Source organism: Azolla caroliniana, unplaced genomic scaffold (genome assembly GCF_043228905.1).
Source record: "Azolla caroliniana isolate FFs.n. ecotype wild unplaced genomic scaffold, voAzoCaro1.0.p SCAF_20, whole genome shotgun sequence".
Classification (NCBI taxonomy): Eukaryota; Viridiplantae; Streptophyta; class Polypodiopsida; order Salviniales; family Salviniaceae; genus Azolla; species Azolla caroliniana.
The window spans coordinates 2531564-2603652 of record NW_028230455.1 but is presented as its reverse complement, the minus strand read 5'-3'; the positions used below and the strand labels follow the sequence as shown (position 1 = coordinate 2603652).

Here is a 72089-nt window from a genome sequence, read left to right as displayed (position 1 = left end):
ACCCATCCGGGTCTGGAATACTAGTACCGAGTTACCGATTCCGAACATCTTTTCGTTCCCTTTTCGGTGACGATCCACGAACACTTTCCTTCTCCACTACTTAAGTTCTAGGTGCATGATGCTGGCTAGCCGGTGTTCTTCCAATTCGCATAGCGCGGCTAACTAGATCGCTTCCGATTCCTTCTTGTTACCGGCCGGCAAAGGAGTCCAGAGTGTGAAACGGGGAGTTATTTAATTAGTAGGAATGGTTGTAAGTAAGCTACGAGTGTGGACGGACAGACCGGAATCGGTATGCCGTTCCGGATCCGGACCAATCCCGAACAGGTGCGGATGGCACCGTTTTGTAATACAGACCGGAAACCTATTTAAAGGCCCGGATACAATGTAATGAATAGCGGTTAATGAATAAAGCTTAGTGTTGTTATCTCTCTGTGTTAATTGCCATTCTGCATTCATTGTTATATCTTACGCGTGTGATTATTAAAGACGATCATGCTAAGTAACCTAATTAAGTCGGATTAATCGTTGAGTCTAATCCTATTGGTGTCTTCCGTAGACACCCTGTGTTAGGCCATTGTTCGGCCCTAAGAGTTAACACAGTTTTTGGCGACCACAATTCCTATTTTTGCAGCGAACGACGGCACGGATGGATGACTAGATCAACGCACGACCTGGTTACAGATCGAACTCCCTCCGGGAAACTGAATCCCTTCTCCAGGCGTTGGCAAACGGAGAAGGCAAAGCAGAAGCCTTTTCAGCATATGAATCGGACTCCGAAGGGGAATACAGCGTGCACACGAACTACCGTAGCAGCAACGAAACCCCGGGCAGACCGGAGGACGAAGGATCGGATACCTTACCGACACCGGAACCGGAAGTGCTAACGCTGGAACCCCCGGAACCAGCAGAGGAAGAGCGACCTCCGACACCGGAAGTCGAAGAGGAGAGGCCTCCGTCACCAAAAGAAGAGGAAAGATCACCGACACCGGAAACAAATCGGGAAAGACCACCGACGCCGGAGAAAATCCCGGAACGAGCACCAACACTGCCAGCCCGCGCACCGATACCGGACGACGACATGCCGTTCCAGTACTCCAAGTATAGAGATGATCCGGACGTGGAAGCTCATGTGCACGCCTTTGAACAGACATGGGAAGCCAACCATGTGTCCCAGTGATTGACCCCGGATGAAGAGGAACACTCTAAGATAGCGGAATTTGGCGTCACATTGGAGGGACCGGCAGTAAGATGGCGCCGGACGCAGGACCCGTCTACCATCAACACCTTTGCAGATTTAAAAGCTAAATTCTTGCATTTTTTCCAAAAGGAGGTGGACCAGACCGTAATGGTAGGCTTATTTTATACCATCCGATAGGAGGCAGGGGAGAGCATTCCCCAGTTTGTCATCCGTTTTCAACGGATGCATAGTCAACTTGCCCGCGCACCCCTGGAAGAGGAATTACGGACTATATTCCTAAACGCGCTCCGAGAACCCCTACGCACGGTTTGCACGGTAATTGACTTCCGCACAAGTACTATCGACCAGGTCATTGACCGGGTAAGAGAGATGGAAAAGACAAGCTCCTGGCTCACACTGGGAGCACTCCAACGAGTGTTACCGTCCGATGAAGACCTCTGGTTTCGGCAAGCAATACAGTGCACAACCTACTTGAATTCCGGACGCTCGGCTCTAGAATGCACTATGAGGACGCAATGTGTAATCTGTCAATCCAAGGGCCATACGACGGATAGATGCGAGTATAATCTATTGAACCGGCAAGCACCGCCCGTCCGACAAATTGAGCCACGCAGCAGCCAGGATGAAGAAGAGGAACGTTGGCGGCGAATGGACCGCGACCGACTGGCACAGGATGTCCGGTATGGCGATCGACGGGAGAATGATGTCCAATATGGTGATCGGCGGGATAACTATGACCGGCATGATCGGTACCGGGATTACAATAGACGATACGAACATTACGAACGGGAGCACTCCCCCGGGTATTGTCAGCAACGGGAGGAATACGGCAGATATAACGGGCAACCTCGTCAAGAGTACCGCAATAAGAAGAGCTATAACAAAAAACGGCATTTCAAAAAAGGCGGCTACCCACGGGATCCGGAACAAGGAGCTTCAAGCAGCCAACCGGTCCAAAACCCCGCGCATACCACAAGACCTGCCTCGGGTACAACAGACAATGCTGAATCCAGCAATACCCGGAAAGCCTACTACTACTCCTGCCGACAGGAAGGCCATTATAGTAATCAATGCCCGGTGAAGAGCTATGAAAAACGACCGGCAGTAAATATGGTAGTCCTTGAGGTGGTAGATATGTAGCAGGTGACCACACGGTCAAAGGGCATGGCCAAGGAATGGGAGACGCAGGAGACCATCCGGAAGCAAGCGACGGAATGGGTGAAGAAAGCAAACGAGCAGAATGTCACGGACTTACAACGGCAAAAGGAGAACACCATAGGGCTTGCCGGCGGCAGTCACTCCGAGAACGAGACATGGCAGGCATTGCAAGAATGCCAAATTACGCTGCCACTAGGAAGACTCCTACAACTCGTGCCAAGATTCATAGAAGGACTGAAGACGACCATGACGGCAGGAGAATCATCATCGGCACCGGTACTCTTCTCGAATCTGGAGGAGGGACCAACGGTGGTGGACACCAACAGTCCGGTAATCACTGCCATTGTAAAAGGGAAAGAACTCCCCGGCACAGTTATAGACGGAGGCTCCGGGGTGAATGTAATAAGCCTCCGGATGTGTGAGGCCCTAGGAATCCACGAGTGGGAGCCGTGTCCGTTCTGGTTACGGATGGTCGATACAAGCTCAATTCGGCCGACTGGATTAATACGGAAATTAGAAGTCACCGTGGGCGATCATACATTTCATATCTCGGCTGTAGTGCTACAATTACAGGCACAAGGCGCATAACCGTTATTGCTAGGGCGGTCGTGGTTGAAAACGGCACATATCAAACAGAATTGGAGGAAAAATATAATTACCTTCCGGCGAGGAAAAGCCAAGGTACGGGTACCAACACAGCCAAGGACGAGCACTGGCAAGGAATGTACACCATTGTACGCAGAGTGCGTCAACATGCTAGAAGGGTTAGTTGACGAAGAAGAAGCTCAGTACTTGCAGGAAAACCCGAAGATCATACCCCTCTTCGAAATTGACATTGTCGAAGCAGTAGCACCATACTTACCGCAACCGGGAGAGGCTGAAGCAGAACCGGATAAAGATGCAATCCGATAGTTACGGCAAGCGCAGGAAGCGTTGGAACGGGAAATGGTCGTTTCACAGCGCGTAAAAGCGTCGCAACTGGAAGAGGTGAACCTAGGGACCACGGACGAAGCAAAATCGGTGCACATCGCCAAGGAGATGAAGTTCGAAGACAAAACGGCGATGATCACACTTCTCACGGAATTTCGCGATGTGTTCACCTGGTCATACGAAGACATGCGAGGCCTCGACCCTCAGTTATACCAGCATCAGGTTCACTTGAGCAAGGACGCAAAACCTGTGGCACAAAGACGGTACCGGATGAATCCCAATTATGACGCCAAAGTCAAGGAGGAAATCGACAAACTGCTAAGAGTTGGCTTTATCCGTCCGGTAAAGAAAGCGACATGGCTGAGCCTGATCGTAGTCGTACCGAAGAAGAACGGAAAAATTCGAGTTTGTGTGGACTACCGGAAACTCAATGCAGCTACGGTAACGGATGCGTTTCCACTTCCGTTCACAGACGGAGTGTTGGATGTTGTTGCCGACCATGAGGTCTATAGCTTCTTAGACGGATTCAGCGGATATAATCAGATCCGGATGCACCCCGACGACCAAGAGAAAACGGCTTTCTTCACCGAATGGGGGGTGTTTGTGGCCGTGGTGATGATGTTCGGACTCAAAACGGCACCGGCAACATTTCAACGAATCATCATGGAAATCTTTGGTGAATATATCCCGGCTTTTATGCAGGTTTTCCTTGACGATTTCGCCGTCTATAGCCGGGAGGAGGACCATTTTCAGCACCTCCGTCTTTGTCTAGAAAAGTGTAGAGCGTACCGGCTAAGCTTGAATCCGGCAAAGTGTGTATTTGGCGTGTCCAGTGGAACTTTATTAGGACATATTGTTAACCAGGAAGGTATTGTAGTCGACCCGGACAAAGTGAAAGCCATATTAGAAGCACCGGCGCCGGCAACGGCAAAGGCATTAAGCCGGTTCTTAGGCCAGATCCGGTGGCACAGCCGGATGCTCCGATACTTGGCCGACCTGGCTACACCGTTGCATGCCGTCGTACATCGAACACCATTCCAGTGGACCGACACCGAGGATAGGGCGTATAGGGCCCTCAAGGTACTATTGTCGCAAGCACCGGTAGTGCAGCCTCCGGATTGGAGTAAAGAATTTCATGTGTTCGTGGACGCTTCCGACATCGCGATCGGAAGCGTACTGATGCAGCTTACGGAGCCAAAGTGGTATCGGCCAGTGTACTATGCCAGCCGAAAGCTATCCCAAGCAGAACGGAACTACTCTACCACGGAACGGGAAGCTCTAGGGATGATCTACAGTGTGACAAAGTTTCGGCATTATTTAATGGGAAGGAAGTTTTCCTTCCATGTAGATCATTCGGCACTCCTTTACCTGGTGTCCAAAGCGTCACTCACCGGTAAATTGGCCCGGTGGACCTTACTGTTACAGGAATTCGAGTTTGAAATATTCCACCGACCCGGTATACAGTATGTTGTGGCGGATTACTTAAGCCGATTAGATTCCGGAGAGATGGGTGACGGAGTAGCCGATGAGTTTCCGAATGCGGAGCTGTTTCGAGTCACTACGGAAACGGCAGCAGATGAGACGGTGGCACAGGAAGACAAGTGGCTCACAAACATGCACCAGTTTCTGAGCACAGCACTACCTCCGAAAGAGATGAACCGGTGTCGTGAAGAATTTCGGCCAGAGGCGGAAACCGGGAACATTGGCTACATCGGCGGGGTGCAGCGTATGTGCGCGCACCCATGTACATTTATTGTGAATATCAAGGGCGCCTTTATGGTGCCGAAGAGTAGTCAAGTCGGGACAGACGATCCCATGTAAGTCGGGATTTGTCCCACATTGTAACGCATCCCTTTCCTTGTTCTATAAAAGGAGGGGAACGCCCTTTGTGAAAAGGGCTGCCCATTTTGCATTAGAGGGTATATCGTTAGGTTTAGAGTTAGTTTTTTTTTCTACTTCTTCTTCTTCTCCTTCGTGTTCGCTTAAGGTTGGCTTCAGCTCATCTCCTGCGCAAGACCCCGCTCGACGCGACGAGCCCGTGAGCTCCCCGACGGCGGCTTGGCAGCTGACGACTACTGTAACCTGCCTTGGAACGGCTCGAAGCCGGGAATGTATTCTTCTGTTTATATATATACATTTGCGTCTGTCTCTCTATTCGCGTCTCTGTCGGTGTCGGGTGCTTCCCCTTTTCTGCGTTTCCTGTACATAAGGGCGTGAGTCGTGTCGGCATGTGTGTGTATGGGCGTGTGTGTGCGTGAGTCGGTGTTAAGCGCGAGCTCCCTCTCTTTCTCTCTCTCCCTTCGGTCGCTTCCGGTGTTCTTCTAGGGTCCCCCGGAAACGGTGAAGCACGACTTCCTACGCTCTGTCACTCCCTGGTCCAAGACCCCCGTGGTCCCGTCTTTCTCCACGCACGCGCGTAACAACGCGACATCTTTGGTGAACCCGACGTGAAAGGCGGCAAGGGAGGATGGAGTCGGAAGACGACGACCTTGCGGAGATGGTGGCCGAAGTGGTGTTGGAGTCGGCACGAGTGGTGATGAGGCGAGAAGCAGCGCAACAAGCGGTTGGTGGACAAAGTGGGCACAAAACGCAGCGGAACTCCAATTGCTACGGGCAGACGTGGCAAACCGGTGGAAGGAAGGAGATGATTGTTATACGTTGACTTCCGAGGACTTCACCGCCATACGGGACGAGCTGGCCGACGACTTCCAAGTCCTCGCGGATGAACAGCTAGCGCAGGTCTGACAACACGTAGCTCAGCTAGACGATGATAGGCTGGATGCTCAAATCCAGTTTGAAAGCTACGAGCGGTCCCGGGTTCGGGAAGAAAAAGCACGGGAAGCGGCAACGGTTAACCTTAGTGATGAGGAACCGTCGTCGGCCGAGGGCCAGCCCGGAACCAGTCAACCGGAGACCACTACGACGGAGGGAGCAACGACGGAGACGCCGGTGTCAGAGCAACAAACGGAGGAGCAGCCGGAGCAGCCACCAACGGACCCGTCGCAGCAGACATCAACAGAGCAGCAACAACAACAACAACCAATTCTAGATGAACCATTGGAGACTCTCGAACAAAGCATTCTGGATATTTTGGACGAAGAATAGCAAGGGTCGGTTGTGGATTCGACATACAAGGTACTGTCCCACGGGCGTGCCATGTGTTACCGGCCGGCAAAGGAGTCTAGAGTGTGAAACGGGGATTTATTTAATTAGTAGGAATGGTTGTAAGTAAGCTATGAGTGTGGACGGACGGACCGGAATCGGTATGTCGTTCCGGATCCGGACCGATCCCAAACAGGTGCGGATGGCACCGTTTTGTAATACAGACCGGAAACCTATTTAAAGGCCCGGATACAATGTAATGAATAGCGGTTAATGAATAAAGCTTAGTGTTGTTATCTCTCTGTGTTAATTGTCGTTCTGCATTCATTGTTATATCTTACGCGTGTGATTATTAAAGACGATCATGCTAAGTAACCTAATTAAGTCGGATTAATCGTTGAGTCTAATCCTGTTACCGTAACACCCCTTTGGTGAAGTGTCTTCCGTAGACACCCTGTGTTAGGCCATTGTCCGGCCCTAAGAGTTAACACTTCTCATTTAGGCGTTCCCGAATCTGTATTTGTAAACTCGGTACATGGAACTTGACCGGCATCACTGCCTCCAATCCGAATGCTAGGCGAAACCGTGTTGTGCGGATACTTGTCTTATATGCCGTTCGATAGGCCCAGAGTGCACTGTGTAGCTTTGTATCCCAATCCGTCCGGTTCTCATTGACGATTTTTCGAAGGATGTTCTGTAGTGTTTTATTTGTTGACTCAGCTAATCCGTTGGCTTGCGGATAATAGGGAGTGCTCCGTTTGTGCACCACCGCATTGAATGTCGTCAAACTTTCCACTACTTGCCCTAAAAAGTGCCCACCTTGGTCACTTATTAGCTCTATCGGACATCCATACCGGCACCAGATGTATTCATATAAAAAAATTTCCATGGATGTCACGGTGTTGTCACGTAGTGCTTTGGCTTCCGCCCATTTTGTGCAATAATCCGTAGCGACAATCACGTACCGGTTGCCGGTTCTCATTGCAGGTGGTTTGAATGGACCGACAAAATCCAGCCCCCATTTTTGAAATGGTTCTAACGGTAGCATGGGCTGGTGAGGCATCCTGGCTTGTTCGGTTGGTTAGCCCATTCGCTGACATAGGTCGCATTCTTTAGCGTACCGGACTGCATCCTTCAATGTTGTTGGCCACCATAGTCCACTCTGCCATATTTTCCTTGTCGTAGCATCTCCGACATAATGTCCTCCAGCCACTCCACAGTGTGCTTCGCACAATATTATGTCATTTTCGTCGCTGCGCACTGCACGCCGCCATATGCCATCTGCGCCTTTGTGGTACAGTGTGTCCTGTAATAGACAAAAGTGCCGGCTTTGAACCGCTAAGCGTTTCCTCTCGTCTCTGTTCATCTCCTCCGAAGGTAAGCCGGTGCTCAAAAATTGGTGCATGTTGGTGAGCCACTTGTCTTCCTCTACGACCGTACCATCCGTTGTCGTTTCTGCCGTGACTCTAAACAGCTCTGCATCCAGGAAATCGTCTGAGATGCCGTCACCGGTTTCGCTGGAATATAACCGGCTCAAATAGTCTGCTACCACATGTTGTATGCCAGGTCGGTGGAATATCTCGAACTCAAACTTTTGTAATAGTAACGTCCACCGGGCCAGCTTATCGATGAGTGATGCTTTGGACACCAAGTAGAGGAGCACTGAATGATCTACGTGAAAGGAAAATTTCCTTCCCAACAGATAGTGTCTAAACTTGGTGACACTGTAGATCATGCCCAAGGCCTCTCTTTCCATTGTGGAATAATTACGTTATGCTTGGGACAGCTTCCGGCTGGCATAATACACTAGCCGGTACCATTTCGGTTCTGTAAGTTGCATAAGCGCGCTCCCGATTGCGATGTCGGACGCGTCAACGAACACATGGAACTCTTTAGACCAATCCGGAGGTTGCACCACCGGTGCTTGTGACAATAGTACTTTTAGTGCCCGGTAAGCCTTGTCTTCTGTGTCCGTCCATTGGAACGGTGTCTGATGTACCGCGGCATGCAATGGTGTAGCCAGGTCTGCCAGATACCGGAGCATTCGACTGTGCCACCGAATTTGTCCTAAGAACCTGCTTAATGCCTTTGCCGTGGTTGGTGCCGGTGCCTCCAAAATAGCTTTGACCTTGTCTGGATCCACTGCAATACCGTCCTTGCTCACGATGTGGCCAAGTAACGCTCCGCTGGACACTCCGAACACGCATTTTGCCGGGTTAAGGCTTAGCCGGTAAACCCTACATTTCTCCAGACATAGTCAAAGGTGTTGAAGGTGATCCCCTTCCCGGCTATAAACAGCGAAGTCGTCCAGGAACACGTGCATGAATGCCGGAATGAATTCTCCGAAAATCACCATGATGATCCGCTGGAAGGTTGTCGGTGCCATTTTCAGTCCGAACATCATAACTACGGCAACAAAGACTCCCCATTCGGTGACAAAAGCGGTTTTCTCCTGGTCTTCGGGGTGCATCCGGATCTGATTATAGCCGTTGAACCCGTCCAGAAAACTATACACCTAATGACCGGCGACCGCATCCAAGACTCCATCCGTGAATGGAAGTGGGAAGTCGTCTGTTACCGTAGCCGCATTCAATTTCCGGTAGTCGATGCAAACTCTTATCTTACCGTTCTTTTTCGGTACTACGACTATCGGACTGAGCCATGTGGCTTTTTTTACCGGTCGGATGAAGCCAACCATTAGCAACTTGTCGATTTCTTCTTTGACTTTTGCTACGTAATTCGGGTTCATCCGGTAACGTCGTTGTGCTACCGGTTTGGCGTCTTTACTCAGATGTATCTGGTGTTGATACAACTGAGGATCGAGTCCCCGCATGTCCTCATAGGACCAGGCAAACACATCGCAAAATTCTTTTAGGAGTGTGATCATTGCCATTTTGTTCTCCGGGGTCATTTCCTTGGCGATGTGAACCGGTCTTGCGTCCTCTGTGGTACCTAGGTTTACCTCTTCTAGTTGGGATGCTTTTACGCACTGCGACACTGCCATTTCTCTTTCCAGGGCCTCCTATGCTTGCCGTAACTCCCGGATCGCTTCTTTATCCGGTTCTTCGTCGGTCCCGTTCGGTTGCAGTATGTACGGTGATAATGCTTCGGCTGCATCAATTTCGAACAGCGGTACGATCTTCGGATTTTCCTACAAGTATTGATTGACCTCTTCGTTCGCCAATCCTTCCATCATGTTGACACATTCCACATATAGCGGCGTCAATTCCTTGCCAATACCCGACCGTGGTTGAGTCGGTACTCGCACTTTCACTTTTCCACGTCAAAACGTAATTATATTCTTCCTCTAGTTTTGCTTGATGTGTGTTGTTTTTAACCAAGGGCGTCCCAACAATAGTGGGTAAGCTCCCTGAGGCTATAACTAGAGAACTACTGTCGAAATGCGAAATGTGTGACCCCGGATGGTCACTTCCAGATCCCATATTAATCCGGTCGGCCGTACTGAGCTTGTGTCCGCCATCCGAAGCCAAAACGGGCATGGTTCCCAATCATGGATTCCTAGAGTGTTGTTCAGAGGCTGATCACGTTCATGTCGGATCCTCCATCGATAATCGTGTCGGGTAGCTCTTTTCCTTTCATGATGGCTGTGATTGCCGGACTGCTCGTGTCTACTACCGTCGGTCCTTCCTCCGGATTTGAAAAGAAAGTCAGAGCCGGTGGTGTGTCGGTTGTCGTCCTTCCTGTCTTCAGTCCTTCTATGAAGCGTGGTACCAGTTGCAATAGCTGACCTAACGGCAGCGTTATTTGGCATTCTTGTAACGCTTGTCATGTTGGGTTTTCGGGCTGCCCTAAGCCGGTGAGCTCTTCGGCATTCTCCTTTTGTTGTTCGAGCTCTGCCGCATTCTGCTCGTTTGCCTTCTTTACCCATTCGGTTGCTTGCTTCCGGATGGCTTCTTGAGTTTCCCACTCCGTGATTTTGCCTTTTGATCTTGTAGTGACTTGCTATAAGTCTGCGACTTCTGCGTCTACCATGTTCACCGTTGGTCGCATGTCGCAGCTCTTCGCCGGACATTGGTTACTATAGTGGCCTTGTTGCCGGCAATAATAGCAGTACGCCTTTCGGGTGTTGCTGGATTCAGCGTTTGTGCCCGCACCTGGTTGAGGTCCTGTGGTAAGTGCTTGGTTTTGGTCCAATTGGCTGCTTGGAGCGCCCTTTTCCGGTTCCCGTGGATGACCCCCCTTTTTGTTGAAATGATGTTTCTTGTTGAAATTCTTTTTGTTTCGGTAACCTTGACGGGGTTGGTCATCATACTTGCCATAGTCGTCCCGTCGTTGGTTGTAACCAGGGGAGTGATCCCGGTTGTATCTCTCGTACCATCCATTATAGTCCCGGTATCTATCTTGTTTGTCATACCGGTCATAAGCGTCTCTTCGATCGCTGTACCAGACATCTTGTGCCAACCGGTAGCGCTCCTCTCGCCGCCAGTGTTCTTCTTCTTCCTCCCGGTTGCTTCGTGGTTCAATTTGCCAGACCGGTGGTGCTTGCCAATTTAACAAGTTATACTCACACCGTTCCATTGTGTGACTTCTGGAGTGGCAGAGCAAGCATTGGGAACGCATGGTGCATTCCAACGCCGAATGTCCGGCATTCAAGCATGTCGTACATTGAATTGCTTGTCGGAAGCGGAGGTCCTCATCTGTCGGTAGTGCACGCTAAAGTGCGCCCATGGTTAGCCATGAACTTGATTTTTCCATTTCCTGAACTCGGTCGATCACTTGATCTATGCTACTAGTGAGGAAATCAATGACGGTGCACACCGTTCGTAAGGGTTCCCGGAGTGTTGCTAAGAATATGGCCTTTGTTTCTTCCTCCGGTGGTGCCCGACTGAGCTGATTGTGGATCCGCTGGAACCGGATGACAAACTGTAGAATGTTCTCCGTTGGTTCCTGCCAGATAATGTAAAATAGGCCTACCATTTCCTGTTGGTCCATCTCCTTGTGAAAGAAATGCAAGAATTTGGTCTTTAATGCTTCAAATGTGGGGATGGTGTTGGGATCTTGTGTTCGGTGCCATCTGGCGGCCGGTCCCTCCATGGTCATGCCGAACTCTGCCATTTTTGAGCGTTCCTCTTCGTCCGCATTTAAGCGTTGGGACACATGTTTTGCCTCCCAGGTCTGCTGAAACGCATGGACGTGGGCTTCCGCGTCCGGATCATCCCAGTATCTGGGATATTGGAACGGCATATCGTCGTCTGATGTCGGTACGCGGGCTGGTGGTGTCAGTGGTCTTTCCTCCTCCTCTGTCAGCGTCGGAGGTCTTGCCCGCTCCTCTGTCGGCATCGTAGGTCTTTCCTGTTCCTCTTTCGGTGTTGGAGGTCTCTCGACTTCCGGTGTCAGAGGTCTCTCTTCCTCGACTTCTGGTGTCAGAGGTTCCAACCTTGTCAATTCTGGTTCCGGTGTCGGCAAGGTATCCGACTCCTCGTCCTCCGATACGTTTGGGGTGTGCGGTAGTTCGTCTGCGTGTTGTATTCCCCTTCTGAATCCGATTCAAAAGCCGAAAATGCTTCAGATTTGCCTTCGCCCACTGCCAATGCCTGGAGAAGGGATTTTGTTTCCCGACGGTAACCGACGGCATCCGGCGAACCGGTGTCCGGCGACTAGATAAATAAATATATAAATATATATACATATTTACATATATAAGGAGGGCAAGTAAGGATTCAAACCTTGCACCTCCAAGTTAGGAGTCAATTGGCTTACCATTAAGCCATGCTATTTAGTTGAAATTATATTTCTATCATTGTACTTTTACATGTAAATTCTCATACATAAGAGCTAAAATGAGTGACATGGTTATCATGCACCACATGTAATACATAAGCGCCAAATGGCAAACATGCAATTTATGCATGTCTTGTACCCTCACATGCATCATATGCATGAGAGCATCTATAAAAGAGGGAAGGGGGAGGAGAAAAAACACGGTTTTTTTATTATTATGAAATTAAGAAGAAGAGATTCGTTATCAAATTGATGGTGTAACTTGTTTCTTAAATCTAAAGTTAAAAGTTCAATCAATCTCTCTCAATCGTGTAATCTCAACTTCTCTCTTTCCCAATCTATCTTAAGTACTTTCTCGCTAAAGCTTGCGCCAAAGCTTATACCGACTTTGAATTCTTCCGGTCTAGAACCTCGGCGGTTCCGCCTCACGATCCGCGCGTAGTGACGGATCTTCACGACATAATTAAGTGGTGAACCCGACGTGAAAGAGGCGGTAGGAAGGATCAAGTCGAGATTAATACTTGGAGATGGCGTCCTCAAGCAACCAAGCAGGAGAGATCGAAAGGATGATGCTAATCGTCGAGCAAATGATGAGATCTCGGGACAACGACACGAGCGTGGAGAAGGTTGTCGATCGTGTCGTAGAGCTCGAGGGCCAATTCGATGGAAGGAACGTTACGAAGTTCCTTGATGCATATAGAAGGGAGATGAATCAGAGGGACGTGTCCAAGGCACGTCAAATCGCAAGCTTCAAGAGAGTTGTCGCCAACAACATCCAAAGACGCGTCATCGAGCTTCAAGAAGGTAAGACAACATGGTCCGAGTTCGAGAAAACGATACTAGCGGAGTTCGTGACTGAAGACTCAACGAGGATGACTCGACATGCCCTGATGAAGTGGATAGAGAAGAAGAATAAGAAGATGAGCGTCTCGAGGGTGTACGACGAATTCGACCAGATGTTTAGTCGTCTTCCCAATACAGACCAAGTGTTGCTTGAAGAGGACAAGACTTTGTACTTCTTGAAGGTCGTGGACATAAAGGATAGACGGGAGTTGGGGACTCTTCTCGAAGATGATACCCAAGCAAATGGGCTCGTAGCGGACTGGATCGCGGTGAAGCGGGCATGCAATAGGCTCGACAAGCGTCGCCAATGGGTTGATGACACCGACTTGACGGGACCGACTACCACGGAGAAAGCAAGACCGCCGAAAGTAGCTGAGCCGCCAAGACAAAGTAACGTGGAAGAAAAGAAGATTGATGACGACATCATTGAAGAGCTAGCGAAGAAGTTCGAGAAGGTCACGCTAGCCAACATGAATCGTCGGGGGCCTAAAGGAAAAGAACCCTTTAGATGCGTGTGGTGCGATAGCATGGACCACATGAGAAGGGATTGTGCGAGCCTTCGAGAGGCGATTCGACAAAATATTGTATACATAGAGGACAACATGATCTGCTCAAGCGAGACTAGAAGACCCCTACGGGTGAATTTCGGAAGAGGAGGAATGAAGAAATCTATGGAGGATGCCGATGCGACCCATGTGGATGCGATGCACTATGCTGCGTCGGCCGGAATAAGAGTCGGGAAAGACAAGACTGAAGTTGCTAGAGTGGGAGCAAAGTTTTGGACTTCCGTTCTCGAATATGAGAAGAAAGGAAAAATCACATCGAACGAGGTAGAGCTTGCGGACCGAAGCGTGCAAAGCATAACCGGGTGGTCGGATCCGGTGGACGACAACACCATACTCGCAGAGGTGATGTGCGACAACCACGAGGTGTTCGTCGAAGAAAAGAGAAAGAGAATAGAAGAGCAAGGCCCATCAAAAAGACACGAAACAAGGAACGCAAAAAAGAAGGACGATGCGGAGACGAGTCGACCTTTACAAACGGAGGAACGAGAATCAAGCCGAAAAGGGGAGCCGGGCATACGAGTTGAAGAAACGGTTCGGCCCGTGAAGGTTGGTGTCGAAAACCCCGCTCGGAGGACAAGGACTATACCTACCTATAAGCTAAGGTCGGACATAGAGCAGACGACGGACCTAAAGAAGATTCTCGAAGAACGAGTTCTTGATAGCCACGTAACTTTGTCCTTGAGGGAATTGCTTGACATTACGAAGGAGTTCCATGACACGATCGTGGACCTTGTAAAGAGAAAGAGACAACAATCGGACGAGGAAGAAGAGAAGCCGCAAAAAACAAAAACGAATGCCATAACGATGGCAAGAGACGAAATCGATGAAGATATGGTGGACAGCCACTACACTCGACCTCATTGGGCACGAGCGACAACGGAGACGCCGGTGAAGATCGGGGAGAAGAAAGAGACCGTGATAGCCTTGATCGACCACGGCTCGGAGATCAACCTCATGTCAACCGACTTCTACAAAAAAGGAAGATGGCCAATCAATACAAACCACGGATGGAAGATTCGCGCGGCAACAAAGTCTACAGAGGATTTGTACGAAGCTTGTCCCAATGTCAAAGTCACGATCGGGGATGTGGAGATGGATCAACACTTCTTCGTACAAGAATCAGCGTCGCATCCTGTCATCCTAGGGCAACCTTATATCACATCATCTCGGATGGAGACCAAAGTGTTCGATAATGGAGCAGCCTTCGCACGAATAAAGAGTCTTGACAACCAAAGATCGGTCCAATTCCTAACGGTGCGAGCCAATCATGAAAGGAATCGAGATAGTCTCAGAGGCGAATCCTCGGATTTTTAGAGCGGACTATTGAAGCATGGGGCACAAATAGTCCGAGCAATCACAAGACCCCACAAGAAAGAAGAGTGCGTGGATTACAAGGAGAAGCAACATGTGTCACACCTAGTAGCACATGTAAACTAGTACTACCCGACAAGAAGCACAAGCGCCGGATACAAGAATTCGAGAAGATGCTGAAAGAAGAGAACATAATAGAAGAAGGAGAGTTCGTGACTCATATTATGGAAGAAGCCTCATTTAACGACACCATCGGCGAAATCGAGGACGTCGTGGACTTGAGCTATCTTCACAAACAACGCGTGATTTCGGTTAACTCCGTCAACATGTACGCTATCATCGATGAATACCGTCGTGGCATCTCGATGAAGGAAGCTGACATCAACACGAAATATAAAACGGTGGATAAGAAGATCAAGCCAGTTGCGGTTCCGCTACCGGAAGATAGCTGGCAAAAGATGAAGGAAGTCGCTAACGATTCAAGCTTAAGAGATCCGAAGAAGATAGGTCATGTCTTCACCAAAGAGACGAAGGGGAAGCTACGAGTTGGAAAGGAGGATTTCCTTCTCCCTGAAGAGGAGCGAATGTTTCGCGATATGCTTGAGAGACATGGGAAGGCTTTCGCATTCTTCCCACGAGAAATCGGATGCGCCGACCCAAAGGTTATAGAGCCGATGGTGATCTTCACGGTGCCTCATGTGCCTTGGAATTTAAAACCGATACCGGTTCCGAGAGCACACCTTCCGAAGTTGATCGAGCTCTTAAAGGAGAAGGTGAGTATGGGAATTCTAGAACTGTCGAATGCTCCTTATTCCAATAGGTGGTTCACGGTGCCGAAGAAGAATGGATCATTGCGATTCATCCAAGATCTTCAACCCGTCAACAAGGTGACAATTCGAAATGCCGGAATCGGTCCGAGCATGGACGAATTTGCCGAAGCGTTTGCGGGCCGGTCCATCTACTCCATTGGCGATCTCTACTCCGGATATGACCAATTCCAATTGGCGATCGACAGTCGGGACATTACGACCATGAGGACTCCGATCGGGCTTGTGCGGATGTGTACCTTACCCCAAGGCGCAACGAACTCGGTGGCTCATATGGTGAATGCCATGAATAAAGTCTTGAAGGATTGCATTTTGGACATCACGATGCCATTCTTGGATGATATTCCGTAAAAGGATGTTCGGATGAGGAGAAAGATGAATCGAAAGATAAGGAAGGTTGTAGAAAGTTCGTTGCGGATCATATGAAAGATTGCGAGAAGGTGCTTCAAAGGCTCGAAGATGCGAATTTGACATTTTCGGGAGAAAAATCCGCATTCGGGAAACCGGAGATCTTGGTGGTAGGTCACTTGTGTGGAGCATACGGCCGGAAGCCCTCGCCATCCAAAGTGAACGCAATCCAAGACATGAAAGAAGAATGCGAAAACCAAACGGAGGTTCGAAGGTTCCTTGGAGCGTGCGCGTTTTATCATATATGGATTCCTCACTACACTCATGTCGCCGAACCGTTATATGGACTACTAAAGAAAAGAATAAAGTTCGAATGGCGAGATGAGCACACAGAGGCGATGCGAAGATTAAAGAAACTGCTTCTTGAAGCTCCGGCACTAAGGAAGGCCGACTATGCCGAAGGGAAACCAATTTACGTGACCGTAGATACGAGCCCAACCGGAATCGGGTGGGTCATCAATCAAGAAGGTGAAGATAATGCGCGATATGCCGTCCGGTTCGGGGCAAAGGTTCTCAGCGAACGGCAACAAAGATATGCCCAAGTCAAGCGGGAACTTTGGGGTATTGTGTTGGCAGTGAAGACGGACAAAGATTACCTGATCGGGTCAGAAGTGATAATAGAGACAAATTGTCTCCCAATTCTTGGAATGGTCTCGGGATGTGCGACCCCAGATCTTGCTATGCTAAGGTGGATCGCCTACATCAAGTCTTTAAACCCAGAGATCCGTCACATCGCAGGGAAGAAGAACGCCATGGCTGACATGCTGTCGAGGGCAAGATTTTCAAATGGAAGTAACATGGTTTTGGAAGATGAAGATGTCGCCCTCAACTTCTTCAAGATGGCTCGATTGTCGGCGGAAGACCAGGACACGCAAACCCTCCACGCCTTCAACGAGAACGAGTACGAAGGAGAGTGGTTACTCATTGGTAGATTCCTAAGAACATTGACGGCAGATGCTTCGTTGACAAAGGAGGAGGCCCTACGAATCCGAAAGAAAGCTTACTGATACTTCTTGAAGGGAGGATTCCTTTGGCGACATCCAAAAAGAAGGACAGGAATACCACGTCGAGTGGTGGTAAAGAAAGAAGAGCAAGAGACGTTGATGACCGAATTCCACGAGAGTGCTTGGGCAGGTCATAGAGGAACATGGGTGACGTTCGAAAAGTTGACAGAGAAGTATTGGTGGCCAAGCATGTACAAAGATGTACTCCATTTCGTGTCCACATGTGAAACTTGCCAAATATATTCAAATATACGTCATCGTAATGAGTTAAAGCCGACATACCCACTCACCATTCACTTCAAATGGATGGTGGATTTGGTCTCGATGCCAATGGGAGTGGGACAAATGAAGTACTTAGCGCTGGCAAGGGAAGACTTGACAAATCAAGTGGAAGGACGAGCCTTGACAAATAAGACGACTTCAGCCGTTTGTAAATTTTTACTTGAAGATGTTGTTTGCCGATATGGATGTGTAGGGAAGATAGTGGCCGACCGAGGGGAGTTGGATGCGCACGAAGCGACGGAGCTCTTCGAAAGACTAGGCGTGAAGCTATCCCTCACGACTGCCTACAATCCGGAAGCAAATGGGAAGATCGAGCGAGGGCATGGACCTATCGTTAAAGCCATCGTACGGGCATGCAACGGTCGAGTCGGGAATTGGCCACGACTATTACCCTATGCCTTGTGGGCCGATAGAACGACACATAGCTCGGTGATAGGGTATATGCCGATGGAGCTTATGTATGGACAAAAGCCGATTATGCCCATCGAAAGGACGATCGCCTCATGGGTAGCGATACCGTGGGAGAACGAGATGAGCCGAGAAGAGTTATTAGCGGCGCGGATAAGGCAACTTGAAAGAAGACCTGAAGATTTAGAAAAAGCGCGAAAGATGATGAAGGCAGCCCGAGTAAAGAACAAAGTTCGGTTCGACAACACGCATCGACTTCGTCCCAAGAAGATTGAAGAATGGGATTGGGTTTTGGTTTACGACAGCACCCTTGACAATCAACACAATACAACAAGGAAGTTCGCAATAAGATGGTTCGGGTCGTATGTGGTGACAAGTGCCAACGATAATGCCACATACCACCTTGCGGAACTAGACGGATCAAGGTTGGCCGTACCCATTACGGGAAAAAGAGTAAAGATTTTCAAGAAAAGACAAGACAAGGATCCTGACCTCGATTACCTCGACGATGAACATAATAGGCCGGATGAAAATGAAGACATGGAGGAATCTAATTGATCATCGTAGCCGAAATCTCACTTCTTCTCTTCTTGGCACGTTGTCGTGAAGAAAACCGTCCATAAGCGGAATCGGCAGACCAAGGCGTGGGAACCGGTTCCTCACGCGCGCACGCTCCGAGTCGTACATAGAAACGAATTAGGAGGATAATTGGCGGGAACGGGCCCTAACACAAGTGGAGACAAAGACCGCGCGAACAGTCTTTTCGGTCGCGCGCGCGAGCGAAGGAACTGTACGAGTCGGCGGCGTAACTACGCGGATGCGTGAAGGACGAAGCGAATCCCTGTCCAACAGGGACAGGGAATAAAGCTGACGTGACGGCCTACTCGTCGGCCTATATAAGGAGCAGGAAAGAGCTATTGCGGGGATCTCGCGCGGAGAGGACGAAGTGCTGTCGGACCGTTTCTGGAGGCTTCTCTCTCTGTTTCCTTCCTTCTTGTGCTCGATAGCTTTCTGTGCAGGGTTCCGAGGAGGCTCGCGCTGTTTCGAGGAACGCCCGAGCGCTTCCGGCAGCACCTCCGACCTGCTACCTCCTTTGTGCGTCGAAGCGAACAGGCATCGGCATCTGTTCGCCGGCCTGTTCGGTTGTAACCAACCTGTGCCCCATCGCGGGTCGTAGTCGTGCTAGCCATTTTTCTTAATATACATATTTAGTCGTTCGCATCTGTCTGTGTCGGTGTCTGTTCGCGTTCTCCGTGCTGAAGGGCCGTGTCCCTGTGTATCCCCGGTCCTGCGTAGCCGGTTCTCCCTCTTTCTCTTCCCTCGCTTGCTCTTTGGTTCGAGACCCCCGCGGTCCCGCCTCGTTTCCACACGCACTTGCGTAATAACCCGACATCTTGGTGAACCCGACGTGAAAGAGGCGGCAGAAGAGCAGAAGATGAGGGGGTCGGATCTTGCAGAGGCCATGGCTTCGGCCGTGGATCGGATTGTAAACGCGCGCGAGGGCACCGGTGCCCTCGACAGAGCTATTGAGGCGGTCGTCGGCACGATCGGCCGGTTCGATGGGAGGGATGCCACGAAGTATCTGGCGTCCTACGGTGCAGAAATGCTGATGCGGGACATTCCGGAAGAAAGGCGTCTTGCCGGGTTCCCCCGAGTGGCGATGCCGAGCATCCATGCGGAGGTGCTCGAGGTGCGGGCGGAGAGCCGTACCTGGGAAGAGTTCGAAGGTCGGCTCCTAGAGAAATACGGGCTGGACGACGCGCTCCGGCTTTCGAAGCGAAGGTTCATGGAATGGGTGGAATCCCCGGGGAAGGAAAGAAACGCGTCGGCACTCCTCCGGGAGTTCGAGGAAAACTTTGCGCGCCTTTCGGCGCTCGACCGAACCATCCTGGACACGAGCCGGGTCTTGCTGTTTGTCAAGTCGGTCGACGAGCGGGATCGGGAGCAAGTGGGCCTCTTGCTGGAAACCGAAGACGGGCTCACAACCGACTGGGCGGCTGTCAGGAAGGTCTGTGGCCGTTTCGACAAACGGCGAGAATGGGCGGATAACGGGGCAACCGGGTCGGGCTCGGTCGCAGCAAGGAAGCTCGAACCAGCGCCACAGGTGCGAAAGGAAGAGACCCGAGAGTGGTTGGAAACTGGGTCGGCTTCGACCGGCGTAGTCAGAGGCTCGACCGGAGGAGCGGCGCTGGAGGAATTGACGAAGGCGATAAAGGACCTCCAAATCGCGCAGGCCCGAAGGGAAGGAGGCGAACCGGCTCGTGACCGACGGCCGGCGGCAGGAAACAGGTGCATGTGGTGCGATGAAGTCGGCCACATTCGGAAGGACTGCGGCGACTTCGCGGAGGCGCTGAGGAACAGGGTGGTGTACCTGTGGGAAGGACGGGTGCATGCCAGCGACACCCGAAGGGCCCTGAGCCGAAACGACGGGCGAGGTGGTATGAAAAGGGTGATGGAAGAGGCGGCGGCCCGACACGCGGAAACCGTCCACTACTCGGCGTCGGCCGGCATTCGAGTCGGGGGCGAGGCCCGAAAGGAAAGCAAAGCCGGATTCTGGCCAACGATGCTAGAAGGCCTTGCCGGTGCAGGGCTTAAAGGGGAGGAATCGGACCGTGCGGAGAAACGGGTACGGGAGATGACCGGGTGGAGCGACCCGGTCGAGGAAAAGACGGGCTTCGTGGAAGCCGCTTGCCGGAACTACGAGGCTCTGGTAGAAGAGAAGCGGGTGGGGAAACCCGGGACGACCGGGCCCTCACAACGATACGAGACCCGGTCCGGGCCGCGACGGGACGAAGCCGGCGGGGCCGGTACGCAAGATAAACCCCAGAAGGGCGGGTACCGTCTGGGGACGGAGATAGAAAGGACCACGGACTTACGAAAGGTCCTGGAGGAGCGGATCCTCGACAGCAAGGTGGAGCTGTCGTTACGGGAGGTGCTGGGAATCGCCAAGAAGGAGTTCCATGACTCCATCGTGGACTTAGTGAAACGGAAGAGGCTGTCGACGGAGACAGAACCGGAAAGACCGGTGGAAGTGCGGACGACGCACCTAGACGACGTGGCGCTGGGAGACGAGTGGGCGGAAAGCCACTATTCGAGACCACACTGGGCCCGAGCAACCACGGAAACCCCGGTGAAGATCGGCGATGTCCAGGATCCGGTGATAGCTTTGGTGGACCACGGATCGGAGATCAACTTGATGTCCATGGACTTCTATAAGAAGGGCAAATGGCCGATCAACACCAAGCACGGGTGGAAAATAAGGGCGGCAACGCGCGCCACCGAGGAACTGCACGGGGCCTGTCCGAATGTGCGAGTCAAGATCGGCGACGTCGAGATTGACCAGCACTTCTTCGTGCAGGAGACGTCTTCGCATCCGGTCATACTGGGAGAGCCGTACATCACGGCGGCGAGGATGGAGACCAAGGTGCTGGACAATGGTTCGGCCTACGCGAGGATCAAAAGCCAAGACGGGCGCCATTCGGTCCAGTTTCTGACGGTACGGCCGAACCACGAACGTAACCGCGACTCCCTCGGTTCCGAAAACCGAGAGGATTTTTAGAGAGGACTGCCAAGGCGTGGGGCCGCGACAGTCCGGATGCTCCGGGGAAACCCCACATCTGTACGATAAAACCGTGTACAATAGGTAGAAAATTTTGCTTCTCCGACAGCGGAGCATGTACGATGGTCGGCATCGCCGGCCGAGAGAAAACAAAGACGGAGGGGAGACTTCGAGCGTGCGGAGTTCTCGGCCCTGACGAAGAAATCGGTGGCGCCGTGGAGGCGGTCTCCTTCGACGACACCTTGGGAATGCTGGGGAAGGTAGTCGAAGAAGACCTTAACGAAGACCGGACGATACCGGTATGTTCCGAAGAAATGTACGAAGTCATCGCGGACTTTGGTCGGGGGCTCGAGTCGGATCGGACGGCCCGAGTTAGCACCAAGTACAAGACTGTGGACCGGAAGGTGAGGCCAGTTGCGGCGCCCTTACCGGAGGGCAGCGAATCCCGGATCAAAGGGGTTGCATCGGACCCCAGCCTACGAGATCCGGCCTGCATAGGACACACCTTCACCAACGAGACGCTCCGCGAGCTGAAGATCGGTGGGGGCGGGTTCCTACTGCCGGTGGAGGAAGACCGGTTTCGGAGGATGCTCGGAAGGCACGGGAAAGCCTTCGCATTCTCACCGGAGCAAATCGGGTGCGTAGACCCGACGATCGTAGAGCCGATGGTGATATTCACGGTACCGCATGTACCGTGGAATCTCAAGCCAATTCCGGTTCCAAGAGCTCACATCCCGAAGTTGATGGAGCTGTTGAAGCAGAAAGTTGATATGGGCATTCTCGAGCCGTCGAGCGCCCCGTACTCGAACCGGTGGTTTACAGTACCAAAGAGAAACGGATCATTGCGCTTCATTCAGGACCTGCAACCGGTCAATAGGGTGACCATTCGGAACGCAGGGATCGGACCGACCATAGACGAGTTCGCGGAGGCCTTCGCCGGGAGGTCGATTTACTCGGTCGGTGATCTATATTCAGGGTACGACCAGTTCCAGCTAGCCGTGGAGAGCAGAGACATTACGACGATGCGAACTCCCCTCGGCCTAGTGCGGATGTGTACGCTGCCGCAAGGAGGGACCAACTCGGTGGCCCACATGGTGAATGCAATGAACAAGGTGCTGAGGGACTGCATCCCGGACATCACCATGCCGTTTCTAGACGACATCCCGATCAAGGGATGCCCGGTAGAAGAGAAGGACGAGACGATCGGGCCGGACGGATGCCGGCGATTCGTGGTGACGCACATCGACGACTGCGAGAAGGTGCTGCAAAGGCTAGAGGATGCGAGGCTCACCTTCTCGGGGGAGAAGTCAGCGTTCGGGCAGTCGGAAATCATGGTGGTCGGACATTTATGTGGACCATATGGCCGGAAACCGTCTCCGGCAAAGATAGAAGCCATCTCCGCGATGAAGCCTGATTGCAGCTCGGTCACGGAAGTACGAAGATTCTTGGGAGCATGCGCCTTCTACCACATATGGATCCCGCATTACGCGCACGTCGCGGAGCCGCTGTACGGATTATTGAAGAAAGGGCGAAGATTCGAATGGCTAGACAAGCACACGGAGTCGGTCCGGAAGCTGAAGGAGGCTCTTTCGGCAGCACCGGCGCTCCGAAAGGCCGTCTACAGGAAGGGCACCCCAGTGTACATAACGGTTGACACGAGTCCGACCGGAATCGGGTGGGTCGTCAACCAAGAAGACGAGGACGGCAATCGGTTTCCGATCCGATTCGGCGCCAAGGTCCTCAGCGAACGGCAGCGAGGATACGCCCAGGTTAAACGCGAACTCTGGGGTATCGTTTCGGCGGTGAAGGCCGACAAGGACTATCTGATCGGGACGGAGGTAATCATAGAGACGGATTGCATGCCGATTCTCGGCATGGTTTCCGGATGCGCGACGCCGGACCTGGCAATGCTCAGGTGGATAGCGTACATCAAGTCCCTGGACCCGGAAATACGACACATTTCCGGGAAAGACAACGCCATGGCCGACATGCTTTCAAGGGCGAGATTCGATGACGAGGGCGGCATGGTTTCGGAGGACGAAGAGGTCGGCGTGGACTTCTTCGAGACTGCGTATGTAACAACCAACGGAACAAGCACTCCGGCGCTTAACGACTTCGACGCGAGCAAGTACGACGGGGAGTGGCTGCAGATCGGTGGGTTTTTGAAGACAATGACGCCCGATGCGTCATGGACGAAGGACGAGGCCAACCGGATCCGGAAGAAAGCGTACCGGTTCTTTCTCCGGGATGGCTACCTATGGAAACACCCGAGGAAGAGGGACGGCGCTCCGCTCCGGGTGGTGGCGATGAAGGAAGAACAGGAGGAGCTGCTGACGGCCTACCACGACAGCCCTTGGGCTGGACACCGTGGAACATGGGCTACGTTTGAGAAACTGAAGGGGAAGTATTGGTGGCCGGGGCAGTACCGGGACGTGCATCGGTTCGTGACGACTTGCGAGAGCTGTCAGATGCACTCCATAGTCCGACATCGGGACGAGCTTCACCCCACGTACCCTCCGACCATCCACTTCAAATGGATGGTAGATCTGGTGACGATGCCAATGGGGGTAGGACAGATGCGGTACCTGGTCCTAGCGCGGGAGGATCTGACGAACCAGGTGGAAGGCCGGGCCCTTCCGAACAAAACGACCGCGGCCGTATGCCGGTTCCTAATCGAGGACGTGATATGCCGGTACGGGTGCGTCGGGAAGATCGTGGCGGACCGAGGGGAGTTGGACGCCGAAGAAGCCGCGGAGCTGTTCGACCGGCTGGGAGTCCAGCTCTCGCTCACCACTGCGTACAATCCGGAGGCGAATGGAAAGGTGGAGCGCGGACACGGACCGATCGTCAAGGCGTTGGTTCGGGCATGCGGAGGCCGAGTCGGTAACTGGCCGCGGCTGCTACCTTATGCTTTGTGGGCAGACCGGACCACGCACAGTTCGGTAACCGGGTACATGCCGACGGAGCTCATGTTAGGCCAGAAGCCGATCATGCCGATGGAACGGACGATCTCCTCGTGGGCAACGGTCGACTGGAGGGACGAGATGAGCCGGGAGGAGTTGTTGGCCGCGCGCATACGACAGCTCGAGCGGAGACCGGAGGACGTGGGGCTGGCTGCGGAGAAGCTCCGGGAGGCGAGGAAGAAGAACAAAGCCAGGTTCGACCGAACGCACCAGCTCCGACCGAAGAAAATCGAAGAAGGTGACTGGGTGCTCGTCTACGACAGCAGCCTCGACAACCAGCACCGAGCTACACGGAAGTTCGCGCGAAGGTGGTTCGGGCCTTACGTGGTACGGGGCGCCAATGACAACGGGACATATCACCTGGCGGAACTCGACGGCACGAGAATGGCGATACCGGTTGCAGGGAAGCGGATCAAAGCGTTCAAGAAGCGACACGACGACGAGCCAGACCCGGTTCTCCTGGTCAGCAGTGATGAACGATCTGAAAACGAGGAAGAACCGACGGGCGAGGAATGAAGACGGGCCGGTTTTCTCCGTCCCAACTCTCTTGGCGCATACCGGAGGATGCGCGGTTAGGTGGGGGCGGATGTCGTGAAGAAAACCGTCCATAAGCGGAATCGGCAGACCAAGGCGTGGGAACCGGTTCCTCACGCGCGCACGCTCCGAGTCGTACATAGAAACGAATTAGGAGGATAATTGGCGGGAACGGGCCCTAACACAAGTGGAGACAAAGACCGCGCGAACAGTCTTTTCGGTCGCGCGCGCGAGCGAAGGAACTGTACGAGTCGGCGGCGTAACTACGCGGATGCGTGAAGGACGAAGCGAATCCCTGTCCAACAGGGACAGGGAATAAAGCTGACGTGACGGCCTGCTCGTCGGCCTATATAAGGAGCAGGAAAGAGCTATTGCGGGGATCTCGCGCGGAGAGGACGAAGTGCTGTCGGACCGTTTCTGGAGGCTTCTCTCTCTGTTTCCTTCCTTCTTGTGCTCGATAGCTTTCTGTGTAGGGTTCCGAGGAGGCTCGCGCTGTTTCGAGGAACGCCCGAGCGCTTCCGGCAGCACCTCCGACCTGCTACCTCCTTTGTGCGTCGAAGCGAACAGGCATCGGCATCTGTTCGCCGGCATGTTCGGTTGTAACCAACCTGTGCCCCATCGCGGGTCGTAGTCGTGCTAGCCATTTTTCTTAATATACATATTTAGTCGTTCGCATCTGTCTGTGTCGGTGTCTGTTCGCGTTCTCCGTGCTGAAGGGCCGTGTCCCTGTGTATCCCCGGTCCTGCGTAGCCGGTTCTCCCTCTTTCTCTTCCCTCGCTTGCTCTTTGGTTCGAGACCCCCGCGGTCCCGCCTCGTTTCCACACGCACTTGCGTAATAACCCGACAACGTACCGAAGGACGTGCGGTTTGGTGGGGGTGGATGTCGTGAAGATTTTCGGCAATAGTGTGAAAATCCCATAAAATGTACGAAATCGAGTATGAATCACATAGTACAATAATTGTGAAGATAACATTTTAAATAGATTTAATATCTAAGTACAAAATGATGGAGGTTTCGAATGCACTTTATTACACGAGAAACGGACAACTAAATGTCAAGATATGAGGGTATAAAGTTTGTAAAAGGAAAAGAGAAAATTGTGAGATATCCCACATAGGCACGACAAATACAACTCTCATCATATATAACGTGGAGCAAAAGATATTATCTTTGTGTCTATGTGTGGAGCATAGAGAGTTCAAGGTAACTTGAACTAAGAGTGGAGGTGGGCTAGCTACTCATAAAGGGTTTTGGCCAACCAAAACCGGACCGGCGATGGAGCCGGTGATCTGGCGGCAATCCGGCGACGGTATCCGGCGAGGCACCGGTAACCGACGGCATCCGGCGAACCGGCGTCCGGCGATTAGATAAATAAATATATAAATATATATACATATTTACATATACAAGGAGAGCAAGTAAGGATTCAAACCTTGCACCTCCAAGTTAGGAGTCAATTGGCTTACCATTAAGCCATGCTATTTAGTTGAAATTATATTTCTATCATTGTACTTTTACATGTAAATTCTCATACATGAGAGCTAAAATGAGTGACATGGTTATCATGCACCACATGTAATACATAAGCGCCAAATGGCAAACATGCAATTTATGCATGTCTTGTACCCTCACATGCATCATATGCATGAGAGCATCTATAAAAGAGGGAAGGGGGAGGAGAAAAAACACGGTTTTTTTATTATTATGAAATTAAGAAGAAGAGATTCGTTATCAAATTGATGGTGTAACTTGTTTCTTAAATCTAAAGTTAAAAGTTCAATCAATCTCTCTCAATCGTGTAATCTCAACTTCTCTCTTTCCCAATCTATCTTAAGTACTTTCTCGCTAAAGCTTGCGCCAAAGCTTATACCGACTTTGAATCCTTCCGGTCCAGAACCCCGGCGGTTCCGCCTCACGATCCGCGCGTAGTGACGGATCTTCACGACAGCGTTGGAAACAGCAAAGGAAGCAATCTAGCTGCACCGACTATCTGCTGATTTTTCGGGTACAAGCAGAATCGATCATTTAGCATCGACCATCTATTGTGACTCAGAGCGCAATACACCTCATTAGGAATCTTGTCTACCATGCGAAGACGAAACACATTGAGGTATGGTTTCATCATATTCGGGAGTTTGTAATAGACAAGAAGCTCGAAGTCTGAAAGATCGACACCGAGGTGAATATCGTTGATTGCTTGATGAAGCCACTCCCAGAACAACGCTTCGGAGCACTAAGGACAATTGATGGGACAACAAGCAATCGAGTAGAAGAGAGCCAAAAGAGGAGCAGAAGGTAAGTTGAAGACCGGCTCGATCAGACGAGTCGAAAAGGCAAAGTCCATAAAATTGGAATGCCAAGAGGGTGAAGATGTAGCTCTGAGCAAGGACACCGACAGGAGAGGAAATTATCGAGGGGCGAATGAACCCAAACATAGATCGAAGCTTCAACAAGGAGCACAGGAACGAGTGCATACAGAGAGTAGACAATCAATCAGAGGCCAACGTTCAGAATCGAACATGAACCGATCCACATTTGTTTATGGCAACCACACTTGGTTGGGCAACCGAGTTGGTGATAGTTGGGCGACCACATTTGGTTGGGCAACCAACCTCTGATAGCTTTTAAATTTCACGGGTTCTTTTTATCCAAATCAAGCGGTGTAGATCGTAGCACCCTCAAGCAGCGTCTGTGGCGGCAATTCCCTCTCGAGGCCGATTTATGATTTGCACATATATGTATGAACACGTGTCTATGTGTGTATGTATGGGATGATGGTCTTCATCATGGATCCATCACATGAATGCTCGTCGATGCCTCCTCTTCTCCATGGTAGCACCTCAAAGGTTTTTTTTTTTTTCCATAAACAATATGCTCCATTGGTATTAAAATTAACAATGCCAAAGGCAATCTACAAATTGTACATAATAGTTTCCATTCCACAAGTATCTATCATAAAAAAGGACCAAATATGAACGATGGCATTTGGCAAGATAAGGCTAATTATAATCCATGAAAATAGTCTCAGCCTTTGCCAACAACACCCATACTCAACATATAAAGAAATATATAAGTAAATGTGTGCGGTCCAAGAGAATACATATCTTGGTGGTAATCATACTCAACATACCCTAGCTGGTAGTGTAAAAACTCCATGTTTGCATTTGGTTCCGCATATATGAAGTTGTTCACCATCACCTGGTTGTCCACTAGGTGTTGCTATTTGGCAAATGTTTTGTACGTCAAGATCTTCTTCGGCTGCTGCAGTTGAAAAGTGATGGGTTTCCTTGGATAGCCCCCCATTTATCATCTCCCATATCGAAACAACCATGTCCTTCATCTCCACGGACATTGAAAATGTACTTGTACTTAATCTCCCTATAAAACAAGATGATCTATGTCCTCCTCACCTCACACCATCTGCTTCGATCCCCACACCATCTTCACTCAACCTTAACACAAAACAAAAATATGCTTCATTCGGTCCGCATCAACCATCTCGCCGCTTACCACCGAGGTCCTCTACAATTAACAACAAAATGAGTCTAGTGTGTTTCTCATTCCCCTCATGATCCGCTTCGCCAACAAAGTAAGTGAAAAATATTTCCTCATCCCCTCATGATCTGCTGCAGCCCTCACACGATCACCACTCATCCTCGAAGGTTTTCTTTATCCTTTGCATCAGTTTTTTTTCACTATCCTACAAAATCTTTGTATTGGATATATGGTTTCTTTTGTTTCTGTCCTGCTTAAACCCTCAAGAGAAGAATAAATAAAAGGACATATCCCTCTCTTACGGTACTTGCATTTTTAGGGTTATTTTCCTTCTTCTTCTTCGTCTTCCGCATATATTAGACCCATCTCATCACGCCAACTGATTAGGGTTTTGATTGATTTTCCTCTGTTATACCTTACCAGAGAAGCCCAGCATTTTTCAACCATGAAACACTAAAGGAAACCGTTATGAATCCATGGGTGGCGCATGTTACCTCTTGCCAGAGACAAGTTAATGGAAAAGCTCATATTTCAATCTTCCAAATCCGAGCTTTTGCATCATGATAACGGTGATGTCCTCCCAAAGATACCATTCCATGAACGACTTGCCCGTTTGAATGAGATAAAAAATCGTGGGAAAGAGAAGAAAGCTGGAAGGATACATGATCATGCGGCCAAGAAAAGCTTGATTACAAGGGATGTTTGTATTGCCACTTCTCTTATTACCAAATATGCCAAATGTGGTATGCATGAGAAAGCACTTGAGATATTCAATCAGCTTCCGGTGAGGAATACTGTGACATGGAATGCTTTGTTGTGTGGATATGCCCAAAATGGATTGGGCGAAGAGGCATTGAAATGTTTGAGACTTATGAGAGATGCAGGTGTCTGCCCCGATGAGGTAACATATACATGCACATTGAAAGCATGTGGACTCTTGGGTTCTCTGGAGATTGGTGAAGAAATAGATGTGGAGATTAGAGAACAGGGCTTGTTGCATGACGACATCATGCTTGGCAATGCGTTGGTTGACATGTATTCTAAATGTGGTGCTTTGGAGAGAGCACGAAATGTGTTTGATCAGCTTCACATGCGGAATGTTGTCACATGGAGTGCCTTGATTGGTGGATATGCTCGACACGGGTTTGGTGAAGAAGCACTGAAATGCTTCAGACATATGAATGATGCGAGGGTTCGTCCAAATGCAGTCACTTATGTTTGCGTTTTGAATGTGTGTGGCATTGTAGGATCACTGGAGATTGGTAAATATATAGATGCGGAGGTGAGAAAGCAAGGGTTATTATGGAACAATGTGTTGCTTGGCACTGCTCTGATAGACATGTATTCCAAGTGTGGTGCGTTAAAAAATGCACGAGAAATCTTCGAGAAGCTTTCAGTTCGAAACATTGTATCATGGAGTGCTTTGATTAGTGGATATGTCCAACATGGGCTTGGTGAAGATGCATTGAAATGCTTCAAACAAATGAATGATGCTAGAGTCTGCCCAAACGGTGTAACTTATGTTTGCATTCTGAAAGCATGTGGAATTGTTGGCTCGTTAGAGATTGGTGAAGCTATTCATGTGGAGCTTAGAAAGCAAGGGTTATTGGAGAAAGATGTTGTGCTTGGTAATGCCTTGATAGACATGTATTCTAAATGTGGTGTCCCAGAGAAAGCACAAGAAGTATTCAACCAACTTCTAGTGCGAAATGTTGTGAGTTGGAGTACTCTTATCAATGGACATGCACAATTAGGTCAAACTAATGTAGTTTTAAACTTATATCGACGAATGATTGCAGAAGGTATTGTCCCGAATTCTGTTACTTTCATTGTATTGTTGACAGCATGTAGTCATGCAGGTTTAATGGAGGAAGGAGAACAGTTGTTTCACGAAATGCGCGTTGCTTATTGTCTCGAACCAATACTAGAACACTACACATGTATGATTGATCTATTTGGTCGGGCAGGGCACTTTGATAAGATGAAAACCCTGATTGACAAGGTGTCATATTCTCGTTATCTTCCGCTATTCCTCACTATATTGGGCGCTTGTAGAAAATGGAGGAATGTGAGGCTAGGGAGATGGGCATTTGAGCAAGCAATTGGATTAGATGAAAGGTGTAGTGCAGCATATGTTTGCATGAAAAATATATATGTATCAGTTGGAATGGAAATTGAGTCTGAGTTAATTGAGGCTTGGAGATTAAAGAATAACAAAGCATGGAAAAATAGAGATGGAATTAAGACCGAGCATAAAGATTATCAATATACACTTGCATATGCCAAGCTCGTAGAGATTAATCAGAAACTGTTACAAGATGGATATTCCTTAGGTAAATCGGAGAATGTATTATGTTGCCATGGTGAGAACCTTGATGTTGCATGGGCCCTAATTAATACACCCAAACGCATGCCTATACATATTACCAAGAACATGCGAATTTGTGATGGTGTGCATTCTCATATATCCTTTATATCTATGGTAGAGAAGCGTAGGATTCAGGTGAATGGCGCCAGATTTATTCATATTTTTGAGGATGGCTTGTGTATGTGCAACAATCAGTATGGTATTGATGATAATTAAAATTGTATGAATGTTTTTGTGGTAGATATCAGAATGGAAGCGCCAAGATTTGGATGGTCTCTTAGTCCCAAAGATGTCTCAAAATTAAATCGGCTGGATGAGAATCCTGCTCATGATTTGAGGATTATCCACTGATTTCTTCACTATTGTTGGCAGCCGGAGTCAATTGCCATTGTCGGAGATCTCCATTACTAACCCCATTAGTATGGACGTAATGCTAAGTTAAGGTGTTAATTGTGTGTTCCAACTTCTTGACAGTAATTTGGAGCAATCATGTTTTCTTCTACAAGGAAAAGATAACATCAACCACCAATCAATGAGCTAGATGTACAAAGGGTCGCCTTTCCCTATCCTCCCAAGACTGACTTATGACTGTCTCACACTAATTGGAGGCTTTGAAAGCCTCCAATTAGTGTGAGACATCTTTCCCATTGAATTAGTTGGATGTCTCTATGATCATCTATATGACGTTACATATCTAGCAAGGTCGCGTTGTTTCTTTCTCTAAACATGCAGCCCATCAGTATGATCGTCATCATTGTGAAGTCTTCCTCTTGCATCGATACCCTCCCTTGCCGCCTTTTCACGTCAGGTTCGCCAAAGATGTCACCTTGACACATATGTGTGTGTGCTACTAGAGTTATTATATCAAGAGTTGATCTCAAAGAGATACCCCTTCCTCATGAGCTAATTCTAAATCGCAATCTTTTAGCTCAAACCTTTCCTAGCTCCGTGAAGGGGTTCATATCATTCTTCACTCTCAACTGGTCGGGCGGGGATTAAATCCAATGACACAAGGCATCATTGTTCTTTTCCTTGTAGTTGGTCATATCTATAGAACCAATTGGAGTATCGGGCATAAAGATATTTTGGAGGGGATAACTTTGTATGAAACATAATAAAAAGCGGAGCTCAATTGATAAGAGACGTGTGTTATGGGTGGGAGGTTAAGGTTTGGAGACCGGAGTCCTACTTGGATCATAGGAGATCAAGTGGATAAATTGTTGGAATGGTAGACATTATGATTAACTTTTTGCTAGTATCATGCACTAGAGAAAAAGTAGAGCGTGAAGTAGAGTGTAGTGCATGCTAAATAATAAATGAAAACATGCTCACTATTTTTATTTATAAGAGAGCCTCTCAAATCCTATAAAAGTGGAGGTCATTGTAAGGGGGACTTTTTTAGAGGAAGGTGGACGCGTTGTTGAAATCTAAAGAGAGCTCAGGTGTGCAAAACCAACAATGACAAAAGACGACATGGCCGTCATTCGTTGGGATGTTGCTCCAAAACTCTAGGATCTCCCCTTGAAGCTCTACCTACAATATTTTCTTCTCCATTTATTCCTAACTATTCTCTCTCTTTTTCTTCTTTACCACTCCATTAAACAAACTCAATTCCGACCATTGAGCTAGAAATTGCATTCACCCATAAATTTTCATGTTGCGGAAATCAAACCCGCTATGTCGGCCATAATTGACATCTCTCGTCCACCAGACGAAGCTCAAAGACAAGGCGGGATGCACCTTCTATAGAGCTCCCCTCCACGAGTGAGGGGTATATTTCTCCCCTATATATAATAATAATAATTATTATTATTATTAACATAAATAATTAAAATAAATATAAATATAAATATTTATTTTGCCCCCTCCTATGTTTGCATTCCCCCCACCTCTTGCCATGTACACATAAATACATACATAAACCTCTAGTTATAAACCGAAAATTTACACATATCCAATGAGTGTGCTCAAACTCACATTCCCACTAAAATTCTTTAAGAAACTTTGACATCCTCAAGTATTGTACCCACAAAGGCTCATCACTCTATCTCTTTAGTTCATATCCCTGTTGGATCAACTCCACTTCACACATACGTGCATAACTTCATGACAATGCCATGGGAATTATTGAGAAATAGGTCCCTTCGGATGAGAACCGAACGAGCCGAATCAGACAAGACGAGGGGAGGAACTAGACCGGATGGAATCGGATATCGGATACCGGATCAGATGGATCCAAAACAAGTCCGGCCAAATTTGGTATGAACCAGCAAGTAGGAACATATTTGTAAATATGTTCAAACGTGACCGTTGAGGTCATATTTGTAAATAGCTCGTAAGTTATATGAGTATAAATATAACTAGGGCAAATAGTGTTTTATGAGGTTGTTATATTGTTGTACAGATAGAGAGAGACAGAGAGAGCGAGAGAGAAACAGAAAGTATTTTCTATTGTAACCGTCGGTTGGCGAAGACATAGAGCTCGAGGTTGTTGCCTCTAAGTCTCGCATTGTATCCTTCCTCTCATAGTGATAGTTGGAATCTGTGGGTTCCCGTGGTTTTTCCTGATTAGGGTTTTCCACGTTGTCGTGATGTGGCGTGCTCGAGGGTGGGAAAAACCGGCGAAAAGGGGGTCAAAAATGTGCATGTGCAATGTGTGTGCACACAAAAGCGATTAATTGTGCATATGCAAAATAAAAAGGAAAAGAAAGGGTAAAAGGGAGGTATAGAAGCTCGTGCAAAAAGTAAGAGAGAGGTGAGATAAAGGGTAGGGGGGAGACATGCTATAAATTTATAGAGAATATACATATTATACAAGAAAGAGTTAGTGGGTTAGTGGATAGTCACATTGACTACTAGCTAGAGGTGCACGGTTTGAATCTAGTCTTATGGTGAAGCGTGATTTAAGGAATTTTATTCCTTTTTCATTGAAAACAAATTTGGCGACCCCCCCTTCTTTTTTTCCTATAAAAGGAGGTCGAGGGGGGGCTCATGGGGAGGGACGTTTTGGGAGGAGGAGACTATCGCCAATTTTCCTTCGAAGCTCTTCATCTCCTTATTCACCACTTTTCTTCATCTCATACCCCTTCATCCCCCCATCGCCACGTGCTCGTGAGCCCAAGCTTCGTTGGCTCGACGTTGCTCCGCCCCGTTCGTCGTTGCGAGCCCGTGTGCTTGCCGTTCGGGTGGTCGTGGTTCGTTGGGATTGGCATTTTGGCGGTGCTCGTGTGTTCGTCTTCGCCGTGTTCGGTTTTGCCTTGTCTCTAAGGGCATTTAATATTTATGTTTTGATTGAGCTTGTGGTTAACTATAAGTTGCCATTGTAAAAAAAAACCCTATTTTATAAAGGGTCCTCTTGCATTAGAATCAAACACGTATTTAACTCTTTGGTCAATATTGTTCGTGTTTCTTTCTCTCCTTCTTTCTTTATTCGTGTCTTTCTTGTACGTTCGACCGTCTTGTGACGAGGGGACCGTTTCGGGCTTGCCCATGCACCTCTCCTCCTCATAAAGGCGTACGAGCATTTGTATGTGTGTTTGTGTCTTCCTTGTACGTTCGGTCGTCTTGTGACGAGGGGACCGTTCGGGCTTGCCTATGCACCTCTCCTCCTCATAAAGGCGTACGAGCATTTTGTGTGTGTGTTTGTGTCCTCCTTGTACGTTCGGCCGTCTTGTGACGAGGGGACCGTTCGGGCTTGCCCATGCACCTCTCCTCCTCATAAAGGCATACGAGCATTTTGTGTGTGTGTTTTGTGTCTTCCTCGTACGTTCGACGTCTTGTCACGAGGGAGCGTTCAGGCGCGCCCATGCACCTCTCCTCCTCATAAAGTCGTACGGACATTCGTGTTTGTGTTATCGTCCCCTTGTGCGTTCATGTTGCGTGCTCATCTTGCTTGTACTCGTTTGGTCACTTGGCTCGTACGGTAATCTCGGAAGGTCGACGAGTCGTGATCAACGAGAGCCACCAGCCTCACAAAACAAAAGGGGAACGAGACCTTGCTCGGGAAGGGGTGGGGAAGTAGTATTGTCATAAAGCAAACCTCAGGTCTTCTCTATCCCTTGAGTACTCCCTAGTCTGAGACCCCCGTGGTCCCGCCCAAGTAACACATGCGCGCGAAACTTCGCGACGACGTTAACATCTGGTGTCATCTCATTCTGTGTAAGTGCATTAATCTTCATTTCCGTATTGTTTCGGAGACAAAAGACCAAATAAAATCGATGCCGCGAACTAGGAGGTGATGCACATGAAGACAACAACATACATTCGATGCTTCATCGACATGAGCATGTACAACAACTTCAACGAAGAAAGTAAGGCCCATGTGCTTTGGGAGAAAATCGGCACCATGCTGGAGAGCAAGAACGTCGTAAATCGGGTTCCGATATTCCGGAAGTTAGTGAGAGTCTGATACCAAGACGGATCCAGCATGGTAAAGCACATGAATGCATTCCAAGGGCTAATAAACCAAACAACCTCGTTGGAAGTACCTCTAGCCGACGAGGTACTCGCGTTGTTGTTGCTCGGTTCCTTCCCAGATAGTTAGGAGATGCTAGTTGTCACTTTGGGCAACGCCGAGCTGGAACCGATCCGAAGGCCTTGGTTACGGAAGATGACCATAACCGGGGAAGAGGCCGGAATCAGAGTCCATAGAACTGGGACAAATCAGGGACAATGTCGAAGTCAAGTGGGAGGCTCACCTGCATCTAGTGTGGAAAGCAGGGGCACTTCCAGAAGAATTGTCGACACTTCCGGAAGGAGAAAGGAACCGACAATGACGACTCAAAGAAGGGTCAAGATTGGAGAAGTTTGGATCGGAAAGTTTGTATCTGACACTACTGGTGAGTTGTGGCACAAGAGGTTGTGTCACGTGAGCTAGAAAGGGATGAGAAGACTTTCCGAAGATAAGCTCATTCTTGAGGTGAAAGACGTGCAACTTGAAAGGTGCACCAATTGCCTGGTCGGCAAGCAGACCGAACCTCTTTCCGGTCGAGACCACCGTCAAGATGGAATGCACCGTTGGACCTTGTGCATACCGATGTATGCCAAGTGGACACGAAGTCACATGCCGGATCGCAGTACTTCGTGACGTTCATAGATGACCACAACTGGAAGCTATGGGTCTCACCATGAAGATGAAGGATCAGGTATTGACCATCTTCAAGGAGTTCCATGCGAGGGTGGAAAGAGAAACTGATTGGAAGTTGAAGGTAGTTCGAGCCGACAATGGTGGAGAGTATCAGGGGTAGTTTGAGGAGTATTGTCGGTCAAAAGGAATCCGGCTCGAATTTACCGTGCCAAAGACGCCAGAGTTGAACGGATTGGCCAAAAGGATGAGCCAGACTGTGATGGAGAGAGTCTGGAGCATGTTGGCACATGCTAAGCTGCCCAAGATGTTTTGGGCTAAGGCACTAATGACAACAACGTACGTGATAAACATATCACCCTTAGCGCCCTTGGACGGAGACACACCGCAGAGAGTATGGACCAATAAAGACATGTCTTACCGGCACTTGAAGGTGTTTGGTTGTCTTGCCTACGTACATATAACAAAGGACAAGAGAGAGAAGTTGGACCCGAAGTCCCGGCCATGCATATTCCTTGGATATGGCGATGATGAGTTCGGCTACCGGGTGTAGGACTTGGTCGACAACAAGGTCTTTCGGAGTCGAGACATAGTCCTCATGGAAGACAAGACCATTGCTGACTGGGAATCAGAGAAGAAGATAGTGGACTTCGAGTCGACGGATAGAGATCATGTGGCAGATGCAAGGATACATCCGGTTGGAAGTCGGATGTCAACTGAAGACCGTGATGAACCGGCCGGATTCGGACAAAGAACTGGACCGACCGAAGAAGAATAAGACATCGGAACTGGACAAGACCCCGAATCGGATTCGGATGAAGAACATACAAAGGAGTCGGTGGTTGAAAACCAAGGACAGAGATACCCTCTAAGAGACAGGAGGGCCCCCTGGAGATTCCTGGATGCAGAGCATGTTTTACTAATCGATGAGGGGGAGCCGAAAAGCTTCGAAGAAGCAAAGAAAGACACCCACAACTACAAGTGGTTAAGTGCCATGCAGGATGAGATGGATTCCTTTTGACCACACATATGAATTGACGGAGCTGCCAAAAGTAAAGAGAGCGCTTTGGAACAAGTGGGTGTACAAGCTAAAACCAGGAGACGTCGGAAATCCACCAAGATACAAAGCCTGGATAGTGATGAAGGGTTTCCAGTAGAAAAAGGAAGTGGACTTCGATGAGATCTTTGCCCCGGTAGTCAAGAATCAAGATGACATCCATCCGGACTGTGTTGAGCATTGTGGCAAGCATGGACCTCGAGGTCAAGCAACTAGACGTCAAGACGACGTTCCTGCACAGTGACCTCAAAAAAGAGATCTACATGCAACTACCAAAAGGATTTGTCAAGAAAGGGAAGGAGCACCTAGTGTGCCGGTTGAAGAAGAGCTTATACGAACTGAAGCAAGTTCCCCGGCAATGGTATCGGAAGTTCGACTCCTTCATGACCGACCAAGGATACCACAAGACGCAAGCCGACCGCTGCGTATTTGTGAAAAAGTTCGACGGAGGAGACTTTCTAATACTCTTGTTGTATGTGGATGACATGTTGATCGTTGAACTAGACCGAACCAAAATCGGGAATCTGAAGAAGGCCTTGAACCGGACCTTCTCAATGAAAGATTTGGGTCCGGCGAGACAGATATTGGGGATGCATATAGTCCAGGACCGAACAAAGAAACTATTGTGATTGTCACAAGAGAAGTACGTGACAAAGGTGCTTCAAAGGTTCAACATGTCGAATGCCAAGCTGGTCGGGTCGACACTTCCGACAAATTGCAAGTTGTCTGGAAAGCAAAGTTTGAAGACAAAGGTAGAGAAAGCGAAGATGACAAAGGTATCGTATGCCTCTGTAGTCGATAGCTTGATGTACGCAATGGTGTGCACCCGGCTAGATATTCGATATGTTGTCGGAGTGGTCAGTCGTTTCATGAGCAATCTGGGAAGAGAACATTGGACCGGGGTCAAGTGGATACTCCGGTACTTGAAAGGCACCTCGAGTATGTGCCTTTGATTCGGCTTAAGTAAACCCCAACTTGAAGGATTCACATATTTGGATATGTCGGCTGATGCGGATACCAGTCTGTCAATGTTCGGATATGTTATGACATATGTAAGGGGGAGCCATATCGTGGTAGTCGAGGCTGCAGAAGTCCGTTGCACTATCGACAACGGAAGCAGAGTACATGGCGGCCGTAGAAGCCAGTAAAGAGGTAATCTGGATGAAGGACTTCATCGGAGAGCTAGGGATCCGGTAGGAGGAATTCTGGCTCTACTGCAACAATCAAAGTGTCATCCACCTCGCAAAGAACATGGCCTACCACTCCCGAACCAAGCACATCCAGAGGAGATATCACTAGCTCCGGGAGAAGGTAGAAGTTAAAGAGTTATTGTTGACGAAGATCCATACGGAGAACGGGTTGGACATGCTAACCACGGTGCTGGTTGCTGACAAGTTGGACCTATACCGGACACGGATCAGACTGATGAGACATCCCATGCCGGAGTGAAGGGGGAGTTTGTTGAGAAATAGATCCATCCGGATGGGATCCGGACGAGTCAGATCAGACGGGACGAAGGGAGGAACCAGACCAAATGAATTCGGAAGGTATACGAATACCGGATCGGATGGATCCGGAATGAGTCTGACCGGATCCAGTATGAACCAACAAGTAGGAAGATATTTGTAAATATGTTCAGACATGACCGTTGGGGTCATATTTGTAAATAGCCCGCAAGTTATATGAGTATAAATATAACTAGGGAAAATAGTGTTTTATGAGGTTGTTATTATTATTGTTGTAATAGAAACAAAAAGCATTTTCTATTGTAACCGTTGGTTGGCGAAGACATAGAGCTCGAGGTCATTGCCTCTGAGTCTCACATTGTATCCTTCCTCTCATAGTGATAGTTGGAGTCTGTGGGCTCTCGTGGTTTTTCCCAATTAGGGTTTTCCACGTTAACATCTGGTGTCGTCTTATTCTATGTATGTGCATTAATATTCATTTTCGTATTGGTTCTTCCATAGAGTGTTTAAGACTCGGTTGTGGCTGAGCTCTATTCCGCACAGGAATCAAGATCCAATCATGGTACATGATTTGTGGTGCTAATTGGGGCTCAAGTCATGAGAAAATAGCATTGGAAAATTGCTTGAAAGTTATATTTGTAAGGATACCCAATGTGAGGCCAACTACGACAATCGTTGATAAATCTTGTACATTATATAATGCCATATCAAATGTTATTGCCCAAGACCATCAATGTTGGATTGTTGCAAATGGGGAATGATATCAAACAAATCGTCGTCTTTTATCATGTCAGTTCCATGCTAAATAATCATGGGTTGACAACTTGTTACCAAAGTAAGTTCGGCAAAAAGAAACCACCTCTATCAAAGGATGTGCCAACTCATGCATTGTGTTACGAGATCTACCTTCAATGTTTGTGTGTGAGGAGGTAATGCAAGAATACTCAGACAAACTTGGAGATTGTATATAGGAGGATGGTGATTACGATTTTGTAGAGTATGTGTGATCTTTAAAGCTTTTCCCAATTGAACTTTTGTGCCATTTTAAGTTTCTAGTATCTTCAGCAAAAGATTTGTTGCTCGAATTATAAGGGTGGTCCAAATTATAATTGTGGTCAAAATCTGAGAAGGAACAATGTTTGAAATGATCTCTAACCTTTTGTTTTACATTTCCGGTGATGGATGGCCCAAGTTTTTATATCTAAAACTCAGAGATTTTGATCTCTGAATTGTTTTTAATGATCTTACAAGTTTTTTAAAGATTTTCATCTCAACAGAAATTTCAAGTGCTTTACCTTTTACAGAACCAGGTTATCTCTCATAGAGTCATCTTATCGGTGAGCCGAGTTATCAATGACAAAGGTTGGTCACAGCCAGGTTATTAGCAAGGTGCACGGTTTTTTGGATAAATATCTAGCGGTGTGGATCGCATGCGCCTTCCACCATTCGTGGTTGCGATTCCCTCACCGGGCCTCTTTATGATTTGGTTGCAAATAGAGACGAGCACATACATTACATACTGTACATGGCACGTAACATACTCGAATGCATTCGCAAAATATCCTTTTCCAACGAATGCGTATGTTATGAAAACATACTTCAGTTTTTTTTTTTAAAACGTTTTTCACCTTATCTTTCTTACCCTAAAAAACGTTTTACCTTATAATAAATAATGAATACGAAATTATGGCATTTACCATACTTCGAGGATGTTTACCATAACTCAAATGATTGAAACATACTCGAATGCGAATGCACGTATAGTAGTATGCTTCATACTATGCGTGACGATACATACATACATAGCATAAGATACATACATACATACATACATGTATATGTATATACATTTTCCTTAAAGAAAAACTCATTCCATTAGTTACAAAAGTTTAGAGATGAGAATGTTATATACATGCATATATAAATCCCTGTAGTAGGGATACATACATACATACATACATACATATGTACACAGTATGTACATATGTATGTATGTATGTATGTATGTATGTATGTATGTATGTATGTATGTAATAATTTCGTATACATATATAAATCCCTGTAGTAGGGATACATACATACATACATACATACATACATATTACAAAAGTTTAGAGATGAGAATGCTATATACATACATATATAAATCCCTGTAGTAGGGATACATACATACATACATACATACATACATACATACATACATATATACATACATATGTACACAGTATGTACATATGTATGTATGTATGTATGTCTGTCTGTATGTATGTATGTAATAATTTCGTATACGCAGACATACGAACGTAGACAAAAAATACACAGAAAGAAGAAGAACTGAGAGACGCAGAAGAAGAAGAAGAAGAAGAAGAAGAAGAAGAACTGAGAGACGCAGACGAAGAAGAAGAAGAAGAAGAAGAAGAAGAACAGAGAGAGACAGAGACAGAGACAGAGACAGAGAGGAGGAGGAGGAGGAGGTGAGCTTTTTCTGATTTGGTTCCGCAGATCTTCTTCTTCCTTCGGACCTCCCACATTCCGCTACTACGATCAGATCAGTGAGCATCGAAATCATCATCGCGGCGCCTGCCTTTCATGATCTTCCGCCATAATATCTCCATCACTGACACTCTCTGAAGATTTTCTAGCGATTTTATGCACAGACCAAATTTTTTTGGTTTTCTGCATACTTCCTCAGATTCCATTTCCCTCCCCTCCATCGCAGATTGCGTGAACAAATTTGTGGTTCTCTCTGTAAATCTCTTCGGTTTCAACGACCTTCCAGATTCTTTCATGTCACCAGCTTCCGTATTCCTCCCATCACTGATAAAGCACCAAGTCTGAGCTACAGTAGTTTTGTTCTCTCAGGTGATGCTTGCGAGAATATTCGAATCATCTCCAGGGCCATATCCACCAGTGATGCAATTACTTTTATTATTTTCATGGATGATGATGATCTTCTCTCCGAGCAGCAGAGGAAGCAGCTTGAACGCTTAGTATCTCGTAGGGGTCTTCTGAAGCTCTCCATTGAAGCTTCACCCCTTCTGCAGACGCCGTGCAATATTCGATCTGTTGCAATCTGCAATATCGAGAACAAAGGCAAAGGCAAAGGCAATGGCAACAGCAAAGACAAAGAGGATGATCAAATCTTCCTTTACCTTGGTACAGACACAGGAGACATTCACCTTTTCATCTGGTCTCATCCATCACCATCAACATTATCCTCCTCCCTTGTTGATGCAAGATTTCCAGCAGAAAACTTGTCTTCTTCATCTCCATCATCAATCGCCGATGCAAACCTTCCTGCAGAATTCTTTTCTTCATCACCATCAGTAGCCAATGCAAACATTTCCGCAGAGAACTTGTCTTCCCCACCATCACTAGTCGTTGATGCACGATTTTCTGCAGAAAAGTTGTCTTCTGTATCTCAATTTGATGCAAAATTTCCTGCGAAAAAGCCACCTCCGCCATCTGTAATTGTTGATGCACGCTTCTCTGCAGAAAAGCCATCATCCCCATCATTTTTTGATGCTAGATCTCCTACAGAAAGTTCATTTTCTTCTCCAAGATTTCCTGAAGAAAATTCATCTTTCCCAAACCTTTCTGAAGAAAAGTCATCTTCTTCATTGCACCTTGATGCAAGTGGTACTCCAGAAAACCCAAGCACCAGTACAGAGAGCAAGCTCTCTTTCTCATGTAGCAATAGCTTGGGATTAACTCCTTTGGATTGCCTCTGTACTCTCCCTCGTGCAGGTGTCATAGCTGTTCTCTTGGATAAACAGGTAGTTCTTTTGGATTTGTTCAATCTTTGTGTCTTGGAATGGCTCACTTCTTCCAAAGGAGCTTTCACTATAGCCAGAGCATTCGGTGTCATGGAAAATTTTCAGTTTTACAACAGAAGTCATAGTGTACCACCACCACTATCATCACCTCAACCATCATCATCCTCATCGTTTAGAAAGGATGGATTGTGGGATTCTCCTCAGACTCCTCGAAAGAGTGCTGGCCATGGACAGCTTGGATGGCTTTTTGGAACGGGAAGAAACTCTAGCAAACGTGGAGGAATGTTATCTGTGTCAGGAGGAGATTTGCAGAGTAAATCTAACAATCCACCTTCGTCACAGGAAGATGTGTTAAAATTGCAAGATACCTCTCTCATTAAATCAGTTGGCATCGAAAGGTTTGTTGTTGCAATTAAGCAGAAACTATTATTGTATGAGATTGTAAAGGAAACCAAGCTTTCAAAGACAGAAGATGGAGTTGATACTAAGTTTACCATCAGAATGAAGGAGCTTCCTGGGCCCGAAGAAGTAATAACCATGGCTTGGTTAGGAACTTCTATTATAACAGGAAATTACCAAGAATATACTCTACATTCTGTGATTGATGGTCATTCATCAGTTCTCTTCTCTCTACCACAAGATCTTATCAGTCCACCTTTACTAAAAACCTTTCCAAAAGACCTTGAAGTGCTTCTTTTCATGGATTCAATTGGTGTGGCAATCAATTCATCCGGAAATCCTACATCAAGTAGCTTGGCTTTCAAAGACATTCCGGATGCAGTTGGCCAAAGCTCGGCATATGTAGTTCTTGTGAAAAGAGGAGTAGTTGAATTGTTTCATCGGAAGACGGGTGCCAAGGTTCAATCGATTCTTCTCTCAGATGGACCTGTGGCTCCACATCTGGTTGCTGAGGATGATGATGGGAAGTTTCTTGTCGTTTCCAGTGCTTTCAAGGTAGGATTTTCTTGGATGGCATGTAAATGCTGATAAAGCTCCTATATGGGTTAAAAAACATTCTGGGAAGAAAACCTGTTTTATAACTGTGTACTAAATATTTGGAAAAACACCAAAATGCCGCTATGTTTCTGGATGTTTACCCAGGAACCTTGCAGTTTAAAAATAATAATTATTGAATAAAATCTGTTGTATTCTGGTAAATATATAAAAAGGGAGGGGCAGTTTTGGTATGTTTCCATTTAATTTATAGAGATCAGAACTATATCACACCATCCTTAAGTGTTGGGACCAACGGTGGGAGTTTTAAAAGCATTAAAATTTGAGCCTGAAATTACTTATATGTTCTATAAACTTAGTTCAATGAAAAAAGGCTTTTTAAACCCCTACCAGGACTGTATTATACTACATTTAAGATTTCATATCAATGGTGAGGGTTTTTTTAAATTGAAATGTAATAGCCATGGCTGAACGAAATAGTGTTTTTTAACCCCTGATCGTTGGTCCCATCACTTGAAAGGTAGGAAGCATGCCTTCTGTACTACACCAGATTTAATTTATAAATGTACTGAGATATTGACTGGAACAGGTGTATTGTCTGGAAAGAGTTTCTATGGATGAACAATTGAAGGAATTGTTGAGGCAAAGACAGTTTGATGAGGCTTTAGCCTTGGCAGAAGAGTCATCGGTAGAAGTTGGTTTGGAAAATGCGAAGGAGAAGTTGTCTATGGTTCATGCACAAGCAGGCTTTCTATTATTTTTTGATCTCAGGTTCAGAGATGCAATAGATCACTTCTTGCAATCATCTGTAATGCATCCTGCAGAGATTTTTCCCTTTTTCCCAAATATGACAGACCGCTGGCGTGGTGTGGTAATGTTTTTTTTTCCATTTTTGAAAATTCTATTTTGGTGATCAAAGGCTCTCTTTAATTCATGTAGTAACATACTTTGTTTCTTGAAAAATAACTCATTTTTAAAATTGAGCTAAAGATTTGCAGAATATTGACCCATACTTTAAAATGATCAATATCTATATATTTTTTTCTGTACAAGGGAAGGTTTGAATTAAATATCCAAGATTTTCTCTCAACTTTGCATGAATCTCTTTAGTTTGACTGTGTTTTGCATTTTGCGGTGGCAAACATTCTGCTTTGTTCAAATGCATAATTTATGTGCGTTTTTTGAAACAAAATTAAACTCTGAATAAAACCTTGAATTTGTTGGAACTTGTAATACCATGAATTTTTTCTCGTGATGTGATTAGAGTTCTTTATCAATGGTATGTTATTCTATATTGGTAAGCAAATTGTTTCATAGTTGAAGTATCAAATGTTAATTTGAATAAGGCCAACAAATGGATTTCATCATACAGTAAGCAATCTTTGTACATCTATCACCAAATCTAGTACGCTTGAGTTTTTTCAGTTAATCTGGGCTGTTTATTTTGTTCTCACCTTAAAGAATTTTTGATATAACTATGTCACATGGGTCAGCTTTGGTGTGTTTTCTGGAATGCACATGAAAGCTTTTGAGTATAGGGCAGTAATGAAAAGGGTAAAAAACATAAAAATGGCAATGCCACGGATACACTTTACTTATGCTCAGAAATGCTAAAATAGACTGGCCGAATGTGTCAAGAATGGATACACATCAGGCAATATCAGGTGGTTTAAGATTGGCAAGTTAACTGTATCACAGTATCAAGACACTATACAAAAGAAAGCATAGAAATCAGCATTATTATTGATGGATCTTATAAGTTTGGCTAGAGTTATATTCTGTATTTCTGATCATCAACTCAGTGAATGGAATGAAAAACACTGTAAGAAAGTTGTGAGACAACCAAGTTCCAACCAAAATAAATTGATGATCTTGTTTTTTCTGTGGGCCACAATGAACCATGTAGATTTCAAGAAGGCTTTCAACAAAATTCAACAGGCAAGAAAGCAATGGTGGCCTGGTTATACGGTCAAGTAAGATGTAGGTTGAAGACAAACAGAGGCTTTTCTAGAAAATTCACTAGCACCATGTGAGTATCACCCAATGTATTTGGTCTATGTATTGACCAACTAAACCAGCCATTGGACATTTCACAATACTGCTTATGATTTATGCAAACGATGCTTTACTTTTGCCATTTTCTCAGCATGAGATTGTAAAAGCTTTAAGATATGCTCCAAACTTTCTGTGACTGTAGTTGCCTCACAGCCACTTGTGGAAAGAAGAACATGTCACTGCGCAATGCCTTGCATATGAGAACATCATGCATTATTTTCAGGAATTACTGCATCTACATGGCTGATTGTGCTGATGGACTTTACTATATCATCACCATCTCTCTCTTTCTATGTTCTTTTCTATATTTTAATGCCATCTAGGATCTGTATGAATGTCTGCTGTATGTTAACTTTGCTGAATATTGGTCTTTTGAAAACATAAATATAACATTTCATGTCATCTAATATATTTTAATTTCATGTCAATTCATTTCTGCCATAACTTTTTATGCTGTAGGTCCCTAGAGTCCGATATTGGGGCTTGCATCCTCCTCCACAAGCTGTACAAAATGTGATTGAAAGTAAATTACAAGCAATTCAAAGGGGCCGGATCCTGCAGTCACTTAGTGACCTGAATGGTCTACCAAATGGTAACAGTCACATCGCCACCTCTTCTAGAAGTAGGAGTACTATTGTACAAGAGTATACAATGCAAGCTATTGAAGAAGTGATTCGGTTTGTTTTTCTATCTGTCATCTCAGTTTTCCAAGCTTCTTATTTCTGTTTCTTTGCAAGAGTTATTCTATTTCTGGTTAGCCACCATTACATCCATTCTAAATCTCATTATTGATGCAATCAGATATCTTAAACTGGTAAGAAGTAAGTCTATGGATTTAACCATGAAGGAGGGGGTGGATACTCTTCTCATGAGGCTTTTATTGCAAGTAGGGGCTTCAGATGAAATGGAGAGATTCGCAGCTTCTAAGAATGATTGTATTGTGGTATGTTCTCTAAGGCTATACTTTTTGTTAAAAATCTGAAGTTTTATTTTGTATGCTAACTCAAAAACAGATCCTTGGAAGTGAACGGCAAGAAAAACTCATGATCAACAAGGTATATGGAAATGGTGTTACGGCTTACCAGTGTGTGTAGATAACTAATCTATTGTAACAAATTGGGGGGACTTTTACACGGACATTCTTATATGGGTGGGGCCTTAGGAATGCATGGCATTCTTATATGGAAGTGAGGATGCCAAACAATAGCTATCCAGATAATGATAAAGTTAATGATCAGTACAAACTGCATGCATGCATGTAAAATGTCTCTAATTCAAGCAACTGGAAACTTTTGGTTAACTCCCAGAAGTCTCCTATGCATCATTAGCTAGAATTGTCTTTGTATATCATGCATGTTATCTGTTTAATTCAAGCAAGTGTAAGCAAGTGTTTGCATAATACGAAAATGTAAACGGTCTCGAATTTAAGCAATTGGAGGGTTTTGTTAATCCCAAAAGTCTTACATTTCACAATGCTACATTTGTGGTACTGTAAGAATGGCAATGTATGGGCCTCCAAGTTTCTTATTATAAGAATTGCAGTTATGCTACACGTTTGCTCTTCTGTTGTTGAGATAATGATACCAGCACCCACAATATATTCATGGATAAATATTGAATGATCGCTATCTGTTGCATATCATGTTAGCACTGAGCAGAAAGAGAGTTAGATTAACATGTTTTAAAGACCACAATGGAATGAGACCTGACAAACTTTACAGCTGTTTATGCTAGCTTACCAATTTGAATAACAACGAACAGTCTCTTTCTACTCAACTTCTTAAAACATGAGTAATCAACACTAGTGCAGAGAGTAAGATGAAATGTTTATACATAAGGTAATATTTTAAAGCACGGTTCATATATATTTCTAAATGATTGGCACAGGAGGAGGTAGAAAATTTGCTTAAAGAATCTGGACAGCTACGTGTATTAGCATTCTTATACGAGGCAAAGGGAATGCTTCCTCTAGCTCTTCAAGTGTGGCAGACCTTGTCTGAAGGTAGTATTCACATACAAGGAAAGGGAAAATTATCTGGTAGAAGAATTCAGGATGATAAACCCCTGAATCAAGTTGACCCTCAAATTCTCCAATTAACTGCTGCAAAGGAGGCTTCACGGCTATTAGAGTTTTCTTCAGATGGAGATTTGGTGCTAACACATCTTAAATGGGTAAAGCTTGTCAAATGATTTGTTCAATAAAATGGTGTCAAATTTTGAAGAATATCAATATATTGATGCAATCATTTTTAATAATTGAGAAAATGCAGATCTTGAATGTAAGCCAGGATCTTGCCATTCAAATTCTCAGCTCATCGAAACGTTCTAGGCCCATACCACCGGGTAAGGTCTGTGATATTTAATCATGTTCAAATCATTTAATGTGAATTTTCATTGCTGACTTCTCACTGATAAATAATTACAATATTAAATCGACTAAAAGAACTGTCCACAAACTGAATTGATTTAATGTCTATTGATCGATGTCTCTAGTAAGGTTCTCAAATATAGGGCAATGCAATCCTCTGCTACTAAGTCTTCATATATTCTGAAAAACCCAAATTCAATCCTGAAACGTTTATTATGTCCCATATGAGAACCAAATGTTGGTTCCTGCTGTCCACAAAAATATTCATAGACTTTTAAGTCTTCATGTTCATCGGTACTAAAAATGTCGGTTCAAGAACAAAATCAATATTGTATTTCTTAAATGAAATCTGTCATGTTCATATCATACATGATATTGATCATTTCAATTTTATGTACAAAATAGATCATGATCATTTCAGGCACAAAATTAATCATGCTCAAAACCCCATCAACTCGTTGTTTGAGTTCTGTCTCATCCGTAGATCTGGATAGCTCGAAATCCACCATGATAAGTCCCACAGCAAGGAAATAAAACAGCAACATTTGAATCCAATCCTTTTTCCGTACTTCCAACATAGCATTTATACCCAGGCCCCTTCTGGTTCTATCTTATTTGCCTGCCACTATCACAATAATTTTGTAATATGCTACATTGCTGGTGGAAAATTTCAATGTGAGGCGAAAACCTACAGAAAATGGCTGTAAAACTTGTGGCTCTAGAACAACTACTTCACAAGGACTCCAAAACTACTTGAAATTTTACCAGCACACTCATGATATTCAAGCAGCCATGTGGGGAATGGTATTCTCTTACACACCTTTATGGTAGGAACCACACAAGATTCATTTCGCCCAAACAACAAACTCAGAAACAATTCTTCAACAGCAATCTATTTGCCTGTCAAACCTAATAGAATCACAGGTCACATCTGTGGAAACCATGGGTGGACTTGCAGATTTTTGAGCAGGTTTGGTTATGAAGATTCTGTTTTTGGTTTATATTAATTATTCCACGTTTTCTGGGCCAGAAATTGCTCAGAAAGATTATCAACCAGGTCTAATTTTATGTAGAGACTATATACCAGGCTCTTTGTATATATCCTAGAGTGATGAGAAACTGCAAGTAACAAAAAAACTCATACCAAAGGCTCAATCTGGAATAGACAAGTAGTCTATGAGGAAGAGATATAGACATCATCTCAAACAGATATGCAGCCATTTTTAGCATTACACTGAGGATTTTCAGGAAACACCATCACCTTCCCCTCAATCGTGCAATAATTGCATCATTTATCTAAAAGAGTGAAACGTTGAAACATTCTAAGCCTACTCAGCTTACAAATGTAAAATTAAAGTAATTATTGTTCAGAGTAAACTATTCTGGCAACATTTGAAATGACCAGTTTGCATTGATATATTTTGAACAGTTTTCCTTTTATTCATGAATGCTTCTGAACTGTTTTCTATATGTTTTGCAGATGATGTATTGAATAGTTTGGACAGACATGAAGTTTACGTTCAGCAGAGGTAAGAAGACATGGAGAACCTACTGATTATAAATCTTAGATTTCTCTCTACATATTTTATAAACAAGATCATCCTCATATTCCTTGATAGGTATTTGCAATGGCTAGTCCATGAGCAAGGGGTTGATGAGTCTCGGTATCACACATTTTATGCTATATCTCTTGCAAAATCTGCACTGAAGAATATTCAAGATGCTGGTGAGGAATCTGAATACCAATTGAATGCAAATTCTAATGAAAACTGTAAATCGTCTGATGCAATATTTTATTAGCAATGGGCATGTTGGGAAATCTTATAAATTTTGTATGACATTAAGACTGATTTTGAAACGTGTTTTTTGTTGCCTTGAAAGGATTAGGTCAGTGAAACCTTGTATTTTTTGACCTATAAATGATTAAATAGAAGGGATAGGACTCATAAGCTGTTTGTATTTAATATTCATACTGAGTGATGCTGTTTCAGATGACAGTAGAGAGAGATTGCAGCAGTTATTACAGACATCCGAAAAGTATGATCCCAATACAGTCCTAATTCTGATTCAAGGCTCTGAACTTTGGCGTGAGCAAGTTAGTTCCATATCAAGTCTACTTAGCAATCAAATATTTATCACAATTTTACTTGCTATTAAAGTTCTCTGGTTTGGTATACATATCTTATAGGCAATCTTATATAGGAAACTTGGAGATGAGATGCAAGTATTTCAGATATATGCCTTGTATGTGTATTCTGACCTAATATTCCATTTTCTTTATTACTAAAAGCTGAGACATTCTAAATGTATATGTTTCTCCCCGATGGCAGAAAGCTGGGGGATATTGAAGCAGCTGAACATTATTGCACGGAACTTGGTAGGCCAGATGCTTACATGAGGTTTGTTTTTGGCTATTAACTTCTCTTTTTTTTCAAAGAAACATGTGAAACTGTTTTTGAAATCCAGGCTTTTGATTAGAATGAAAACCATTGTGCATTGATTATCTATATTTTGTTGGTATAGGCTATTAGATTTGTATCTGAAGCCAGGTGAAGGGAAAGAACCCATGTATAATGCCGCTGTACATCTTTTGCAGTTGCATGGAACCTCTCTTGATCCTCTTCAAGTTCTGGAGGTATAATTTAAAGATTGTGCTATTTTCTTTGTACATTCTTTTTGCATTTGTGAGCTAATATTTGTCTGAGTTATATATGATTGATATGAAGAATATTATGAGACTGGGGGTTTCCTTTCTTCAAAACACATTGACGTTTGCTATCAAAATGATTGATTTAAATTAAAATTGTACCTTGGATATTATGGTCTTACATCTTGTCACATGCAGGCATTTTTACCAGATATGCCTTTTCAACTTGCTTACAGTACCATTGCTAGACTAATACGAACACGAGTGCACATGCAACGTGAAGGACAGGTAACCTTTTTTAGTTTTTCCCATCTTCTGAAACTTGTCGGTTGTAGTCGTATACAATATCTCAGTTTATGGATTTAGATTGTCAGACACCTTACTCGTGCTGAGAATTTCGAGTCCCGCGTCGCAAGATTGGAACAACGCAATCGGGGTGTACTAATCACAGACCAGAGTTCTTGTGGGTCATGCTTTTCACGGTTTGGAACAAAACTTTTTGCCGTGTATCCAAATGGATCAGTTGTATGCTACAAGGTTGGTCAATGTGTTTCTATTTCGTATCCACAATAGTTGAATGAGTAAATCTTATTATCAGGATAGTTTTGCATAGGAAAAACATGCAAATACCCTGTAATATTTGGGTATTTACCTACAAATGCCCCTATGTTTCCAATTGTTGCCAGAATACTCCTTTAGTAGCAAATTTTGTACCACAGGGTATTCAGGTCATAATTTACTGCTACAATGGATATTTGGGTAAGTTGTGGAAACTTACTGGTATTCTGGTAAATGTCTAAAAGCTAGAGGGTAATTTGTTGCTTTTCTCTTTTGTAGATTGCTGTCATTTTTTAAGGAATTTGCAAATACATGGATCTCAATGAAATAAATAGCATTATCTTTTCATGGATATTGTCTGTGTATTTATTTCAGTGTTTCCGGAACTCGGGGAGCAACATTGATCCAATAACTGGGGAGAATTTCGGAAAAGATGATGTTCAAACCAGCCAAATACACCCTTAGCTACAGAATGACTTCTTGCTCTCCAAAATTCTTGTACGGCATTGTATACAAAGGTTTTGAAATGATGAGTGTTGGTGAAACGGAATCCCCTGTTAATGGGGTGAGTAAGAAAGAAATTTGAAATTATTTCTACTTCGAATAAAAGCTAAAATGAAAATTTCCTCACCTATTGTTTAGTTGGTTTCAAGTCTACACTGGCAGTGAATAGATGAGATGCTCTTTGTCACTACAAAGGATGTGTTGGTTAACTTTCATGTGTTGGTTAACTTTCATGTGTTGAGTGTGCTGTTTGTAATTTTATGTTTGCTTCATCAAGTGTCTTTGTTGGATATCATAATGTATCTTGGCATGCGCTGTATAGATGGTTTGCTGGATACCATAATGTATCTAGACACGTGCTATATTGTTCATGGGGGACCCTAATGGATGAAAATACATTTTGAAACAAATCCTAACTGTAAAGATAATCCCAAGTAATATGGCTCCACAGATTTTCTTACCAATTATAGTATCTCAACATAATACTTCAAGTGAACATCTCACGTGAATGCTCTGATTGAATTGGTCAAATTTTTAGAATTTATAATGGGAAACTGCATGGTGGTTCGTGATTTGACCAAAAGCATTTTCATTGAAGCAGCTCATTAACCCTTTGGCTTGTTGAATTACCTGAAACATGCGGACGCTAGAACCTCTGTTAAGAAAACATTTGTTCTCATATGTTGATTTATACCCCTATTGTTTTATATTTTGTAGCAGTTTCTAATATGCTTAACTCATATGCCCCAATTTGATTTCAATATACATTTTTCTAATGCACTTGCTTGTGACCTTGATTTGATTATAATATGGCTAGAGAACGCATTGTCTGAATGAGAAGATTAACGAACAGCTCAACAGATAATGTCAAGTCAGTCATGGACGTGATCAGAGCAGTCCAAGGCATGGGCATCCCCATGGATCTAAAACGATGACGGTAGACAACTAGTCTTCATTTTTATGGTCACAACCTTGTCAAGTGCAGGACATGTGCAACAAGGCCTCAGGGGACGGAGGGAGAAGAATGGTGGCATCTTCCTTGACAGTCTCCAGCTACACAAATGCCAAGTAGACTGGTAGTTGAGCCAATTGATGGTCAACGATTTGCAAGAAGTTTCTTCATTGATAATTTTCATTAATGGGTACTATACCTTAAATTGCATTTGGGCACTTGATGTAGGGCTCAAAAACCTCGTTACAAGCTAAATTGTCCAAATTCCACCATTTCAATTATAGGCTATAGCTATAGCTACAGCAATAATCTTCTCTTTAGAATCACATTCATGAAGCAAATACACCAAAATATGGAACCAAAGTCAGCATAATAATAAATTGGTTGCAAACTAAGAAGAGTGTTAACAGCTCTCCCAAAGATATATTCCAGTCAGATGTCAATCTACGTAGTTGTTATAAAGGACCACGTAGCATCTACACTTGGTATTTGAATGATCCCATATTCAACCATTTATTGCCTCATGAATTATACAACCGCCTCACACAGGCACTATTACAATTGGCCTTTGCATTGTGTAACATCGATGCTGTTGTTAAGAAGCAAAAATAACTTCACTATATCTGAACACCATTGCATTTGCATGACAAAATGAATGGAACCATGTTATCACACCTCACACAGGCACAATTACAATTGGCCTTTGCACTGTGTAACATCGATGCTGTTGTTAAGAAGCAAAAATAACTTCACTATATCTGAACACCATTGCATTTGCATGACAAAATGAATGGAACCATGTTATCACAATACTTTTCTGCCAACTTCAAGGGTTGATTTATATTGACCTTGTGCCAGCATGTCCTTGCTAGATCGTCAGCTTAAACAAGGATACTGGTATTCCAAACGAAAGGAAGCAGAAAATTCAACAGTAAACTTTTTATCAAACTCACTCCAGATTTGAAGGAAACAAGACTATTATTCTTATTTGCACTATTGTCAGCCAAAAGAACACCACAAATCTCATAGGTCAATAGGGTTTGCTAAAGCTTGTACTATTTTTTGCTCGAGAAGTTCCTCATCGATCCATGCTCCACTTTGCTGTCTAATAATATCCCTTTCCCTCTGCCGCCTCTCCTCGACTTTCAAGTCTTTTTGTTTTCGATACAATCGCCTCTCAGCTGTTTCTTTTGCCTGATAATTTCAAGCACAGATTTCAAAACCAATATATTAGAGAGATTAAATATTGATTAGTACCGACATTACGAAACAAATAAAAGGTAAATGAGAAGGTAAACTTATTTTTTGATTAAGTTTGAACCTGAAATTAGCAGAAATTTTCCAGATGGCATCATAATATATGTATTTTTGTCCACAAAAAACTAAGAGAAATGATAATATGCTTATAATTGTGTTGAATATGTAGATGTGATAGAGGTGGCACTTAAAGGATGACAGAAAACCTTGCAAATCATTTAGGGCCCCTTTCTTTCATCTCACCTCTCATGTTCGTTAATGCTTTGATCCCAAAGGTCAATTTGGACCCCTTCAAAGACAGCAGAGCATGCTTTCATTTCGTGTTCATCAATACTTTGGTCTCATACATACACCTCTAATGTATATATATATATATATATATATATATATGTGAGTCTTGCTCATTTCGGGAACCCATTTTTGGTGTATACGTTTTTCCACAAGAAACATCCCTCCTATTTCCCCTCCACCACAGTGAGTAGCATCAGGAAGTGCCACGATGCTTGAAATCTGTTAATGTCAGTATTAACGTTTTCTATTCTAACATTTGTTCTCTCTATCTGATGATGGTCGTATGATCTATTGCATGCTAATATCATGTAGATGGATTTAAAATATTAAGCTCGATGGAGTAGCTTGGATTTTGCAGCAAACTTTCCATGTTTCTTACTATTTTACACTGTTTTTGTATGACATGGTCTATGATAAAAATCATCAATTTGAGAAAGATCTTGATTTTAATCTCTTATATTCAGTTAATCTCATTTTGTTAAGATGGACGACAAAGACAACTAACACCTACCAGCTCTTCCTGCATCTGTTGTTTTTCTGCCTCGACTTCCATAGCGCGAAGCTTTGATTTTTCCTTCTTCAACCGAATTCTTTCCTCTTTGGCTCTCAATATCTCCTCTCTTTGCTTCTTATCATGAGTAGCTTTCGCTGCTTTCTGCCTCTCTAGTTCTCTAGCATATTCCTTCCTTATATCAGACACCTGTTTCCTGTACTCCACTCTCAGATCGTGCAAATCGCTGATATTCTTCTTCTTCTTTTCCTCCATGGGTTTACTCCGACAGAGACGATGAGGCTTCGGGATCGGCTGATTCGCGAGGTATTTTTGAACCATTTGTTCTCTGAGCTTTTCTGCATACGGACGAACTTTTACTGCAGGAGGAACGCTAAGCTCTCCACTGGCACTATTATCTTCTGCTTCGACCAGTTCGACAGAAGAATTCTCTTCTTGTGCCCCCCCTTCAGCTTCTTTCCCACTGTCTTTCGCGTCATCGAGGAGAGCAACGGAGTGACTGATCAACCGTGAAGAAGAAGCAGGGGCAGAAGCTCCATAAGGTTGAAGAAAAAGAAGAAACCTTCGACAAGAAGAAGAAGAAGAAGACGGAGTGCAGAGGAGGGTTCTGAGACGGACTAAAGCTGCATCCATCGCCATAGCTCCGTTTGCAGAGAAAGAGAGAGAGAGAGAGAGAGAGAGAGAGAGAGAATTCTAGGGTTTTTTCCCAAGAGGATTTAATTTAATTTTTCTAGGGTTTTTTCGCGAGAGGAATTACTTTACATTTTTCTAGGGTTTTTTCGCGAGAGGAATTACTTTACATTTTTCTAGGGTTTTTTCGCGAGAGGAATTAATTTACATTTGTCTAGGGTTTTCTCGCAAGAGGAATTAATTTACATTTTTCTAGGGTTTTATGTGGAGGAGGAATTAATTAAATTTTTCTAGGGTTTGCGAGGTTAGAGTAAAATAATTAGCGAACAATGATGATGGGCGGGCGACATCATTTTCTCATTTTTCTAACGCGGTCAAAAACTAATCTGGCTATCTACATCTTCTAACTCCCCAAATTTTTTGAATATTCAAGTGCAAGACCAAAATTTTGAAAATTGTGGAACATTACAGTAATAATAAATAGGGTTTAGGGTTTCATGTGCTTCCACAAATAATCAAAGGGTATTCTGGGTTGGTAGGAATGCGCCTAGGATTGATTTCCCCTCAGAGGGAAGTAGAGTACTTTTCTCTCACTAAGTGAGTAGTAAAGGAAGGATATGCTAGATGAGGTTCTCGATGGAGACGACCATCACAACAACGAAGGGCATTCTGTATTTTCTTTCATCCTGGCATCGAGCTATTTTTCTGTAGAGCCCCCCCTACAGTACCGTTACTGCGGCAAAGTTTCACCTCCAAGTTTGAGATGGATCGGTGTGGTTCCTCCACGCCTGCGTCTTCAAGAAACTACTAGAGTACTGGTTAAAGCTCCTCTTCGGGGTCAAATTGATTGGTCAAAAGGGCTAAAGGAGAATGTTATTCCTCGCAATACCGTTCCTATGGGAACGAGCAGTCAACAGATTCATCTTCATCTGAAGGAGTTTCTTTTAACTATAAGTGATTGTAAAAATACAAAATAGGGAAGAAATAGGATATTTGTTGACGGTTGCATTTCACGAAAGAGAATGATCTAGATATCTTAGTCAGAATTTTGAAAATCGATAAAACTTCATCATATTTAAACCTGTCTATGAGTCTAGAGATGTCAAACTTGAGGGCAATATTAATGCCTTCAATCAAGGTACATATGGACTCATGGTTAATGATTTATTAGGAGTGCTTAAGGTCATTGTTGATACTTTGAAATGTGTAAACATTGGATCGTTGCTCGATCTATGAGCATGGAAGCGAATAAAGAGCCGACTAATTGCTGGACACGACTAATGATAATGTTATTTACTTTAAAAATCAGCTACATCGAAGAATAATACCGTAGGTTGGACAATGGATGCAAATAGCTATTTACTTGTTCAATCAACTCATCTTGGACACACACATACTCTTCCAGAATTACAGAAACATTGGGTCATTGAACTTCATGATCTTGGAATATCGAGTTCATAAGTGAAAGTTGTCATTCATGCATGTGGTTGCCACTTAATACAAAAGGATACACCAATGGACATGTTGGGCACAATCTAGGAAAATTTGATGCAACTACAAGTTCCGTTGAAGTTAACGAGATAGACACATGGAAGGCGCATGATATTCCAGTTGAGATTCAAATAAACCATGTAACTTCAATGTGCCTTACTATTGCAGAAAGGCATCCCGAAAGGGAAATATGTGACAATGTATGATTGTCATCATGCAGGTGACCAAGGAAGAGGTGGAAGAGGCATTCAAAGGACCAAGCCATCAAAGCATCGTGGATGCACATTTCATGTAAATGTGAGACAAAATGAAGGTGTTATGCATGAGATTGTAAACAATTATATATATAACCATCATATCAGACATGTCCCATGATCTCATCGTGATGACTATAAATTGCCTATACATCTAAATGGTATTAAGTGTTGCATGGATGATCTTTTTAATGTTTGATGTGCAAGGCATGTTGCCAAGATGAGCATCAATAAATAATCTTTTCACAAGTATGAGTCTACTCCAATAGAACTTGTGTGTTATAGATTCTTTATGATACCAAAGGAGGTGCATAATACAATTACCAAGCTCAATAAAAATGCACTATCAGAATATGATTGGGCGTCAATGATGTAAGATGCACATAGTGAAATCTCAAAGGAAAGTGGTCCATGCGCAACCATATGTACATGGCCCAAATGTATCTCCAACCCGAGAATAGTTCATATTCATAAGTATTATTTTTATTGAATGGTCAAAGTTAAATGCGGAAGCTATCACAAACCGGTTATCTGGATAGCAACAAAAAAACAGATACAGGTTTAATGGAAACCTTACGAAACACAAAGACAAAGAGTGGGAGAGACAGAGAGAGCAGAATAGTAAACTCTATTACAAAATAGTAACACTCGTACATAGAATGTGCTCAGAGAGCACTTTTATACAAGTCCTTATACGAACTGATAGAAGTACTGACAAGTACTTCAATGCTCATACAAGCGACTGGCACTGACTCCCAAAAATATGCCTACATACTAGGCTAGATCTGTAGGCCTCTAATGGCCTACTGGTTATAATCCGAGCCAGTAGCCAGTCCTCTCCTCCTGTTCCCCCTAGCGTCCTCCCGCTTGGCTCTTGCTCCTCGTTCCGTCCGGTCCCACGCACCTCGACCTTCTCAGTTGGCTTATTTGCTCATAAGGCCCGCTTGGCTCTTGCTCCTCGTCCCGTCCGGTCCCACGCACCTCGACCTTCTCGGTTGGCTTATTTGCTCATAAGGCTCATCTCAGCTTCTTTGCTATTGCGACTCCGACGGGTCTCGACATGTTGGTTCCTCTGTGTCGGTGTCGACTTCCGTTGCCTTCTCATCCGTTTGGCCTTCAATCGATTCGGCTCCTCCGTATCGAGCTCCTCTTCAGAATCGGGTGTCATAGACAGGATGCCACATGGAATGGTGGGGTTTGAACCCATAACCTTCTGGTCATATTGGGCAACCTTACCAATTGAGCTACATCCATCTATGCATTATTGTATTGTGTAAGAATTAACTTATTTCATTATGGATTGATCACTAGAACTTTCAAGAACCTTCTTGAGAATGCATCTTCATGCACTCTCTAGAAGTCTTCTAGCTTTCATGCATACCTCCACATTCTTGTATAAATACTGGGGTGCACCTTGATTACAACCAAGGTGAACAACACCAGTTACGAAAGCATATATAGTTCTTGTTTATTTGTCTATCCTCTCTCTTGCTTGTTCTCTTGTCTATGCTCTCTCTCTCTCTCTCTCGCTATCTCTTAATATTGAGCCTCGTCTACTTGTCCTTCACAATCTTGTGATCTTGCTTATGCTCTCGCTCTCTCTTAGTACTTAGCCTCATTCCACATGTTTGTGACATAGGGTGCCTCTGATTCATTCTAGCTCTTGTCCGAATTGGCTGTCTCCAATTCGTCTTCAATCTTCAGACCCTTCATGACATCGAACCACGTCCAGGTCTTGGCCTTCTTCTTTCGGTCGGCTCTATCCTTCTTGACTCTACTATCGTTGCTGTTTGTTCTGACTTTATCGGATGTGCCAACTTCTTCAATCGATTTAGCTTCCTTTTTCTTCTTGTCTCCCCCTGTCTCTCCGGCTCTTTGTCCGGTGCCAATACCTATTTTTTCGGTTTCTGTATTGGTTCTCCCCATATTAGTCCTAGTCCTAGTTCTCCCCCTCAAGTGTGGCCTGTCGAGATGCAAAAGACCAAGCATCGCCGAAAAATGTTGCAACTTTTCCAGGCCGAGAGGTTTGGTGAAGATGTCAGCAACCTGCCAATCCGTCCGAACATACCGGAGTTCGACTTCATCGCTGAGGACCCGCTCACATACAAAGTGATAATGCACTTCTATGTGCTTCGTCCGAGCATGGAACACATGGTTCTTGGCTAGCTGCATGCTACTCATGTTGTCGTAGTAGATCGGGATTGGAGTCGGGACTTCAATCCAGAGGTCTTGCAACAGTCGTCGAAGCCAAATGGCTTCACAGGTGGCGACGATAGCGTCCCGATACTCAGCTTCAGTGCTCAAAAGAGCCACAATCGGCTGCTTTTTGTTGCTCCACACAACAACCGCGCTACCAATAGAGAACATGAATCCGGAAGTGGATCGTCGATCCGACGCATCTCCGGCCCAGTCGGCATCCGTATAGCCAACTAGCTTTTCGGTTATACCATGTCGGTATAACAGTCCCCGATCCTTAGTGTCGCTAACATACCGGAGTATTCGGTGTGCGCATTGAAGGTGCTCCATGGTCGGCTTCTACATGAATTGGCTGATCACTCCGACCGGATAACTGATGTCAGGTCGGGTGATTGTCAAGTAGATGAGACTTCCGACAATTTGTCGGAACCATTTCTCATTGTAGGTCAGTCCGGAGTTGGGACATATCTTCAAGTTTCGGTCCAGTGGTGTGGAGACTGTCGGCAATCCGTCATGTCGAACTTGTACAACATATTCAACACATAATGTCGTTGTGAGAGCAATATGCCGTCGGGGGTTCAGATCACCTCGATCCCTAGAAAATAATGAAGGTCCCCTAGGTCCTTCATTTCAAATGCGTCCGACAGTTGGGACGTCACTCAGACGATTTCATCGAGCCCCAGTATGGTGATTACTAGATCATCCACATATAGCAAGATATAGACTGAACCGTTCGGACCTTTCCGGATGAACAATGAAGAGTCGGATTTTGAGGCCACAAACCCCATCTTACGCAATCGGTGCGTGATCTTCAAATTCCAAGCATGGGGGGCTTGCTTCAGGCCATAAAGTGACTTCTTAAGGCGACACATTGTTGACTTGTTCATCTCTGATTGAAATCCAGGGGGTTGGACCATGTAGACCTGTTCTTCAACATCACCTTGAAGAAACACATTCTTCACATCCATATGATGAACTTGCCACCCCCTTTTTGCGGCAACCACCAACACCACACGAACCGTTGTCATCTTCGCTATTGGAGCAAAAGTTTCATGGTAGTCGATTCCTTCACCACTAACCGGGCCTTGTACCGGTTGACCGAACTGTCATCATTGTACTTCACCTTATATACCCACTTACAACCGATCGGTTTACGTTGTCGGGGAGGGTCAACTAGGTTCCATGTGTCCTTGGCATCGAGTGCCCGCATTTCTTCCTCCATAGCAGCAGGCCAGTGTGCGTCCTTCGCCACTTCTGCGTAGCTCTCCGGCTCACGCACTTCTGCTACTTTCTTCATGTACACATAGTGATGCGCCATGTACTCGTTATACCCATACCATTTGACGGGTCGATCAATGCAATTTCTGGTCTCCCGATTTCTTGGCTAACTCGGCCGACTCGGACTTCTCTTCCGAATGTCTGTCTCCGGAGTCGGATTCACTCCGATTCGACTGTTTTGTGTCAGTGGCGTATTCTGACATCTTCTTCTTCCCTTTTTCTTTGCATGTGAACCGTCTCCTCAGTTCCTTGCACGGGGAAAGCATGGTCGAGTCTCCACTACTCGCCGACTCTTCAATTGATTGGTCCTGCCGACTCAGTCGCTCGTTTGGCCCACTCAACCGGAACGAGATCAGACTCTCTTCTACAATACGGAAGTCTTCTTCACCTTCTACCCAGATCGTTTCGGGCTCACTGGCCTCATCCTCCGGAATCGGGTCGGAGTCGGTAGAGTATACCAAGATGCCAATTCATCAAACTCAACATCTCGGCTTACTCGGACTTGCTTAGTCTGGGGGGTTATAACATTTATACCCTTTCTGTTCATGAGAGTAGCCGACTAGTATGCATTTCTTCGACTTCGGGTCCAACTTCCTCCGTTTCTCATCTAGTACATGCACATATGCTATGCTACCGAATATCCGAAGGTGCCTTAAATTCGGCTTCCGCCCGAAATACAACTCGTTTGTTGACACCTTCTCCCTGATCCGGTTTTGGATGTAGACAACCGTCCTGACCGCCTCATCCTAGTAGAATTTGGGCATGCTTTTCTCCTCAAACATTGCCTTTTCCGCGTCGACGATTGACCGATTCTTAATCTCAGCCACACCGTTTTGTTCTGGTGTGTATCTACAGTTGAATTCTCTCCGAAATTCTCTCCGACTTTCTTTGATTCAGTACATAGCTTCCTCGATTCATTCATTTATCATCCTTTTCTTTTTCCTCCACTCTTTTATAGATGTTGTCATGATATGGCAAGACTCAAGACTCGAACCCATGACCTTATGTTATATGGGTCGAGCTCTTGACCATTATATCATCTTTTGTAATATGTAGGATATTATTTTCATTTAAGTTTTATTATAGGAAATTAATGTCTATTCTAAATTTCTCTGGAACATTCTAGAAGCTTCAGGATTACTCTTGAGAACACTATAAAAGAAGGTACTAGGCATTATGTTGAACCAAATTGGTTCAACGCCAATCTTAAGCCTCTTAGCCACTTTGTACTTATCCTTCACATAATATATTAGCTGTTATCATCATCTCTCTCTCTCTCTCTCTCTCTCTCTCCTCTTCTCTCTTTCTCTCTCGGGAATCTTACACAGTCCCGTTCTCTTAGTACTAATAGTACTTCTCTTCTTTAGTACTAATTCTCTCTCTGCTTTAGTACTATTCCTGACAGATGCACCCATGCATATGATGCATGTGAGGGTGCAAGACATGCATGTAATGCATGTGATACATGTTTGCCATTTGGCGCTCATGCATTACATGTAATGCATGATAACCATGTCATTCAATCAAGCTCTCATGTACGAGAATTTACATATGAAAAAGTATAATGATGAAAATACAATGTTTTAAGAAATGACTTGGCTTTGTGGTAAGTCAATTGTGTTATGTAAGATTGTCCCTCCTTGTGGGAGAGTCGGCTAGCCGAAATCTGTCAAAAAGCCGAAACAAGAGTCAGTTGGCCGAAATCGACCAGAAAATTGAAACAGGATTCGACCGAATGGTAGTTGGCCAAATAGAAGTTCAGATGAATACACACATACATATATATACATAGTCATACATATATTTGAGATAAGTTAGTATATATAGAGAGAGGGTTGTATTAATTGCATATATATGTGGGATAACTCCTTGAGAAAAAACAGTGAGAGAAGCGCGAAAGTGAACCCTTCTCGGTTTTCTCCTTTCCACATGATTTTCTCATCGTTGCCGAAAATCTTCATGACATCCACCCCCACCAAACCGTGCGTCCTCTGGTATATGCCAAGTGTGAGATTTCAGCTACGGTGATTAGTACGACTCCTCCATTTCGAGCATGTCCGTTCCTTTCACTTGAACCATTGTTGCCACCCAATCCACAATATCATTCACGCATTCTTTGCTTTACCATGACTAGTTATCATGGTCCCTTGTTCACCTTCCGAGCATAACCATTTAGACTTTATGCATGTTCCACCTTTGTCCTGATTGTCTCCTTGCTCAAGGCACTTTGACCCGTCACGCATTTTTGTTTTGTGTCTTTCTCCCCAAGCCTTTATATGAATAATGACATTGACTGCCCCATGTAGTACCTTCAAGTGCATGCCCACTTCGAGATCCTTATGTGTCCATGATCTATGTTTCTCACTTTGTCCACTCTCATGATACAATCTCATGTTAGAGTTGACAATCTTCACACTAATGTCTTTGTTAGATGTTTTGATCACATCCTTCAGATCCTCATGGCTCGCTTGACCATCGTCATCCCTTGTCATACTTTGCTCGAACTCTTTTTTGTACGCATCAGCTTCCATCTCTATGCTTTGCTTGACCTCTTCCTCCCACATATCAACTTCAACCCTTGCTTCTTCGCCATCATTGTCCTTCTCTTGGGTCTTACATTGGTTAATGCCCAAGTCTCTAGAACGAGTGTGGAGAGATCCATATGTATTTGTCGGCCATGCCCCGACATCATTATTTGCAGCAACTTGGACCTTCATTTCCCCACCATCATCTTCTGTCTCTTGGGTCTCACAGTGGCTTTGAACCACAATTGCCCAAGTCTCTAGAACATGTGTGAAGGAATCCATTTGTCTTTGGTCAATTGCCTCTGACACTTTTGTCTTTATGTCATCTTTCACATTAGAGTTGAACTTCCCCTCGTTGCCACCTTCCATCTCTTGGGTCTTATGTCTGTTCTCGGACACAACTTCCCAAGTCTCTGGAACTAGTGTGGGGAAAGTCTTGTCACAACCATTCACCATCGACTCGTCCATATCTATCTTCGCCTTGATGTTGCTATCCTCATTGGCTTCATCCTTCACTTCCCCGCAACCACCTTCCGTCTCTTTGGTCTCATGTTGGCTCTCGGACGCAACTGCCGAAGTCTCTAGAACAAGTGTGGAGGAATCCTCTCCATGGTGGTTGCTCTCTCTTGCCATCTTCAGGGCAATGTCATTGTCTGTACTGTCTCGAACCTAATCTTCCTCTTCGCCACCATCCGATCCTTGGGTCTCATGTTGGTTCCCAAACGCAACTACCCAAGTCTCTAGATGAAGTGTGGAGAAAGCCTCTACATGGCCATTGTAAACGTAAGTGTTTGCGGAAGCGTAAAACAGAGAACAACACAGAGAGAGAGAGAGAGAGAGAGAGAGAGCAAAACACAATTTCAAAATTATATCAAGACTCTGTACACACACTGTGCTAAGTAGCACTATTTATACAAGTCCTCTTGGGACTAACAGAAGTACCATGTACTTCAATGCTCACACGAGCATCTGACACTTAGTACGAGACTATAGCTACCTAGTAGTCTATCCTATACTAGGCTTCCGATTGGACTTTCGGTTACGGATTGCACCCGGCCTCCACTGCTTGCCGGTTCGGTTGCTCACCGTCATACCGATCCGTTTCGCCCGATCCGTCTTGCTTACCGGCTCCGGCTTATTCAGCCGATCCGGCTCCGGTTGAGCTTGCCGCTCAACACTCCCCCTCAAGCTCAACCTGAGGTGGGGTCGTAGTGTCGACCTCTGTGGTAGTCGGTTCTTCCAACCAACTTCTCCTGGCGTCACTCCGCCTTGCCCGCGCTCCTCGTCCGGTACGGTCCCATTTGCCGCGACCCCTTTGGTTCTGCGCGCCTCGACTCTCTCGGCCAGCATGTCTGCTCAATAGGCCCATCTCAGCACTCACGTTGTTGTGACTCCGGCGCTTGCCGATCCGTCGGTTCTCCCACGATGGCATCGACTTCCACTGTGTCCGTGTCCCCTTGGCCTTCAGTCGATCCGACTCATCCGGATCCATTTGTTGATCCGAGTCAGCAGTCTCCAACTCGTTCCAGCTCTTGTCCGAATCGGTACACTTCGATTCGACTTCTGGCTTCAGGCCTCTCACCACATCGGACCACTTCTGAGTCTTGGCCTTCTCCATGCTTCCCTCGACTTCTTCAGCCGGTGAACCGAAATCGAATTCCTCATTCGACTCTGCATCATGGTCAGTACCGTCGTGATGACCTCCGCACAACATGCACTTCTCTTCCTGAGTGCACAACTCTTCTTCACAACCGCTTGCTCCGACCTGTTCGGATGTGTCGACTTCCTTTGTCGACTCGGCTTCCTTCATCTTCTTGTCTCCTCTTCTTCTGGCTCTCCTCTTACCGACGGGTTCAACAGTTTTTTGGCCTTTGCCCGTTTCGGTAGAGACTTTGCCCTTGCTTCTCCCCCTCAAGTGCGGCACATCGAGATGCTGAATACCAAGCATGTCGGTAAAGTGCTGCAACTTGTCCGATCCGAGTGGCTTGGTGAAGATGTGGGCAACTTGCCGATCCGTATGAACATACCGTAGGTCAACTTCACCGCTCAGGACCCGCTCACGCACGAAGTGGTAGTGCACCTCGATGTGCTTTGTGCGAGTATGGAACATAGGGTTCCTGGCGAGTTGCAGGCTGCTCATGTTATCGTAGTAAATCGGGATCGGGGTCGGTACCTCAATCCGCAAGTCTCGCAGCAGTCGCCGAAGCCAGATGGCTTCACAAGTGGCAACGGTAGCGGCCCAGTACTCAACCTCAGTGCTTGACAAAGCCACTGTGGGCTGCTTCTTGCTGCTCCACGCAACGACCGCACTACCTATGGAGAACATGTATCCGGAAGTGGAGCGGCGATCAAACGCATCGCCGGCCCAGTCAGCATCTGTGTAACCGACAAGCTCTTCGGGTATACCTCGCCGGTATAGCAGTCCCCGGTCCTTAGTGCCGCTGACATACCGTAATATTCGTTGCGCGCACTGAAGGTGCTCCACGGTCGGCTTCTGCATGAACTGACTTACCATGCCGACCGGATAGCTGATGTCGGGTCGGGTGATGGTTAAGTAGATTAGGCTTCCGACAACCTGTCGGAACCGTTTCTCATTGCAGGCCGGTCCGGAGTTGGGACAGAGCTTCTGGTTCCGGTCCAGGGGTGTGGAGACAGGTCAGCAATCCGTCATGCCGAACTTGTACAACATATTCAACACGTAATGTCGTTGTGAGAGCAATATGCCGTCGGGGGTCCGGATCACTTCGATCCCAAGAAAATAATGAAGGTCCCCCAGGTCCTTCATTTCGAATGCGTCCGACAACTGGGACTTGACGCGGTTGATTTCGGGAAGACCCGATCCGGTGATGACTAAATCATCCACATACAAGAGTATACATACCAGACCGTTAGAGCCTTGCCGGATGAACAACGAAGAGTCCGACTTAGAGACGACAAACCCCAGCTTACGCAACCGGTGCGTGATCTTCGCGTTCCAAGCTCGGGGGGCTTGCTTCAAGCCGTAAAGCGACTTCTTCAGTCGGCATACCGCCGACTTGTTCATCTCCGATTGAAATCCGGGGGGCTGAGTCATAAAGACTTCTTCTTCAAGCTCTCCTTGAAGGAAGACGTTCTTCACATCCATCTGGTGAAGATGCCACCCCCTTCCCGCAACAACCGCCAGTACCACACGAACCGTCGTCATCTTCGCCACAGGAGCGAAGGTCTCGTCGTAGTCGATTCTGTGGGTCTGCGCGTATCCCTTCGCCACTAACCGGGCTTTGTACCGGTTAACAGAACCGTCGGCGTTGTACTTGACCTTGTACACCCACTTGCATCCGATCGGTTTACACTGACGGGGAGGATCAACTAGGTCCCAAGTTTCGTTGGCATCGAGTGCCCGCATTTCTTCGTCCATAGCGGCACGCCAATTTGCGTCCTTTGCCGCTTCTACGTAGCTCTCCGGCTCACGCACTTCTGTCACCTTAGTCATGTACGCATAATGATGCGCCATGTATTCATTCTACTCGTACCACATGACGGGATCCTTCTGGCGGGTTGATCGGCGCAACGCACCGTCACCTGATTTGAGGCCCTTCTTGGCCAGTTCGGTCTTCGTTGCAGAAGATCCGCCTTTCTCCTTTCCGGAGTCGGATACGCACCGATCCGACTCATCGTTGCCGTTTTCGAATTCCGGCATCTTCCTCTTCCCCTTCTCTTTGCGCGTGAACCGTTTCCTCGGTTCCTTGCGCGGGGAGAGCACGACAGAGTCTCCACCACTTGTCGTCTCTTCATCTGACTGGTCCAACCGACTCAGTCGCTTGTTCGGTCCACTCAACCGTAACGATTCCGGACTCTCATCTTGAGTCCCGGCTTCATCATCCTCTGACAGGGCTGATTCGGGCTCACTGGCCTGCTCTTCCGGCATTGGGTCGGGATCGGAAGTCGGAGTCGGTACGGAGTACCAGGATGCCGATTCATCGAACTCGACATCCCGGCTAACTCGGACTTCCTTCGTCCGGGGGTTATAGCACTTATACCCCTTTTGCTCTTGAGCATAGCCGACTAGGATGCATTTTTCCGATTTTGCATCGAGCTTTCTCCGCTTCTGATCCGGCACATGCACATATGCTATGCTGCCGAATATCCGAAGGTGTCTTAAGTTCGGCTTGTGCCCGAAATACAGCTCATGAGCTGACACCTTGTCACCAATGCGGTTTTGTATGTAGACGGTCGTCCGAACAGCCTCCGCCCAGTAGAACCGGGGCATGCTCTTCTCCTCCAGCATTGTCCTTGCCGCTTCGACGAGTGTCTGGTTCTTCCTTTCGGCCACACCGTTTTGCTCCGGTGTGTATCTGCAGCTGAACTCTCGCCGAATTCCCTTTTGCTACAGATAACTAGTGAATTGGCCGGAAAAATATTCCTTTCTGCCATCCGACCGAAGGCATTTGATCTTCCTCTCCGATTCCCGTTCCACCATCTTCTGGAGGCTCCGGAAACAGTCGAAGACTTCGCTTTTCCGCTCAATGAGGTAGATCCAAGTATGTCGAGTATGGTCGTCGATGAAGGAGACGAAGTATCGGCTCCCGCCAAGGCTTACACTTTGTGCTGGTCCCCACACATCCGAATGGATGAGATCGAGCTTGTTACGGCTCCGGTTCCGTTCAGTGGGGAATGGAAGCCGGTGTTGCTTCCCAAGTTGGCAGGCTTCACAAATTTTGGCTCTCCGGCCGCTGAACTTCGGCAAACCGAAAACGACTTGTTTCGTTTGCAGGTCTTGAAGCCTCCGGTAGTTGACGTGGCTTATCCGCTTGTGCCACAGGTCGATGTCTGACTCGACCTTCTGTCGTTTCGCGAACAGAGCGGTGCCAAAGTCATTGGTGTTGAGGATAAACATCCTCCCGTCTCTGCGCCCTTGCGCAATGACTTCGCCCTCATCCTCAATGAAGCACCCGAGGTGCGTAAACCGCACCTGCATCCCCTGGTCGACAATCTGACCGACGGACACCAGGTTCTTCGTGATTGTCGGAACGTGTAATACGTTCATCAGCTTCCCTTTCTGTCCGACGTGGCTTAGAGGGACTTCTCCGATGTGCACGATTGGGTGAGGAGTGTCGTCTCCGGTTTCGACTACTCCTGGTTGATCCGGTTTCTCCAGAAAGGAGAACCACTCTTTGTGGCTCGTCATGTGGTTCGACGCGCCGGAATCAACATACCACACTTCCTCCGTTTTGGAAGTGGTCTTCTTCATTGAGTTTGCCTTGTGATTCATCACCAAGGCTGGCCCCTTACCGGCCTTTCCGGTTCCGAATCCTCCTGATCCATTTGCGTAGTGCGAGTTTTGCCGGCCATCCTTACCGGTCTTGCCGGATCCGGATTGTTAACTCTTCGGGCCGGACAAACGCCTAACACAGGGTGTCTACGGGAGACACTTCACCAAAGGGTGTTACGACAACCGGATTAGACTTCAATGCTTAATCCGACTTAGTTAAGTTACTTATTAGGATCGTCTTCATAACACGCGTAAGATATGACAATTAAGACAGAACGGCAATTAACACAGAGATATAACAATGCTTAAGCTTTCATTAATTAACCGCTAACTATTACATTGTATCCGGGCCTTTAAATAGGTTTCCGGTCTGTATTACAAAACGGTGCCATCCGCACCTGTTCGAGATCGGTCCGGATCCGGAACGGCATACCGATTCCGGTCCGTCCGTCCACACTCATAGCTTAATTACAACCACATTCCTACTACTTAATTAGCTCTCCGTTTCCCACTCTGGACTCCTTTGCCGGCCGGTAACACATGGCACGCCCGTGGGACAGTACCTTGTACGTCGAATCCACAACCGACCCTTGCTATTCTTCGTCCAAAATGTCCAGAATGCTCTGTTCGAGAGGCTCCAATGGTTCATCTGGAAGTGGTTGTTGTTGTTGTTGTTGCTGCTCTGTTGTTGTCTGCTGCGGCGGGTCTGTTGGTGGTTGCTGCGGCTGCTCCTCCGTTTGTGGCTCTGACCCCGGCGTCTCCGTCGTTGCTCCCTGCGTCGTGGTGGTCTCCGGTTGACTAGTTCCCGGCTGGCCCTCAGCCGGCGATGGTTCCTCATCACTAAGGTTAACCGTTGTCGCTTCCCGTGCTTTTTCTTCCCGTACCCGGGACCGCTCGTAGCTTTCAAACTGGATTTGAGCGTCCAGCCTATCATCGTCCAGCTGAGCTAAGAGCTGCCTGACCTGCGCTAGCTGTTCATCTGCCAGGACTTGGAAGTCGTCGGCCAGCTTGTCCCGTATGGCGGTGAAGTCCTCGGAAGTCAGCGTATAACAGTCATCTCCTTCCTTCCGCCGGTTTGCCACATCCGCCCGTAGCAACTGGAGTTCCGCCGTGTTTTGTGCCCACTTTGTCCACCATTTTACGGAGCTTTCATCAATCAAGTGCTTTGTCTGATTCAGCCATGCCCGAAGGATGGACTGAATCCGGCTCGTTCCCAATTGCGATTTGGTTTCCGCCGCTTGCCGTTCCTCCTTCAGTTGTTTGATGATTTTTACGTTGTCCTCCGCCTGCGCCTTGTAATGCGTCAATTGCCTTTGATATGTACTTTGTAATTTCTGCAATACTGTTGACGCTCTCTCTTTGTCTTCCCGCTGCTGCTTCTGGAGCTCCATCTAGACCTTCTCCGCCTCTTCCAAGCGTCTTGTATTTTCCGCCCGTTCGTCGGCGATCGCCGTTGCGGCCCGATCAACTGCCTACTGGAGCTCGGCCATCCGTTCTTTATGCTCTATTTCCAGCCGTTTGTAGTCCCGGTGCAGGTGCTCAAAATCATCCGTCTTTTGCTTGAGCCGTGCGTTGATCTGACGACGGGCCCGGTCCTCGCGGTCCTTCTGCTGGCGGAGCTCTTCCTTTAGCCGTTCTATCTCTGTTTCCGCCGTTTTCCGCAGCTTGTCCTTTTCCTGCAGCACTTTGTCTTTCTCCTCCTTTAGCCGGTCGTACGCTTCATGGCCTTTCCGGAGGCTCTCCTCTGCCCGGCGGAGGTTCTCAGCAGTCTTCTTTAATTCGGCTTCGACCGCCGTCTTCAATTCTCGTTCACGGCTCCTTAGCGCTTCTTGTGCGGCAAGTTCCTCTCTCAATTCCGCAAGCTCCCGAGCTTGCGCCACATCTCTCGCCGGAACGGTTTCCGTTGCCGGGGTCTTATTCCTATGTACAGGTCGTTCCGTTTCATTATTCTGTACACTTACCGGAGTCACCGGTGATTGGATCCGTATTTTAGCCATCTCTGTCGTGACCTGATCCAAGTCTTTTTCAAGGCACCGGATTCTGGACCGGGCCGTCTCTAGTTGTTCGGTTGTGACGAGCAACCGTTCGCTTTGCGCTCTTTCTTCCGCCTCTATATACCCCACTGCTCCGGCTATCTGTTCGCCTATCCACCGGAGCCACAGGCTACCGGTGCCTTGTTATGCTTGCACGGAGGTTTGATAGATGGGCTCACTTGTAGAGGGGTGGTCCCGCCTGGTTGCGCCGAGTTGCAGTTCCGTTTCTGCCCGTGGACCATCCTGCTGTCCTGGTTCCCCTTGCACTTCTTCTTGGCTGACCGAGGGAGGCTGCAGTGACCTTTCCAGCTCTAGCGGGATGGGACTTGCCGGTGTTGCCGGTGGTGCCGGGGTTTCTGTTTCCGGTGCCATCTGCACCGGTTCCGGTTCCTTCCTTGGCGTAGGAGTCTCACTCAGTATGGGGAGTCGATGTTCCCTCCGTCTGAGGGTCCGAACGTTTCCCGGCTGTCTCAACGGTCCTTGCCGACGACCGTCGCTGGAGGTGCTCCGTAGGCTCCTCCTCTATTTCCTCCTCCTGAGCTCCGGCATTGAGTTTTGCCGCCAAGGGGTCCACTTCTCGATTCACCGGTCGCCGGAGTGTGACCTTTACGGGCCGTGCCGGTGGTTCCTCCTGCGCCTCCGTTGGGCGCTTCCGGCTTCTGCTTCTTGTTGCCGCCTGTTCTGCATCCACCGCCTTTCCCTTACTGGCCTTCGAGGCCAACAACTGTTGCCGTTTGGAAGCTGTCCTTGGTGTGCCGTCCGGCACTCTTCCTCGCTTCTTGGGTTGGACGGTCTGAACGGGTGGCACCAGCAAGGTGAGCCACTGCGTTACGGCGTGCCATATCCTTCGTCCGTCTCGGCCTTCTTTGCCGTCTTTGCCTCTGACGATCTCGATTGCCGCACACAACCCGTCTGCAATCAATACCGGCCAATCCATCTTGATCCCTTCATAGGTGGCGATGATCATCCCTGCCCGGTTCTGCGGCATGACAGGGGGTCTAGGGTATACGTGGCCGTATTCATGGAGCAGACGAGCAATTTTGTGGAACAACATATCTCCGCCGCCCTGTGTCCGGTAGCCCTTGCTGGCTAGAGAGTACTCACCAAAATACCTGATGAGTTGCTCCGGGGTTGGATTGTCGATCGTGAGTATGCCTCCCTCCGGAAGGCCAGTTAACGCTCGAATCGCCTCTGCCGTTATGACCTCTGTATCGATTTCCTTGATCACTTTGTCGGCTTCTTTGTGTGGCGGTACTCCCATCATCATCAAGAAGCCCTCGAGCCCGTGTTGCTTCAGCCATGTCTTGGCGGCTTCCGACAACGTTTGCGGGTCCATTTCTGTGTCGGGTTCGGACTGCGGTGACGAGGATGGATGGTGATGAGAGCGGGGTTGAGAAAGAGAGAGTTCAGAAGGCAGGAGTTCTCTGTGCGCAGGTTCTCGTCTGATGATCTTGCAGTGTTTCGGTGCTTCTGTGCTATTATTATTATTATTACTGTGACGTCACATGTCCGTTGGTTCTCCCGGACCCTTACCGGCCTCATTCTCTCCGGTTCCCGGCTTGCCGTCTCTCCCGTCTTGGTGGTTGCCGTCGGTCCTTTGCTCAAACGGGTTCTTAGGCATTGGTCCTCTATATGCCTTTAACCGGAATTCGTTGACCCATTTGCCCAGCACTTCGCCGGCAAGTGTCCCCAACTGGTAGGACCCATTATACTCCCGTGTTAGCCAATATGGTCCGGTTCATCTAAACCTTAGTTTACCCGGCATCTTGCCCATCCGGGTTTGGAATACTAACACTAGTTTGCCGATTGCGAACATTTTTTCGTTACCTTTCCTGTGCCGGTCGACGAATGCTTTCCGTCGCCGTTGCTCCAATTCTAAATGTAGGATGCTGGCCAACCATTATTCCTCCAACTCACACAACGCTGTCAACCTTATTATCTCCTACTCCTTCTCGTTCAGCCGTTCTTGTAGCTGAATCCATAAGCTAGGTACTTGAAATTCTACCGGCATGACCGCCTCGAGTCCGAACGCCAACCGGAACGGTGTTGTTCGGATGCTCGTTTTGTATGCCGTCGGGTATGCCCAAAGCGCGCTATGTAGCTTTGTGTCCCAATCCGTCCGGTTCTCGTTGACGATCTTCCGAAGGATGTTCTGGAGCGTCTTGTTTTTTGATTCCGCTAATCCGTTCGCCTGTGGATAGTAAGGTGTGCTTCGTTTGTGGACCACGGCATAGAAGGTCGTTAGGCTTTCCA

General features: G+C 46.4%; 3 protein-coding genes across 3 annotated transcripts; 2 read left to right on the top strand and 1 right to left on the bottom strand.

Annotated features, from left to right (window-relative positions):
- Positions 1–28581: 28581 nt before the first annotated feature.
- LOC147850788 (pentatricopeptide repeat-containing protein At2g13600-like) lies at positions 28582–31280 on the top strand. Its single transcript, XM_087336041.1, has 2 exons — positions 28582–28651; positions 28755–31280. The coding sequence occupies exon 2, from the start codon at positions 28819–28821 to the stop codon at positions 30913–30915; it is 2097 nt and encodes a 698-aa protein (XP_087192167.1). The 5' UTR covers positions 28582–28651; positions 28755–28818; the 3' UTR covers positions 30916–31280.
- A 6684-nt stretch (positions 31281–37964) lies between these two features.
- Positions 37965–51293, top strand: LOC147850787 (Vacuolar sorting protein 39). Its single transcript, XM_087335997.1, has 16 exons — positions 37965–38032; positions 40998–43035; positions 43625–43906; positions 45550–45767; positions 45892–46033; positions 46978–47262; positions 47361–47433; positions 48939–48987; positions 49078–49184; positions 49450–49553; positions 49647–49702; positions 49789–49857; positions 49982–50093; positions 50304–50393; positions 50472–50642; positions 51039–51293. Exons 1-16 carry the CDS (start codon positions 37965–37967, stop codon positions 51126–51128), a joined length of 3954 nt encoding a protein of 1317 aa, XP_087192123.1. The 3' UTR covers positions 51129–51293.
- Positions 51294–52995: 1702 nt separating this feature from the next.
- On the bottom strand, positions 52996–54882 carry LOC147850786 (stress response NST1-like protein). The gene is made up of 2 exons (XM_087335951.1): positions 54179–54882; positions 52996–53313 (listed from the first exon to the last, which is right to left on the bottom strand). Exons 1-2 carry the CDS (start codon positions 54815–54817, stop codon positions 53143–53145), a joined length of 810 nt encoding a protein of 269 aa, XP_087192077.1. The 5' UTR covers positions 54818–54882; the 3' UTR covers positions 52996–53142.
- Positions 54883–72089: the final 17207 nt, after the last annotated feature.

Bases quoted from the DNA above. Each gene is read 5' to 3' on its own strand.
- LOC147850787 (XM_087335997.1), top strand. From the start codon at position 37,965: ATGGCGGCCGTAGAAGCCAGTAAAGAGGTAATCTGGATGAAGGACTTC. The intron at 45,768-45,891 runs GTTTGTTTTTCT...TGATGCAATCAG, and splicing joins GCTATTGAAGAAGTGATTCG to ATATCTTAAACTGGTAAGAA. The intron at 50,094-50,303 runs GTATAATTTAAA...TGTCACATGCAG, and splicing joins ATCCTCTTCAAGTTCTGGAG to GCATTTTTACCAGATATGCC.
- LOC147850786 (XM_087335951.1), bottom strand. From the start codon at position 54,817: ATGGCGATGGATGCAGCTTTAGTCCGTCTCAGAACCCTCCTCTGCACT. The intron at 53,314-54,178 runs GTAGGTGTTAGT...TGAAATTATCAG, and splicing joins AACAGATGCAGGAAGAGCTG to GCAAAAGAAACAGCTGAGAG.
- LOC147850788 (XM_087336041.1), top strand. From the start codon at position 28,819: ATGTTACCTCTTGCCAGAGACAAGTTAATGGAAAAGCTCATATTTCAA.